Consider the following 70,516-nt stretch of genomic DNA (forward strand, 5'->3'; position numbering starts at 1 on the left):
CTCTTGGAAACCTGCAAACATGACCCAAGTTCAAGAGCACTCTCTCCTCCTGCAGTTTCCAGCATTGGGTACTCAGAAGGATTCTGCCTCCCACAGTGGAGGCAGAGCATAGCCATCATGGCTAGTAGCCACTGGTAGCCTTCTCTTCCATGAATTTGTCCGATCCTCTTTTAAAGCTATCAAAATTGGAGGCCTTCACTGCGGCAAAGCTATCTAAGCTAGAACACATTCTTCTGATGAAACACTTGTTTTATCAATTTCCATGTGTACTGCAAAGTAGCAGAAAAGCAGGAGCCATTTTCAATAAGAAATATACCGGTACTTCTGGCCCTTCCTGTAGTGAGGGAGCTTTGTCGGGAGTAAGGACATTCTGTTGTTTCTACACAGCACTTCATCCTAGGATCACAGGGCAGCTCACAATATAAAAACACCAAAATACATAACTTGGTAACAAATAAACCAATAGCCGTGCTCCCGCAAACACGTTTAAAAGGCCATAGAATTTGGCAGCCAGGTTGCTCACTGGGGTTACTTCCGGGTTTGCCGCGTCGCACATGCACAGAAGTGTGCGGTGATGTCACGCGCATGTGCAGAAGTGCCGAATCGTGTCACGCACATGCGCAGACACTGCACTTCATGATACGGACGTTGCAGGTTACGAACGGGGCTCCGGAACGGATCCCATTCGTAACCAGAGGTACCACTGTACTGTATAGAGAACTGAAGGGCACTGTTGGCATTTGATGGCATACACAATGTTAGAAGATGAGCAATTAAATAGTCCTGAGATTGTATGTTTGATGTTGTTGGGGCCAGTAATTCCACTCCCTGCAACCAGAAAAGAGGTTGCAGGGTAGGGGGGGGGCAGTTCCCTGCTAGTTTTCATTAAGTGACGATGCTAAGGTAACACCGTGTATGTCCTTCTGTGAATTGCCATTTCGAGATAATGCGCCATTAAGTATACGTGAAAAATGAAGGTGTGAAAGTGGTTGTGCACTGGGACCGGGAGTCGGAGGCAGGTCTCTACTCTGGACCAGTTGAACCCCGGTGAGGTATACCCTCCTCCACTCTACTTCCTTCACTGAAGGATAGGAAGAAAGGGTTGCTGAAGGGTAAATAAAATCCCGCCTTTTCTGCTCCACCCCGTGACCTAGGCTACCAACCACAGAGAAGAAGGGGGTCCCTCATAAGGGGGGGGGGGATGAACGCGCGTCTCCCACCCGTTCCTTCCTCCCCTGCCCTCAACTTCTCCTCTATCCGGGTCACTCACTCAAGTAAAGGGGGAGAGAGAGACGCGCATGCCCGAGAAGAAAACTGGTAAGCGCGGCCTCGAGAGCTGCGCACGGGCGCGGCGGCGCGCTCTGTGTCGGAGGAAGAGCAGCAGCAGCAGCAGCCGCCTCGAAGGGGGAGGGGCTCTCTGGGCTCTTTCCGAGGCGCTGCCGATCCGCAGGCTGGTCGTGCCTGGCTGGCCCTGAGCTCGCCTTCCTCTTTCGCGGGGCGGGGCGGAGGGGAGCCTGAGAGGAGCAGGGAGGCGCCGGTGGTCGCGGCTCTGATCCCGACGTGGAGGAGACGGTGAGTGAGGACGGAGGGAACCCGGGAGCCCATTCTGCCCTCGTTTTTTCCTCTCCCCCCCCTCCCACCACATCCCGGGTCCTTTTGCCCTTTCCCCCTTGCCATAACCCCCCCCCCAGGCCGGGTGTGGCTTCCTTGTCCTTCGCTGCCCTCCCCGCACTTGGTTTGAGGGGAGTCGTTGCTCTCCTCTCGCCTGCTTCCCCTGCATCCAGCCTCGGTCTCCTGCTTTCCTTTCTTACCGTCTATTGTCCATGAATACCTCCCCCAATTATTGCAAGCTAGCCCCCCCCCCGTGCCCCATTTTTGTGGACCCTCTTCCTCCTCCCCCCACCTCGACTGGTCCTTATCGACCCCTGTGAGGGGTTCGTTGTCAACAAGGTTTCTTCTTCCTCCTCTTTTATTTTTAATTTAATGCGCGCACCGTCATGCAGTTGGAACCTCCATGGACAGAGGCAGTGTATCTTTCACTACTACATGGTTTGGGCAGACGACAGGGAGGAGGAAGAGGAGGAGGCTGCTATCGCCTGCTTTCATGCCCTGCTTGTGGGTTTTCCCGAAGGCATCTCTCTTGGTCACTGATGGAAATAGGAAGCTGGAATAGGTGGACATCAGATGTGGTCCATCTTAGCAAGGGAGTCTTCTTATTACCATCACCTGCTCAAGAGACTGTTGTGTTTGTCCTCCTTCTCTGTTTCCTGCTCAACCTTGGAAGGGCATTGTGTCCTAAGCCCATTATTTTTGTCAGTTCTTAGTACCTCTTCCCAGTGCTGCTACTGGCTCCCTTTTCTGCCCCCCTTCATATCAAACCCCTTGGATCCTCTACTATTCCATTCCAGAGGAGATGTTGGCCTGCCCCTCACTTCCCCCACCCCCCACCTATGTGGGCAGCTGTGCCCTTCTGCCACCCCACCCCCCATCTCAGGAATCTATTGTCACCACCCCTTTTTCCTTTTGCTGTCTGCAAGGGGGTGGTGCCTTCACCTATTCCCTACTGTTGCCTCTCAACGGCACCTGCCTCTGTCCGCTCCCCCTTATTGCCTCCTTCAAATATGTTACCAATGCTCCCCTTCACCAGCTCCAGAACAGATTATTTTTCTTCCTCATTTTTCTCCTCTGCGTTGGCCTCACTCCTTTTTAATGTGCGTTTTCTGGCCTTACTTCTGCCAGGCATTTCTTATCCTGCTTATTTCCCCCGCTTCTAAAGCAACTTGTTGCCTTGCCTGTTCGCACACATCTATTATTCCTGTGCCCCCATCTCTTCTCACCAACCTTTCTATCCTCTTTTTGTTACATGTGCATCATTGCTGCTCTTTATTGCTTTTTCTGCCCTTCTCCATTGCTAAGCCAGTCATTCCCTTCTTCCAGTTGTCCACCTTCCTTTTCATTTTTTTTATTGTGCTCTTTACACCATTTAGACCTGCCTTATTGATGCTTCATTTACCACTGGTCACTCTTATCTATGTTTCTTGTTGACTTAGCCCTTATTTCTTGTACTTTCTCCTCTGTTCCATAAAGGCACTATGTGTGCCTCCGGTGTGATGGGAAACTGGTTTCTCCATCACATGAATGAGCCATGGCAAGTATTGGTTTTACCCACTCCCCTCTCCTGTTTGTGTGCTAGAAGAGGAGATTAGAAAAATCTGTGGCCAGTTTTAAACTCGCTCTGATGCCCTGTGATGTCCAATCTCAGGGCTCATCCACACTAATTTTCCTCCATACTTTCTAGGCACAGGTCCACGCTTTTCCAGTCTGTGTCCGAGCACATATATTTTTTTGCCTCACCACTTCCCCTGCAAAAAACTGCTCTTTAATGTTCTCTGCAATCCGTGGAAAACCCTAATTGCTGTTTGTTCCAATTCAGCATTAAAGAGCGGGTTTTCCTGGGGAAAGCGGTGGGGCAAAAGAAAAAACAAAAAAAACCCCCAAACCATCACACTCAGACACAGACCAGTAAAGGACAGGGCAGACGGTAGGTGTGGATGAGCCCTCAGAGTTGTGGCTTGTTTAGTGACATCAAGCCAGGATCATATTGTGGTTCCAGATTGTTGCTTGTTCTGAAACCATAGTTAAAGCAAACCAGTTTTAAACTGGCAGCAGATATTTCTAATTTCTTTCTGGCATTCTCACTGCCGCTTGTTCATAGAGTGAGAAACCAAGGTTCCCCATTACTTCTGATAGAATGATAATTCACTCTTCTCATCCAAAGAGGAGGAGGAAGAGGTGGTGGTGGTGGTAATGGATGGGGTGGGGATGATAATGTTTCCATTTGGGAAGAGGTGGAGTTCTTGACTTGTTTCAATTAGAATATATAATTTCCTCATTGATTGGTGTGGATGGGTTTGCCAGCACAACCAAGTATGCCATAGGCACATATAAATGGGTTCATTCTCTGTGTCCTCCATGAGGATCCAAAAGGTAAATGTTTGCCTTAAAGTGGAAATGGAAAATAATCTTTAACATCAAGCTACTTGCATTCATATACCAACGGATCTGTCCTTTGCAGTTTGGGTAAGCTTGCGTTTTGTAGCATAGGAATTAACTTTGGAAATGCTTTTCTGCTTCATCAGTTTACAGATTTTGCCTTCCCAAGTCATGAACATCAGAGTTTAAGCGGTGGTTGATTAAAAGCAGAATTCTCTGCAATGTGATTTGGAAATATGCCCTACTGTGTTCAGAGGGGATTGTTCCTATGTGTTTAGGATTGCAGCCTGAGTTTCAAACTGCTTCAGTTAGTAAGTGTTTGCCTTCATTCCCACCATTACTTTTTATAAAATCCTCTTCTTGCTTTAATTCTAGCAATGCAAATAAAAGATGCTCAGTAAAAATGTTTGACAATTTATTTGATTCCTCTAAAAATACCTTTTCTGTTCTTTTCTGTCAGCATCTTCTGTAGAACAACAGATTCAGTTTTACAAATTTCCTTATGTAAAACATACATTCTTAAGAGAAATGTACACTGTAGTGTTACAGAAGGAACTAAGTACATGTATAATTTTACCACATTACATCATAGATTATGAAAACTCCCTTGCTCATGCATTATTTTGCCTTTTCTAGAAGACTGTTTTAGCTTAAATTTAAATGTGGACATGTGCACTGTTTTCTCAGTCAAAGATTTAAATTGTTTTTCTGTGAAATTTTAAAATAAATAATAGAATGAATACCGGTATCTTTCCTTATAAGCCTAAGAACAGCTCCTTAAAGCTTCTCTTTCTTTGGATGTTGTTGATATAATTTTTTGTTTTTTCCCCCCAAGAAGTGTCCCAAAGCAACTTGCAAACTGATACAAACATTAAAACCAAGTATAAAAACCAAAATAACATGTAAAACACACACAGAGGCAGGTATAACTCAACCCGCTCCACCAAAAGATGAGTAAGAAAGTGGCCACAAACCATGTTATAATGATAGTTGTAGGCTGCTAAATAATAAGGGATATTCAATACCACAAAAATGCTATATGTTTTCTTTCAGTGCTGTGTGCCTTTTTACTTTTTAAATCTCTCTACTGAGAAATAGTAAATCAGGTCATTAAGCAAAACTTTTGTATTTCATACATGGTTTTGATTTTTAAATCTTAGAAGTACAATGAACCATTTACTGGTAATTTCAAAACTCCTTTGTGTATATTATTACTTTTTCTGTTGATGCACTTTCACACAGGTTTCACAACCAGTCCTCAACTCAAAGCAGTTCCATCAGTTTTTAGTTCTTCATTGCACAAAGATTACGGGCAATCTTTAAATGCATAAAATTCCAACCTCTTGATTCAGTCTATTAGTCATTTTGTTATATTATAAGAACAAAAAGTTCATGAGCCAATTTGTACCCAGTCATGAGTTGTGGTTCTCTTTAAGAAACTTGCAATTGTCAGTCTATTGTTATCTGTTTGTAAATGGAAAAACTGAAACAGAGGTCATTTAAGGTTACTTATGTCATCTCAGTTCAGCAGCCCATAAAGCTTGAAGCTAGTGTTCTGTTCTGTTCTGTACTGTAGCTGTAACCTCCTTTTCATCGGATAACGCAATGTATTTTGCTGCATTGTACGATAGATTTCTTCGTAGATCAGCATTTCTTTCTGTTGAAGGTCTTTTTACTAAAAATGTCACTTTGCAATCCTTGTTGTAAAGACAGAGTGTTACAGAAAGCAGAAAATGCTGCTCTTTAATCATAGCCTGATCCTTTAAGGAAATTATTTCAGTTTGTGTTCCCTTCTTCATCAGTGCCCCTCCCCTCTCAGTTTAAAGAAGATGCAATGCTGAATCGGGTTTCTAGTATTCTGTACTAAATTTCTCAGTTAGCAGTTGGACCACCCTCACCCAAACATTATGTGCTTAACATAAAAAAACTAATATGCAGTAAATATTTTGACTGCAGCGTCCTGCTTCTTGAGCACTAAATGTTCATGCAAAGTTAGCCTCTAAGCAGAAAGAACCCCAAGATTATTATTATTTTTAAAAACCTACTATAGTTAAATGGTATATAAATGGTTTAAATATCGTGGTTTAAAGAAAGTTCCTCATTGCTCTGCTTTCCTACTCATCTTCCAAACTGAAATGTTTGGGACTTGACTTGTGAAGTTACCCTGTCTATGGAATGATGATACTGCTACTTATTTCTGCTCTCTCTTACAAACAATGTAGTGCCCTGTATCATTCCTGAAACTTTTATTGACTGACTAAAGTAATGGCCATCTCATATTTTTAACATAAGGCCGTTTCCAGCCATTATAATATACAGTGGTACCTCGGTTTACGAACTTAATCCATTCCTGAAACCCATTATTAAACCAAAACTGTTCTTAAACCGAGGTGCACTTTCCCTAATGAGGCCTCCCGCCGCCGGTGCCCTTCCACCATTCGGTATCCGTCTGTAGACCAAGGTAAAGTTCGCAAACCGGAACACTACTTCCGGTTTTGCAGAGTTCGTAAACCAAATCGTTCATAAACAGGACTGTTCTTAAACCGAGGTACCACTGTACTTTTATGTATATAACTGAATGTTTCTGATACTTTTCTCCTCCTACCCCACCCTGCTCTGTCTTAGATATTTGGCACATTTTGGGCTTATTGCTGCTATACCAAAGGCTCCTGGTTTCCTGGATATATAGTCATTTTGATTTACTTTTTTCTTTTTCCCTAATATATGTATGACAGGGACGCGGGTGGCGCTGTGGGTTAAACCACAGAGCCTAGGGCTTGCCAATCAGAAGGTTGGCGGTTCGAATCCCCACGACGGAGTGAGCTCCTGTTGCTCGGTCCCAGCTCCTGCCAACTTAGCAGTTTGAAAGCACGTCATAGTGCAAGTAGATAAATAGGTACCGCTCTAGCGGGAAGGTAAACAGTGTTTCCATGTGCTGCTCTGGTTCACCAGAAGCAGCTTAGTCATGCTGGCCACATGACCCGGAAGCTGTATGCTGCTCCCTCAGCCAATAAACCGAGATGAGCACCACAACCCTAGAGTCGTCCACGACTGGACCTAATGGTCAGGCGTCCCTTTACCTTTAGTATATGTATTCCTGCACTATGGGTGAACTACTTCATATAGTTCTTTCCCCCTGTGCACAAACCAAGCTCCCACAATCCCTGTTGGAAGCCATGTATAGCAACAGGGCTGAGTGAGGGATAAAATTGCATGCCATAGCTTGTTCTCATTTCAGTCTGATATATATCGTGTAGACCTGCCCCAACTACAATGTAGCTAACTTACTGTTGTGATCCAGGGAAGGCCACAGAAGTTTGAAATATATTTTCTTTTCTTTGCCGTGTCCTGTGTTCTTTTTGTTTCATGACCAGTTATTGGAGTACTGATGATATTGTTGTGAGGCACCTTGAGAATGTGACAAGGCCTGGGGAGCAGAGAAGTCCCTAGTTTTTAAGTGTTTTCAAGCTTAAGTGTGGAACTCCACTGAATTATTGATTTGTGTATGTATGTTTTATGAAGCATATATCTTCATTTTGTAATTCTAGAGAATATCCAGCTGGCTGATAAAATTTGGGCAATAGTTTAAATGTACATTGTTGACTGTTAATGCACACCAGCCGAAATATTGATTAAGTCAATATATTTCTAAATATTTATTTATTTTCCTAAACATTGTTTCCTTGGAAATTGAAACCAGCAGAATATTGTTGTTGTTGTTGTTGTTGTTGTTGTTGTTGTTGTTATTTTGTTTTGTTTTGTTTTGTTTTATTAAAGGTTTTCTTGATTTACAAAGGTAGTGCAATGTCTCTCTCGTATTTTTTCCATGTAACATTTTTACAAATCAATTTTGTTTGTCGAGACATTAGGAAGAAAAGGGGGAAAGAGGTGGGTGGGGTGGGATGGGGTGACGATGTTCCTATTTTACTTAATATATGTAAGGTTTGGTGTCAGTGTTTTTTGTGCAGGTTCTCTGTTGTTCACTTGTGCTCCTTTGGTGGTGAGAGAGGTCAGGGTTGGCATAGGGTGTGATGGTTCATTTGTAGTTGGCTGTGGTAGTCTTTGGTTTCCTGTGTGAGTGGGGTGGGTGAGTGTTTTTGGTCAGGTTAGCCATATTGATTTGTATGCTGTCGGTAGATTTTTGTCGTTATCTTGTTGGGCTGTGTGTTTGATGAAGGGGAACCATACCGGGGTGAAGGCGTCTTCTATTTGTCCCCATGTCAGTTTCAACTTACTGGTTGGTTTTTTCTAGTAGGGCTGTTTCCCATACTACTTGGTACCATCGGTCCATGCTTACTCCTGACAGGTTTCTCCAGTGTCTGGTTATGATGTTTCTGGCTGCTGAGAGTAGGTGGGTTATGAGTTCTTTGTGGTGTAGGTGGGCGTTGTTGTCTTGGAAGATGTTTAGTAAGACTAGTTCTGGAGTGATTTCTATCACTCCAGCAGTATATTATTGAAACTATTTGCAATGCTTCTACAAACACCATTTATTAAGCTGATAGTACCAAACACATTTTGAATAACTTTAATTGTAAAACACAGCAATAGTAAGTACTTCTGTAAAGTTTTTTACAGTTTGTAATGTTCAGAGGGGTCTGCAATTTTAGCCTGGCCTGGGCCTTGCTAGCCAAGACTCTAGGACCAGATTTGCCCCTACACATCAGTGCCCTGCCAGCCTTTCCTGCAGGCTTACTGATTTCGCTGTTCCAAATGAGATATGCCATGTGCCTCATTAACAAAGCAACTAAACAACTTCCAACTTCTCCAGTTCTATCCTCTTGATTGTTTGTAAGAAGTAAATACTTCATTGTTCAGTAGCACTTATTTCCAAATCAGATTGCAGCCTCAGCATACTAATAAGTGATCCTGTTTAGCATCCTAGGTTTCTTCACTGACACTAGTGATCAAGATCTACGAGGCTCAGCTCTGGTTGCAAACTTTAGAGGGACCAAGGTACAGTGTGTTCACAGTGGTAGCTCTGCTTCTGTGTGGAACTTGCTTTCTGGAAAAAACTTGTCATTGCTCATCCTTGATGTCCTTTTAGAGACAGAACAAATAAATGTCATTCAGCTGCTTGTGAGTGCTATTTTGGCCACTCTAGTGATAAAATATAGTTTTGTATGAAGCTTTATCAGTCATCTGAATAGATAGAAACACAATTGTAGAGTTGGGAAGGGATCCTAAGGGTCATCCTAGTCCAACCCCCTGCAATTCAGAAATATCAAATAAACGACAAGTTCACACACTTGAAAGAATGGTTTCAGGTTGTTGTTTTTTAACTATCTTCCCATAGATCATTTTCCTGCTCATGATGACTAAACATTAAAACTTCAAGTAAGACAGTACCTTGCATTTCTCTTTTGTTTTCTCTTTAGGCAGACTCCTGCTTCACATCTGGAATACAAATTAAGGAAAGTTGCTTTGAGTGGACAATGATTAGAGATACAATGAAGGCGTGGAGTGACAGTCAGTCAGATCTTTACAGCAGTGACCTAGAAGAAGAGGAAGAAATGATTTTTGGAGAAAATGAAGAAGACTTGGAAGAGATGATGGATTTAAGTGACCTGCCTACCTCACTCTTCGCCTGTAGTGTTCATGAAGCAGTGTTTGAAGTTCAAGAGCAAAAGGTAAGACATGGACAAAACTAGTGTTGATCTATTAAAATGCCTGTAAAAAAGTGTGCCTTTTTATCTTACACAGGTAACATCTGATACAGTACAGGCAACTTTAAGTTCACATGACCCAAATACACATATGATATTGCTTTATTTTTTATGAGGGGCCAGATAAGAATAGATTATGCGGAAAGGGAAGTGAATGGGAAATGTTCAAGATTGTACTGAACTTTTCTTTAGTTCCAAACAGTGGTCTGGAAGAATCTTCTACAGCTTAGATGTTCAACTGGTGGGTCTGAATTGGTCTAAACCACAGAGCCTAGGGCTTGCCGATCAGAAGGTTGGCGGTTTGAATCCCTGCGACGGGGTGAGCTCCCGTTGCTCGGTCCCTGCTCCTGCCAACCTAGCAGTTTGAAAGCACGTCAAAGTGCAAGTAGATAAATAGGTACCACTCCAGCAGGAAGGTAAACGGCATTTCCGTGCGCTGCTCTGGTTCGCCAGAAGCAGCTTGGTCATGCTGGCGGGATGAGCGCCGTAACCCCAGAGTCGTCCATGACTGGACCTAATGGTCAGGGGTCCCTTTACTTACCTTTACTGAGTTGCAACAGTAACACTACCACCCAAAAACTAATATGGAAAAAATTAAGAAGTAGATCCTCAAATGCATGGTGTTTTGAGTACTACTTATTAAATTAGCCATGTGCATAAGAGTGGTTTGCTTGTCATATCTTGTTTTATGGGCACACATACAGTCCCTTTGCTCCTCCCTAAGATATGATAAACATTTCCCAGATTCAAACCAAAATAAAAAAATAAAAAATAAATAAAAATCCTTCCAGTAGCACCTTAGAGACCAACTAAGTTTGTTCTTGGTATGAGCTTTCGTGTTCATGCACACTTCTTCAGATATCTTCGTATCTGAAGAAGTGGGCATGCACACGAAAGCTCATACCAAGAACAAACTTAGTTGGTCTCTAAGGTGCTACTGGAAGGATTTTTAAATTTTTTATTTTGGTTTGACTATGGCAGACCAACACGGCTACCTCCCTGTAACATTTCCCAGATTAAACAGACAGAGAAGCTCCTTCTTATATTAAGCGCATCTTGTATGAATGCACATGTAGAATTTCCCTCTTCATTTCAATTGAGAGGACAACTTGTACCAGGTATGGATACTTGTAAATCAACCCACTCTTGCAGAAGCTCCATGTGCTTTTTAGATTACCTCAAAATTTTCATCTAACTTGCTCATAATTTTGTATTAACTACTTGTTTAGAAAGCAAAAATTGTGATTGCTATGTAAATAAAGAAACAAGAGTTGGCATTGCTTACAGTAATGAGCAGCAGTTGTATGGTTTATGCATTGCAATCCTATGCAATCCTTGCTGCGGTTGTTGAGATTTGGGCCAGTGTAAACATAGGATTGCAACCTTAAACACAGGAAGGCCAGTTTGTTTTGCAAACAATTTTTATGAGGTATCCAACATTTCAAGCCTCATAAATATCCCCACAGAATTTTAATAGCTTTCTGAGGGCTGGCAGAGCCTATTTCATTACCGTGCTGGGCACAAAGGGAGGATGGAGCTCTCCACACAAACACCCTTAGCCAGCTCACTCACCTGCATGAAGTACCTTGTTGCCTATAGCAAGGTTGCACATTTCTTTCTGAAGAAAACCAAGGCAGATAATGAAAATATCAAAGCTGCTGAATTAGTCACATACCAGGCTTTAGAATACGCCTTGGAACTTGGATTAGCTTCTATAGCATTTTAGAATGGCGCTCTCTGGGTCACCATAAGTTCCTATAATTTTGGCGGAATAGAATGCTTTGAAGAAACAGGTTTTATATAAGCAAATAGACCTCTTCCAAGAGTGTGAATGCTGTAATTGAGATCTGATCCTGAAGTTCTCGAAATCATTTAAATATTGAACTGCTTGCTAAATTCTTCTCCCTCTCTGTCATCTTTCTTTAAAACAAACAGATATTTATTCATGTAGAGAGAGTAAAACACTATTATTACTTTTCATTGTCATGGCAGTCATAGAGTAAGGTAGATCATGTGTAAGCAGGCATGTTTCCATGACAGCTCTGTGCAAGGCTGAATGTGTTCCTGTATTAATATAGGTTTAATTTTAATAATATGTGTTGCTGACAAAACATGGGTTTTTTTTCTGCTGGTATCAAGTGTTTTGTGAAATACTGGATTTTAGATAAGCTTTGTGTGCTGCAGATCTCTCATGGGGATTTTTAAAAAGGGAATAAAGACTTGCCTTTTAGTGTCTTCTTTTTTTCGAGTCTGTTTAAAATGTGATTCATCACAATTTAAATAGCCTTAATACTGTTCCCTAGAGTTGGATTAATCTTTCATCTGTTTCAAACAGAATATCTTAAAATTGCAAACATACAATAAAATTGAGTGTAACAGTTGTTGGGTAAGTATTTGTAAATGTCAAGACTCTGGAATCAAAGTTTTAAAAGCCCAGGCAGCCTGCTTCCTATTCCCTGCCACTTTCTCCCCACAGGCTGTAATTTAGGTTGACCAGAATTCCATCAGTCGGTGGGTGTTGGTTGGGTTCAGACACAATATTTCCATTCCAACAAACTATCCTTTTTTGCAAAGGTAATGAACACGTGGTCCCACTCCTCCTTCTCCCCCCCCCCAACACCTTTTCCTTGTATGTATGGAGTGTTTAAACCACAGTTTCTCCGTTGGGACATCACAATTTAACTGGGGAAACTGATTAAAAAATCAGGAAGTATCTGCAGCTGGGCACACAAGAAGGGAGAAGGGAGCTTGTTGTTTGTTCCTGCTCCGAAAAACCATAGTTCCTTGGAACTGAAATGTAGCTTCTGCAGCTGGCTGATATTTGTGATGCCCAAAAAAGCTTTTAAGCAGAATGGCGTCTATAATTTCACTGACTAAAACTGTTCATAATATGGTTCAGATACAAATCAGGCTGAATTATATTGTTCTGAATTATAGTTTCCAGTCTTGTGTTTCAGATTTTTTTTTTTTTGCAGTTGACAGAGGAGCTAACATGACCTTGAATGTTGAATAAACACCAGTTTTTCTTAATTTCTGATATATCAGGTGTTAGTGTTAACATCTGATCAGCATTCAGTTTTGCTGAAATAATGTTAGCAATAATAATAATAATAATAATAATAATACCCCGCCCATCTGGCTGGGTTTCCCCAGCCACTCTGGGCGGCTCCCAACAGAATATTAAATGCATTATTTTAAACATTAAAAGCTTCCCTAAACAGGCCTGCCTTCAGATGTCTTCTAAAAGTCTGATAGTTGTTTTTCTCTTTGACATCTGATGGGAGGGTGTTCCACAGGGTGGGTGCCACTACCGAGAAGGCCCTCTGCCTGGTTCCCTGTAACTTGGTTTATCTTAGCGAGGGAACCGCCAGAAGGCCCGCAGCACTGGACCTCATTGTCAGGGCAGAACGATGGGGATGGAGACGCTCCTTCAGATATACTGGACCAAGGCCGTTTAGGGCTTTAAAGTTCAGCACCAACACTTTGAATTGTGCTCGGAAACGTACTGGGAGCCAATGTAGGTCTTTCAAGACCGGTATTATTTGGTCTCGGCGGCCACTCCCAGTCACCAGTCTAGCTGCCGCATTCTGGATTAGTTGTAGTTTCCGGGTCACCTTCAAAGGTAGCCCCACATAGAGCGCATTGCAGTAATCCAAGCGAGAGATAACTAGAGCGTGCACCACTCTGGAGAGACAGTCTGTAGCAGGTAGCGTCTGATAAACAGCTGCCCTGGACACAGAATTAACCTGCATCTCCATTGACAGCTGTGAGTCCAAAATGACTCCCAGGCTGCGCACCTGGTCCTTCAGGGGCACAGTTACCCCATTCAGGACCAGGGAGTCCTCCACACCCGCCTGCCTCCTGTCTCCCCAAAACAGTACTTCTGTCTTGTCAGGATTCAACCTCAATCTGTTAGCTGCCATCTGTTTATGGAGATGTTTCCATAACACCATTCAGTCTTATGCACAGTCTTATACTGCAGTCTTGTATTATTCACACTTACCTGGGACATACTTATGGGTGGACATGCATAAGATTACACTATGAGAAACTTAAACCTGATAGTTTCAGATACCAAATTAAATATGGTGGTATTAAAGAATACAAAAGGAGTAGTTTTGGTGAGTGCTGACACACACACACACACATTAGAAAGGAAACATAATCTGCCAAGGAGGAGAAGAAATAGTGTAGTCTAGCATGTGAGGTATTTTTGCTCTGTTTGAGGCCGTTGGAGGCATTAAAAGATTAGGAAAGGAATCCAGTAGGGAAGATATACTATGCATCCTATCTAAATGAAGAAGAGCTCTCTAGAGTGAGAGATAAGCATCAGAAAGGTGACATTCAGAACTGCAGTGGGGTGGGGTGTGAATGCTTATAATTTCAGGGTCAGATGTATTAGGATTAGAGTTTATTAATTTCATAAAACTGCTTGATTGGAAAACAAACAAACAAACAGCAGTTTATAAAAAGGGAGAGGACTCTCAAACCATAGGGCCATGGGAGCAAGCCTGGGTGGGATTATATGTGTATTTTTCAGCAAGGTGGGGTGGTGGAAGTCTTTGCTGCCTCCTACAGTGCAGCAGGGAGGTTGGTGTGGTACAAATGCACCAGTGTCCCTGCCAGTACATTTGAACCATGAACCATAACCTCTTTCCTTCTGTCTTGCCATTCAACTTCCCAGAAAGCAGTGGCAACTCAGCTGCCAGGAGATCAGGTGAGTGCCACACCCTAACCATGTTATTAGCTATTGTTTGAAGAAGGAGAAAAAGAGAAACTGGTCCTGTCATAAAACTAAAAAACTAAAAAAAATGCACACAAGGAAAGTGGAATTGAGAGTAGGTCATGTGCAGAGATTAACACTTGTCTAATTTTCTTTGTTGTATATACAGTGTTGTAATCCACACAGAGTATCTGGGATTGAGCAGAATAAAAAACTGAAGATATTTATTGAACCACTATTGCTGAAAATGTGCTGTGCAACTATTGCATGTGTTGTGTAGCTAAACCCACACCACCTTCTAAAACTATTTTTTTTCTTATGTTTGACCTGCTTTTTTACATTGTAATGTAGCCAAAGCAAATTCCAAGTATATTGAAAAATGTACTTGGCCAATAAATTATTATTCTATTCTATTCTATTATTTTGAACATCCTTTGATTTTTAAATTTGAGAGAAATATATATTTAAGCAGGTTACAGAAGTTCCAACCTGTGGATAGATAGGTCTTGTCAATCCAACTGTTGCATTTTATCAGTTTTTAAAAGCTGGTCAATATCTGAGATTTCTAGTTTACTAGAAATGGAAGTCATGGAAATACTTATCTCTTCCTGCCTTGCATTCTGCGTAGAGCTCATCTGCTATGTAGCCAAGCTCTGTGCAGTTGTTGTTTCTGGCTCACTGCATAAAGCAAAGGAGGCAGGGACCCATCCCGGGAATGCTTCACTGCAAAAATAACCTGGTATGATTATTTTGGTCTTGTTTCCTATAATCCTTATTATCTCATCTCAGTAACTGCCTGATATGTTATCCCATAAGCCTGATCTATTCATTTGGCTGCCTCTGCATGTTCATTTCCCAATGTTCTGAAAAACATGGTGACTTAACAAAATTGTGCCTCCTTTGCACAAGGTCATCTTGGGCAAATGTGACCGGAGATGATGTAGTGCTGTGTGTTACACTGCATACTGTACTTTTATTTTATTGCAAGCACTTCTCTCAATTTACAATTCACAGCCCCCAAACCCTGACCTTGGGGGGCCCTTCTGTGCCAGAGTACTATGGCTTAAAGGGGGTTAAATAGTGAAATAAGATACTTATTTTTGGCAGCAAGTAGCCCTAGGCATCCATAAATGAAAACTTCTTTGCCTCAGTGGTTCCTGCAAGGGCATATTCAATTTTGTTGTTGTTCAGTCGTTCAGTCGTGTCCGACTCGTCGTGACCCCATGGACCAGCATATTCAATAGGTGTGTGTTTAGATTCCTGGGGCCCAAAATACACCAGGGGAAAACTAAAGCATCTTTCCATCCCCAAGAAAAGGGGCTGGCAACATGTTGTCATAAATCAGATATGCACATAATTTTAGAAGCAGCTTACTTAACAGCTCTTGGATAGAAGAGAGAATTATGTAATAGCTGATGTAATAACACTCCTATTGCTGCTTGGGTGGGTGATGATAAATGTAACTAACTAAAAGATGCCTGCTCTCATGAGGGGGTGGGTTGTTTCCTTAGCAGACCTTTCTTTTTCAAAGTTTGCACCCAGTGGAAGTGAAATAGTTCAGTATCTTTTTAAAAGGTGCTTATTTCCAGTGTGGTATGTTGAAGATGGTATGTTGCTGGATGGGATTTGGGGGGGGGGGCATTCTGATGAGGTTTTTATTACCTTGTTTAGTTGGAACAGGTTCTTGAATTAAATTTAATATGAAATTAAACATCCTTGCAGAGGTCAGTTTTATTGGCTTAAAGCAGGGGTGGCTAACCTGTGATCCTCCAGCTGTTGCTGGATATAAAACCGGTCCCTGACTATTGAACATACTGGCTGGGGCTGATAAGAATTGGTCCAACAACAGCTGGAGAGCCATAGTGTAACCATTATGGCTTTAAAAGTTTTGTATACTGCTATTGCATGCTGCTCTGTTTTAAGCAGAATTCTTGACTTTTTTATGTGTTGCCACTACAGCCTGTCTTCTCACTAAAATTTCTAAGAGTTGCAGCCTATTAGTGTAGACCGAGCATTGGGAACATCAGGCCTGTGACTCTCTCCAGCCCATGTCCCTCACTGACCCTGCTCCAAATCCTCAAGTTTTGTTTTGTTTTTTGCCTGGTTGGAATGTGTTATTGAACTGTGATAATTACTTATTCTTGTCTGGATGGAGGAGCAGCAGATAGAAACCTCAGACTTCCCTGTGTCTGGAATGTAGCCTGCTTTACAAAAGTGAGTCACATCTGTTGCTCTGCCCAGCTTTAGTCTCTCTCCCCCCCCCCCAGCCAGCATGTGGCCCTCAAGCTGAAAACCCTGGTGCAGTTAGTGTTGAGCAAGATGGACTAATGATGTGATGATATACTACTTGTGTTTTCTATCTAATGCTGGCTTCTTCTATGGAGCAATATTACCAAGTCCCTGATAAAAGAATATTTCATCTCCTAATGAATGTGTATCATGCTTGTCTGGTGCAAGCTCAATGTGTGTGGGATGCCTGGTCTCATACATCTGGATCCACCAGCAATTCCCATCTTTCCAAAATAAGCAGCCACAGATGATGGAATGGAAATGCATAGCTTCAACTCTGTTGCCTTCTCTGATTCATTAGCCTGACATTCAATTTTAAGTGAAATACAGGCAGGGAAGTTTTTAAACCTGTGGCCCTCCACATGTTGGACTCCAACTCACATCAGCCAGCATGACCAAAGGTCAGCGATAATGGGAGGTGTAGTCCAGTAATTTATGGAGGGCCACAGGTTTCCCACCCCTGGATTAACTCTTTACCCCCCACACCATTTTTCTAATCATGGGTGTCCCACAGGGCCAGGAGGGTATTCGAGTATCACTAGCATAATGTACTACCTGTGTGTACGATGCCAGTAAGTGGTAGGACCGTTTTGTTACATCACTAACCATATTAAAACATTCATCTACATATAAAGGGGGCTTTCTTGTTTCACTGCCCTCACAATTTGGGAACTGGCAGCCCAGGAGATGGCATTTTCTGTGGCAGCTGCTAAGTTGTGGAATTCCCTCACCACAGAGGTGCATCTGGAACCTTATGCAATTTCCTTCATGTGCTGAACTTGCAAATATCTACCCTGGCCTTTGGCATCTGACAAATATTTTTAAGACCCATCCTATTATTCTATTTCTTTTAAACTGGTTTTAATAGCTTATTTTTAAATTGCTGTACCTTGTAGTGAAGTGTGGGCAAGAAGTTGAATTAATAATGATAGTAATACATGTACAAATTGCCTGCCTGTTAGTAATGTTTTGTAAATATCTACATCTGTTGACACTATCGGATGTATGAATTGTTAATGCTAGATCCCTGCAGCTTTTCTAGCTGCCTCATGTTTAGTTCTAAACTTCTAGTAAAAAATGAGTCAGATGAAACTACTGTGGCTGCCTGGTGAGTCATCAGTCAGCAGAAATACAAGGTCATCAGTGAGATTGAACTCATTCAGAGGGATGGTGGCTTATTGAGTCCTATGAATAAGTTTGATTTTAAAAATACCAGTTCTAATACAGCATTTTAAAAACTATCAGTTGCCTTCCCATGTAAGTACTGTGGACACAACACCTACCGGTATTATTAGCTTTCAGTCACATTATTTACTAAAAAGTTATTCTTGAGAAAGACATTCTGAGTACTTAAATTCTCCACCCATTTGGAAAAACTCATTTTAGCCTTTTCATCTACAGCAGGGGTGGTCCAACATGCAGGCCGCATGCAGCCCGCAAGGCCTTTTTTGGCGGCCATTTCTAAGTACCAAAGGAGCGATGCTAGTGGCAATGGGAGTCCCAGCATCCAACTTCCTCCCCCCACTCCATTGGCCACCAGCAGCAACGAATTGCTGCACTCCAGCATCCTTGGAAAGTCCCGCCTCCTCAGTTTCCCTGCCATGGGTGCTCTAGGTGATGGGACGGCAGCCAGACTTTTGGTAGCGGGGGTTCCTCCTGATCGCTGTGGCAGGGGTTCTCAAATGGTGTGACGTGCCACACTAGTGTGGCAAGAGAGGATGGCAAGTGTGGTGGGAAGATTCAGAGACAATCCAGATAGGATTTTAACATTCCAGTGTGGTATCGTATCATATCATAAGATTATTTTTTGGATACCAGAAACAGTATCCATGTCTTTCTTCAAGAGCATTGGCTATTCTTCTACAATTCTGCATGACATATTGTTGTGAACAGGGATTTTCAACTCTGGCAGATATGAAAGATCCGAAGAGAGAAAGGCTTATTTGTGTTAATGAGGAGATGATAGTTTGTCTCAAATTAGACCTAATATAAATATGATTACCCAGCAAAAGTAAGATCACGCACCTCATTGAGTTTGCATACATCCTTAAGGTACATATTTAAGAGGCTTGCTTATAATTATACTTTGGAATGGTTTATGTTCTTAAGTAGCTGCATTGTTTTATACTTTCTGGATTTCCAATATCATATTATAAAGTAGTTTTGTTCTATGTTAGAAATCAAGCACTGCTAGGAATTGTTTCTTTTTGTTTTCAAATATATTTCTTACCAATAAAAGGAATGGTGTGGCGCAAACAAATTTTTATTCTGAAAGTGTGGCCCGGAGAAAAAAGTTTGAGAACCACTGTTAAAGGGGCGGGGGGGGGTAGACAAGACAAAAACAACAACAGGAGGCAAAAGAAGAGGCAAAGCCTCAAAATATCACTGAAAGATAAAACTTTATCAGTAGTAATAGTCAATGATCAATATATTTCAGTTGATGACAGTCTTCCTCAGGGGCACTTCACAAGATTAAGGTTCCATCAAATCAGAATTCAAATCCCTGGCTGAGAAAGGATTTGATTACCATAAATCACTATCTCTTGGCTTCAGTGCTTTATTTCATAGGATCCCTCTGCATGCAAATGAGATTATCAAATAGCCACAGATGAAAAGTTCAGTGTGAATGTAAAATCCATAAAAGGAAAACCCTGAAGGTGGAATCCCCCCCTTTGTTTTGAAGTATGAAAAAGCTAGTTAATTGTAAAACACTTTGCACCTTTTCATATCCTAGTATGTAAAAGACATTGAGATTGGCCACTAGATGGCCCTGCAAGCATTACATTATATACAATCTTTTGTTGAATATAACTCATATTTACATAAATATGAGAGAGTTGGTTTTGTTTTTCTACTGATGCTCAATACAGGTGTAGGTAGAACTCTACTAAAGAACATTACCAACTTGATTTTGTAGTGCTAACCTGCAGTAGTAAACTCTGAGGAACCTTAACAGCAAAAATGCTCTGTTTCAATCCCTAGGAACAGTTTGAAGCTCTCTTCTCAGTCTACGATGATCATGTTACATTCCAGCTATTTAAAAGCTTTAGAAGAGTAAGGATAAATTTTAGCAATCCAGAAGCAGCAGCAAGAGCACGAATAGAACTTCATGAGACGGACTTCAATGGGAAAAAACTCAAGCTGTATTTTGCCCAGGTATGCATGCATGCATGTTTGTCGAGATTTGTATCCTGTCTTCCTATCCAAGGTGACATCTCTCTTCCATATTATCCAGGTGTGAAGCATGTTATCTCTCTTACCCCTTGTGGATCATTTATTAAGCCTTCCATGTATTTTTCCAGTAGCAAACACTGCCTGTCTTTTGGACCTGTTCTGGTGGGTAGGACCAGAGACAAAAGTAAGCAGACAACAAATGTAATTTTTACCATTTGTAGAATAGCCTCATTTCTACATCCAGACAAGCAAGAGACATATAGATGACCATCAAGATGACCATCCAACCTCTGCTTAGAAATCTCCAGTGAAGGAGAGTCCACCACATTCCAAAGGAGTCAGTTCCATTGTCAAACAACTCTTACCATCAGAAAGTTTAGTCAGATGTTTAGTCAGAATCTCCTTTCTTGTAACTTGAATCCTTTGGTTTAGGTTCTACCCTCCCGAGCAGGAGAAAACAAGCTTTCTCCATCTTTCATGTCATCAGCCCTTTAGAAATTTGAAAATGGCCAATATATCTCCTCTTTAGCTTTTTTGCTGCTGCACCACACTTTTGACTCATGTTAAGCTTGGATCCTTTTCACATGAACTACTGGCAAACCAGCACCCCCCCCCCCATTTAATATTAGTGCAGCTGATTCTTCCTGCCTAAGTGTGGAACCTTACATTTGTCCCTATTTAAATTCATTTTGTTAGTTTGGGCCCAGTTCTCCAATCTTGAATCCCGATGCTATCTTCTGTGGCATTAGCTACCCCTCCAAGTTTGGTGTCATCTTCAAATTTGATGAGCATCCCCCCTATCCGTACATCCAGGTTATTCATGAAGTTATTGAACAACAATGGACCCAGGGCCGAACCCTGTGACACTCCACTTGTCACCTTTTTCTGGATGAAGAGGAACCATTAGTTACCTCATCCAGCCCATATTTTACCAGCTTCCTCGCAAGAATATTGTGGGTGACTTTGTCAAAAGCCTTAGTGAAATCAAGATACACTACACCCACAGCATTCCCCTGACCCACCAAGCTTGTAACTGTCAAAAAAGGAAATGATATTCATCTGGCATGACTTGTTTTTGAAAAACCTATGCTGGGTCTTAATAATCACATCATCTTCTAAGCAGACATTTGCCTGCCTCCAGTCTGCAGGGACATCACCCGGTCTCCAAGAATTCTCAAACATTATATATTATTTACCGGTAGTGGAACCCCAACCAGAACAGTTGGTGGCCATAAGGCTATGTTTTCCTTTCAGAAAGGAATGTACACAAGCCAGTATGTTCCTTACAGATGTTTTATGAGCTGCTGTACTTTGCTATAGAGGGTCAGGGCTCTATGCATTCAATGCTTTTTAAAAAAAAAAATGTAAAACTCTACCCTTAGAAAGTATTGTTCCTATGACCTGCATTTCTCTTACCTCATATAATTATTCATTTTTTTGTCTACTATTTGTGTTAATTTTATTCTAGCTTCCCTCCCACCAGCACTGGGCTTCTTGTTTGGCCATCCCTGGCTTTTTTATTTCATCAGAAATCAGTCATACACTTCACAGCCATAAGCGCTAGAAACATTATTGTAAAGAAGAAAATACTGCAGTCATATACCATATTCTTCCCTGCACACAATCACAGCATATGCATGACCCTGGATATAGTCATTTCATTAGTCATGAGGCTGGGGATCTATTACATGCTTAGCCAGTGATTCAGTGGATTGCTTTGAGCAGATCCCTGGCTGTAAAATTGCATGGTAGTGGTCTCCCCAGCTGCAATAATGGATGAGCTAAGAACTGAAAACCATTCTGTAGTGTATTCGTAGTGTAGGCATTTGATAAGAGCTTAATCAGTGTATTCTATACTGCTGGCATGGTCAATGTTTAACTAAAATAGCTAAAGGGAACAAAACTGTGCATTTAGTATCTGGATTCCTTCTCCAGTCAGTGAAAGAGGTTTTTGAATTGTGTATCTAGGCTAGAAAAACAGTTAAGAACTATCTTTCAAGAGAATAATGTCCTTCTCTTACTGTTTTGACTGCATTTGTTTTCTCAGGTTCAGGTGCCCAATGAAGTGGGAGACAAATCTTACCTCTTGCCACCACAGCCTGTCAAACAGTTCCTGATATCGCCACCTGCATCCCCACCAGTAGGATGGAAGCCAAGTGAAGATGCCACACCCATGATAAACTATGACTTGCTCTGTGCTGTTTCAAAATTGGGCCCTGGTAGGGATGCTTTCTTTCTGCTTTGCTTTCTCCACTTCTATATTAGAAAAAATGGTAACGGCAGGCTTGTAAATTGCCACTTGCCTGGTAACCTGTGAGAAGTGAAAATGGTCCCGAGGTGACTATAAAAGGAAACTTTTTTTAAAAAAAAAAGCTATGCTTTGTTTTGGGACCACAAATGACTGATATGAGTGAGGGGTGAGGGGGCTACCATAAACATCTGCCGTCTAATAACTTTTGTGAACTTTTTTGTCTGCAATAGACTGCAGTAAAGGACTATAGCTAAAAAAGAATAATTTTGGCACAAAATGTAAATGGAATTCCATAACCAGAAAACTTAAGATGTGAAGTTGGAATGGATTGTTTAAAATTTGATTCTGCACACTTTGAGCAGATTGTTGGCAGAAGTTGGAAGTTGCTTTGTTTGTGAGGCAAACTTATGGAGGCAGTGAGAGATTATGCCAGGGGTAAAGGGACTGGGAGCACGTGATGTTGAGTAGGTCATTTCTACTCAAATTGTCCTGTAGTTTTGATATGCGGTTTAGCATTTAAGAACACACACACACACACACACACACACACACACACACACACCTTTTATAGTGTGCTGTCCACTATGCTGATACAATAATGCTGTAATTTGTCCTACCCTCTAGGGGAGAAGTATGAGCTTCATGCAGGAACAGAATCCACTCCCAGTGTCGTCGTCCATGTGTGCGAAAGTGAAACAGAAGAGGAAGATGAAATTAAAAATCCCAAACAGAAGATAGTGCAGACGAAGCGTCCGGATCCACCACCCACATTAATAAATGAAACAAAAACTCTTGAATGTGCGCTAGAGGTAGGGGGTGGGATGCACTACTGAATTTGAGGCTCTCTGATAACAGCAGTGAGTGGTAAATGTTTGCATTGCTGTGTGACGCATAACAGCAGAAGACTTCTCTTGTAGTCGTCTCGCATCAGAAAGACTATAGATGCCAACGTTTTGAAGAGCACTTTAATTTTAAGGTTAACTCCCAAGATGTAGCAAATCCACTGGGTTTCAAGTCCTAGAATACTAGGAAGGTGCCATTTTTGGAATGTGTGTTACCATTTTCTTGGTGTTCAGAAGGCAGAAAGGAACTTGGCTGCTGCCATCTCTATATGGGTTACCACATGGTTTTGTATGTGAGTCTCATGTATATTTTTGTGTGCTGATGTATAACATGATCTGAGTAACATGATGTTCTAAGTAATATATTGATGAAATATAAATGTAATGTACAATGTACATTGTTATCAGTAGAAAAATCTCAAACTGGTTTGGGGTGATAGAACCAAATTTCCAAACAGGTTTGCTTTTGTGATTTTTGTTTTTCCTTAGAAATGCCATAGTTGTGTGTGTTGAATTTCAAGGTACTCTTTTGAATTGACGTGAGGCAAAAGACAAAATTGGAACTCTAATTGGTTGTCTTTCTGCTCGTTGCACCTATGAAATGCAAACTAGGAAGCTGCAGATTATGGACTGACTCCCTCTTTGGCCCGTGTCTCCTAATTTTTCTTAGCCTGTGTCTGTCTCCAGCTGTGTCTGTCCCAAGTGCAGGATTTGTTTTCTGTGTTTATCTTGTATCTCTAGCAGCAGGATTCATACAGCCAGGAAGGATCCTACATCCATATGGCTCTTCACAAAGCTTAGCACCAGAGTGTTGCACGTCTTGTCCATCCAACTGGATTCCTCAAGTGGATTCTCCAGGATGTGGTATGCAAAAGTGCAGTCACCCCCTACAGCAGTGACAGTGTAGATGTGCCCCTGTGCAGGTCTGGAAGTATATATCTCATTTTTCTTTTCCCCATTCCCTCCTAAAGGCTCAGACAGGTTTGTGCCCCTACATAGGGTGGATTTGATTTGATTTAAATCAAATCAAATCAAATCAATTTCAATCACTAGTCAGTAATACTTGATTTAAATCACTTTTTTACAGAAAGACTCATTCTTGCTGGTATAATCTTAATATTTACAACCAGATGAAGGTTTCATTTTTGGAATAATAAATTTTCAGAGTAGTTTTTACAGTTATATCAAAAATTACTGATTTGGTTATACTATTAGAAATACATAGATAATTATGAAATTATTGTTTATATTTGGACAACTTTTCTGCTGTACTTTATTGGAAGGAGAAAAATAATCATTTCCTTAATAACAATTTAAACAATTTATTTAACTAAAACAATAACATTATAGCATATGTATCCATGTTTGTTAACTGACGGTTTTAAAAAAATAATCCAGACTGAGTTTTAGCACACATGAAAAAATTAAAACAAATCCTACTTTCCTGAGGAATAGCCTTTGGACTATAATGTAACTTAAATAGAAAACTATATTTAGAAAGATTTTTCCTCCAAAAGCATTTTATTTTAAAAATCCAATTTAACTCAAAAATAATCCAATTTGAATTTTTAAAATCCGATTTTATTTTTTATTTTATTTTATCCACCCTGCTACATAGTCTTCTTTGCTGAGCTATTACAGCCCTCCCACCCTTCAACTGTCCTACTTCTTGACACCCAGGCCCTCTTCAGACCCCGTTTAGTACTCTGTCTTGCAGAGAACATTGATTTGGCAGGTTTTGGTGAGCTTTTGCTTGAATTGCCTGCTTTATGCCTGAGCTTTCCTTCCTTCCTTCCTTCCTTCCTTCCTTCCTTCCTTCCTTCCTTCCTTCCTTCCCTCTCTCCCTTTGCATTGAATCTTCTATCCCTACTACTTCTCAGGGAGGAAGAAGAATGTGCTGCAGGAAAAGTGTTGACCACCCAGCTGCCTAGACTTGACAAATAAGGCTAGCCTTGTTTGTTACGCCTTTTCTTAACACTGTGTTTCCCACCTTAGCATTTTTCAGCAAAGTAGCACCTTCAGATGCCAGATATTTTCCGTAACACTACATAGCTGGTACTTTTTATGGATGAACTAAATGAAAGAATGGAGGGGGTGGGTGGGAAGTATACGTTGGATTCTATTTTATCTATAAAACCATCAGCTCTACCAAATTTGCTAAAACCAAGAGTCTTGTGGCACCTTAAAGGCTGAACAAATGTATTACAGCACAAGCTTTTGTGGACTACATGCAGTCCACTTCATCAGATGCAAATTTGCTGGGAATTGTGTTGGATCTGAGTGGGGAAGAACCTCTCTCTTTATGCCCAGTGTCGGAAACCACTTTTCTTCCCGCTCCACATTATCTGACATGTGTGGTGGGGGGAGTGTGTTCAAGTATGGAAACATTCAGAAGCAGTTTGAATCGCTTTTGCTTGAGACTCTTTGGAACCAAATACACAGCAGAAAAATTATACTGGTTTCAGTCAAAAGCCACAGAGAAAGAAGCAGCCACCAATAATGGCTGGCTACTAACACCAGTCCAAATGAATGAATAATTATATGAGGTAAGAGAAATGCAGGTCATAGGAACAATACTCTCAATGCAGTGCAGTGCTAAAATTTATTGGCTGGCCCTTGGGTCAGTTATACTTTCTTCATGGGCTTGAAAGGATACTGCTGCCCAAAACTCTTGATGCAAATGTAAAGTTGAATATAGTGGAGAATAAAGGCAGTTGCACTTTTACCAGAATAAATCTTAATTCTTGCCTGTTTATTAAGAACCAAGGCAAAGGTACTTATCATAGAAGTTGTTGGTTCCCCAAAATATGTTGTAAGGTGTTCGCCTCTCTTCTGTTAGCATTTTTTGTAAAAATCAAAAAAATCTTGATAACATTTGTTCTAAAGAAAAGTAGAATTTGGTTCTTTCCAATAAATGATCCATGTTTACTGCGGTGTGCTCAGAACAGAGTATTAAGTCTGTTTTTGCATGATAAACTTAGGAGGTGATGAAATCAATTCCTGAATGTGAACCATGATGATATCCAGGTGGTATGGATTTGTGGGTGTTTGAAACCCTCTATACCTCAACTAGATTCCAGTAGCTGACATCCAACTTCTCTTCAGGAGTTCTGATCTCTTCATTAGTGAAGCTGAAAGATGTGTTCTTTTATAGGTTTGTGTACAATAGTGAGATCACCTATAAATATATACTTAACAAAATTGCCTAGTACCTGTCAATTTTCTAGGCAAGCTGTTTCCTAAGGCAGTAGAAAGGGGATCTGCCCTTGGGGCCAAATCTGCTTTCCTGAAAAATGTTCCCTCATTGCCAATGCAGAGGTGAGAGAAGTGTAAAGAGACCAATATTTGAAGCGGCGAGGTATGCTGGCAGGCTGCTTTAGATAGTGAGGATTGGGGTGTTAGCCTGTCACGCCAGGGCTGTTTTCCAGGGTTGTCCCTATCATTAGGCAGAATGAACCCTCTGTTGACAGATGATTGGAGGCAGTGGTGGCAGCCACCCTCCATGTTTCTCTTGACTCCTCCCTTGCCATTCCCTTCTGTGTGCCACATGTCCTGTGCTGCACCTCCTGAACTAGCCTGCTGCCCGCAGGTGTGGAGGGCGTTATTCTGTCGCTAGTGTTGAAATAAGATCCAGCTGCCAGCCCAGTTGTCTTGTGTAGATGGGATGGGAGGGGAAAACTCCACCCTGTCCTTTGCCTCAGGCAGCAAAACGCCTTGGCCCATACATTGTACTTTCTCGGAGTGGCTTCCTGATAGTTGGGGACCAGGGCTATAGAACTTGGAGAATAATGTGCTTTTCATAAAGAAGTGTCAAATCACGAGATGTGTTTAACAGCCTGGCATTGCTATAGATGATGGTCAACAGTGTTTTTCAAAAAAGACAAATAAAACATTTTGCCATTTATGTGCCTTGTTTTTTCTCTGTGAAACAGGAGGGAAGGGGACAGAGATGACCTATGAAACCACAGTCTATTATGAACTTCGTCTGGCTGAGCCTTGCTGCAATTTTCATTTTCATTAGCTTGTGCATTTTACCCCTGTGTTAATTAGCATGGCAGAGATATTCCCTCTTGAGCTTCAAATGTCTTGAGCTAGCCTTCCTGGGAAAACGTAAGAAGGGCTTCAAAGATGAACAGAGGTAGGGGTGAGCAGTAGACCAGGCATTACACCATGTTTCCTGTCCACCACCAGAAAAGGAGAGCATGGCTTGCATACTGGGAACAATACTGGGAATGTGCTTCCTGTTAAAAAGCTGGCTGTATAAGCCTATTTCCAGAACATGAAAACACAAGTTTTACCATTAAACAGTATTAAATTCGCAGTAATGAATCGTGGAAGAGTGTTTCATCCCGAAGGACCCCACCATCACTTCACCACAAAGGTTTTGTGCCTTTCCTACCCTTCAGGGACGCGGGTGGCGCTGTGGGTTAAACCACTGAGCCTAGGGCTTGCCGATCGGAAGGTCGACGGTTTCAATCCCCACGACGGGGTGAGCTCCCATTACTCGGTCCCAGCTCCTGCCCACCTAGCAGTTCAAAAGCACACAGTGCAAGTAGATAAATAGGTGCCGCTCCAGCGGGAAGGTAAACAGCATTTCGGTGCGCTGCTCTGGTTCGCCAGAAGCGGCTTAGTCATGTTGGCCACATGACCCGGAAGCTGTACGCCGGTTCCCTTGGCCAGTAAAGCACGATGAGTGCCGCAATCCCAGAGTCGTCTGCAACTGGACCTAACGGTCAGGGGTCCCTTTACCTTTACCCTTTCCTTGGAGCTAGTGCTCTTGTGTGCTGAACATTTCTCCAGTAAAGGCCTGAAGTGTTACAGGACTGCTCCTACTTAATTTGTTTTAAAGCAGGTGACGTGATTATATATATATATATATATATATATATATATATATATATATATAAACTTTCATACACTGACATAATTTTTTCCTTCACTGGGAGACAGGTTTATCTAGTGATAGGGGAGGTGTGTTTGTTTAGGTACCGGGTAACTAAGTGTTTCAAAAGTTTCAAGGTGGGGTGAGGGTAGGAAAGAAAGGGTTCCAAATCTTGTTAATATGAGCAATCAATATAGCAAAAAGTAATTCCTCTATTTACTGTTTACTGTGTGGGCTTTTATTGCAACTTCAAGGTGTTATTCTGCTACTTTGTCATTCATAATTGAACAGTGGACCACCTACTAGGGCTAGGAATGTCTGGGCCAGGCTCACTTCTAGTAGAATTTTGCTGGCTCATGGACCCTGATCCTTTAAATCAGGGTGGGGAGCCACTTTTGTCCGAAAAGGTGGATCAGGAAATGGCTCTCCGTCTGCAGGGCTTCCATTCAGTGCTGTTTAAATTCAGCACTGAATGAGAACCCTGCTGCTTTCACTAGGGATCGGATCCACTTGGGAATTCTGATCCCTGTCAGGCTTGCAGAGTATAAGCAACACCCAATACAAGCCCCGCTGCAAAGGAACAATTGAAAGCACGAGGTGTGCCATTCAAAGAGCCTAACAAATCGTTAGAATAAATAATTTTTCCTTCCCAAGTTGGTTGCTTCCCAGGTGATTAAGTACCCGTTGATGGAAATGTATACGCAACTGCCTCCCTGCGGCCAAGTATGTGGTTTGCGTTTCTAAATCACACACTTGCATTTCAGACCACAGAGTTGTCGTTGGAGGATGCAAATATTATACTAGGGCTAGTGTACATAATCAGCATGGCTGCCAATCCCACAACATGTTGCTTCTTCATATCCTCCTGTAACAACTCTTTTCTAATCCTCTCCTTGGTTTGATAAACTTCCCAGTTCCCCAGGGAACATTACACATTATCATTTGCCCTCTTTTAGTATGGCAATAATGATATGCAACCATCTTAATTAATTATCATTCTACTAATTTTATATATATAAAAAGCTGGTCTGGGCATCTGTGGCCTGAAGACCTAGGTATGAGTGTGCTAAATTAGTATCCATTTTCCTGTGAAATATCATCATCCCCCTCTGATCCTCCTCTGGCTTCATCAACAGCCTTTCCCAAACTGGCGCCCTCCAGATTTTTTGTTCAAAGCTCCCATAATCCCCACCCAGCATTCTCAGTGGTCAAGACATTTTGATGGGCTTTTTTAAGGAAGACCACAAATTTATTGAGTTGTGTTTTTTTACAAAAATGCAAAAAAACCAACATGATTTTTTGATTGACTTGCCTAAGATCCAGGACAAAGCACCGCTTTTCAGAATTTCCCCCTGGAATTTCCTGACGTGTGGCTGCCCTAGAGTTATAGGAACTGCAGTCTGAAATATCTGGAAGGAACGAGGTTGGAAGGACGTCTAGGTAATCTCTGCCATATCAAATCAGTTATCTTTGCAACTCCCTTTCTTGCTAATACTTCACTCAGCTCCAGGGATCTATATTGTATAGGTTAGGTACAACAGCATGGGGCAGGAGGAGTTTAAATCTCCCCTGGCATCAAAAATCAGAGCCTGCCCTGTCTGTTCATGTTTTGAATTGGGAACATAGAAGAGGACTGTGGGATCTGATCATGAATCTCCAGAGTCTTGGGGCTAACCTCCGTCTGTGAATAGCACATTTTCAGCTGCTGGCACATGTCCACAAGCAGATGGGAGTGACGGCAAGAAGAGAACTCTGGGCCAATCTACGCATTCAGCAGAACCAAATCAGTATAAAGTTTTTATGGTCTGTGCCATTTCAGACTGTAGGGAAAGGGGTAAACACATGCATGAATGCTCACTGCATTGGGGGGTGGCCTGGGGCGGAATCAGCACTGTATGTTTGGCAAGCTAAGTTGTTTTGCTGGCTTGCTAACTTTGAGTGAGTGAGGCTCACCAGACATGCACCAGACATTTAAAGCACATTTCCCAGGTTTTTTTTGGGGGGGGGGGAGAGGAGTAATGTGCTTTAAATGTATGGTGTTCATGTGACCATTGTGATTCTTTAGGAAATGTCCCCTCACAAGGGAGGAGAGGGTTAAAGAGTCTTTTGACATCTCCCTGTGTGGGAGGGAGTCAGGAGGCAAATAAAGTGAAGGTTACCTGCCCTTCAGCACTTCCTCTTTTCGAAGTATGGCCTGGGTTAAAAATTAGTTCTAATTAGGCTGTGGATTTGTTACTGGGTTTTTTTTTAAGTTACCATTTTTAAAGAGCAGTTCTGGTCTTTTAGCCACTGCAAAAGATCCCCAGTTATCAGACCTACATGTTCCTTTCAGTAAAAAGACAGTAAAAAGGTAAAGGTGCCCCTGACCATTAGGTCCAGTCACGGACGACTCTGGGGTTGCACGCTCATCTCGCTTTACTGGCCGAGGGAGCCAGCGTTTGTCTGCAGACAGCTTCCTGGTCATGACTAAGCCGCGTCTGGCGAAACCAGAGCAGCGCACGGAAACGCCATTTACCTTCCTGCCAGAGCGGTATCTATTTATCTACTTGCACTTTGACGTGCTTTCGAACTGCTAGGTGGGCAGGAGCTGGGACCGAGCAATGGGAGCTCACCCCATCGTGGGGATTCGAACCGCCAACCTTCTGATTGGCAAGCCCTAGGCTTTGTGGTTTAGACCACAGCACCACCCACGTGCCATATATCTATCTATCTATCTATCTATCTATCTATCTATCTATCTATCTATCTATCTATCTATCTATCTCAATCACACACATAGTGGACACACACTCCACAGAAAACCAGTCCTTCACCCTTCAAAATTAGGAAACATTCCCTGAAAAAATAGACACTTTATTTTAGTACACAGAACAACCCCAAAGCCATCTTGGCTCTCTTAATGACCCCAAATATTTCTCTACAGAATGAAGAGTCTTGGAAAAACCTTTTCAATTAGTTTTTTCCACTTAAAATCATTCAAATCCTGTCAAAAGAACTAATTTTGTATATGAATAGGGGAGGTCTGTGACAATGTTTTCAGAAACTAGGGTATTTAGCATTTCAAAAGAATGGCTCAGATTGGCCAGGATAATGCAATCAGCAAGCATTATCAGGTATCCTAACAGACAAGAGACAAGCCACATTCTCAAATTTCTATGGTAGGCCTCTTTCTGTGACACTTTTATGATGCTTTTCGGTGGTCTTTGACTAAGGAGTTGGGCAATATCTAAAAGTCTTTAAAAGTTGTTACACACTTTTGTCCTGGGTCCTCACCTCCTTGAAGGGCAAGGTGGGGAGTGGGACTCTGTTGCAACAGAAATAATAAAGATATTCCTTGCTTTTCTTCTACTGGTTCCTACCTCCATCCATTCTGTGACCTATCACAGACTTAGGGGACTCTTGAGTCCCTTGGGGAGTTGGGCTGTCCCACAGACAATTGGGAAACACTGGCCTGCAAGCGCTCCTACTGGAGAACAGCCTTTACCAAAGGTGTCATGGACTTTGAAGAAGCTCGAACTTGGGACAAAAGGCACGCTTGGCAAACCCTCACCTTGATCAGCTCCCACCTGGTAACCTATGTCCCCACTGTGAAAGGACTTGTGGATCCAGTACTGGCCTCCACGGTCACGGACTCACTGTTAAGACCATGTTCATGGAAGACACACACTCAGCTATAGTGATCGCTAAAGAAGAAGTGCTGTAAAAGCCAACCCCATTTTTTTGTATACGATAAGAGTGCAAGTTCAAATCTCACTGAGATGGCCTTGCACTCACCTCCCCCACTCCTGGTGTTCTCCTACTTTCAGAGATTCCCAAGTACTTACACAGAAACAGGAGACAATCTATCCCTATATTTCCATATGATGATTTCCCATCCTATCAATGGAAGTGAGAATTTGGGTGTGCCAGAGTCTACCTATAGTCTGGGGTGAGCCATAAGGATGCTGGAGAGGGACTGCCTTTCCTTTACATGTTTTACTGAGGCGGGGTAGTCTCTGCTTGTGCAATCATTCAGCCAACACTGAGAAGCATCTACAGTTTGGGAGGTGGTGGCTGGGGGGGTGTTTCCCTTGTCTTGAGCACCAGCCTGATACTGAACTTTCTCAGGAACATTACTTATCATGTTTATTATCTTCAAATCTCTTGCCTCATAAACGATTTGGTGGTGACACAGCCAGGTGCTTTGATGTCAGCATAACACATTCCAATGAGCTGTGCTCAGGACTGGGAAATGAGGATCAGGTAGGATCAAGCCTTAGCTCCTCAGCTGTAAAATGAAAATGAGATGTGTTGGCTATATTAATAGCGGCACTCACCACTTGAACATCAGAAGTGAAGGGAAGGGAAGAAGAAGGAGTCTTAGTAAGGGTGTTCAAATGATACTAAGGTTTCCAACCTGACAATAATTCTATTTTATTAATGATGAATAATATGAATTAATTAACATTTAAAAGAAACATGTTATGTATTGTATTATTACAGCTAATACAAAAGGTCAATGCATTTCCCAAATGCTGAGAACACTTCACATTTATTTTATTTATTTTTAAAATACTGTATTTTGCCTTTTCTAAAAGGCTTACAGGATGGCTAACAGTGGGAATAGCCAATAATACAAAAAATAAAGTAAAATAAAAGCAGAAGGATAAAATGGATGGAAAAACACAAATAAAACAGTGAATACACTTGTGAATAAAGTATTAAGAAACAACAGTTATCCCAATCCGTCTGGCAACACCAGCCCTGTCAGGTCTAAGAGTGTTGCTTAAGGCTGCCCAAAAAATTAATGGCTAAGGTGAATTTTGAATCTGTGACCTCCCATCCCACAGTAGACTCAGAGGGGCTTGACAAGATAGGAGAGTGGTTTTTTAATCATACATCTACTTGTGACCCCAATACCAGCAAAGGAGGAACAGGATTTCCTCACTATGTGCCTGCTTCCAACTTGCTCTACATAAATGTCTGTGTTGCCTTTCCATGAAACTGGTCCTCAAGGAGACATACAAAAACAAACAAACAGATTTGCTATAGCCAAGGGCCTTTTGAGTGGCTGTGCTAGCATTGTGAAACCCCAGAACTATTCGGCTTCCTTCTCTTCTCTTCTCACTGGCCAGGGAAGATCTAGCTATGCCCATGCCCATAACATGCATTGAATGCACACTTACAGCATGTGGCTTCCCGCAAAGAGTTATGGGAACTGTTGCTTAGTAAGGGTGCTGGGAATTGTAGTCCTGTGGTGGTAAACCACAAGTCCCAGAATTCTTTGAGGGAAGTCATGCTTGTTAAAGTGGTATAAAAGTGCTTTAAAAGTATGGTACAGTATGTATATGTCTGCTGAATCACTTCTTGCCTATCCCTGAACTGGGATGGAGGTTCCGTTTTAGCTGAGATTGTGAACTTTTCCAGGGTGTGTTTGTGTTTTATGATTTTATTACTGCGTTATGACTTGCTGTTTAATAGTTTTATAGACTGTTGTATTACACATTTGAGTCCTACGGTAGAAATGCATGGGAGAAATAATATCCAACGAAGTGTGCATGCACACGAAAGCTCATACCAAGAACAAACTTAGTTGGTCTCTAAGGTGCTACTGGAAGGAATTTTTTTATTTTTTCTTATACTAACCACGCATACTTAGGGGCCATATGGCCTTGCCTAGTTAATTCAACAATGGGGTCCTCCATTGATTTTAACCCTTGCTGGATCCAGGAATTAGAAGGGACTCTGGCATACAGCCTAACTCCCTGCCTCCACACCCCCATTCACATCTATACATATTGGAGAGGACAAGGTCAAATGAAGATGTTGGTCTCCCTCCCGATCTTCTTTGGGAGGTTATGGACTCTCCTCCCTCTAAGCAGAGGTTGGATGGCCATCTGTCATGGATACTTTAGTTTAGATTCCTGCATTGCAGGCGGTTGGACTAGATGACCCTTGAGATCCTTTCCAACTCGATGATTCTATGCCTGCGTGGGACCACGCCTGAGGTATGTGTGTATGCGGGGTCGGTGGTCATTGGCGGCCCCAACATAATGCTGAGTCCATTGATTTCCGCGGGTCTACTTTAGATACGACGAAGGCTCGCTACCACTCATTTAAGGATTGAAATGCAGATATGGAGAGGGGTTGAACATGCATGTAACCACAGTGCCTGTGGTGTTGGGTCGGAGGTCACGAGCAGTCCCGCCGCGATGGCGCGAGGGCAACGCACTCTGCACATGCTCAAGGGAACTCTTATTCGCTCCTCCTCCCCTGCAGGAGAGGCTTCTGCAAGCAAGATCTGGGGCAGAGCCATGGAGAGGCGGCTTCTTCCCTCCCTCGCCTCTCTTTCCCTCTCCCTCTCTCTGCTGTGCCCACGGCTGGGGCGGAGGAGGAAGAGGGCTCGGCACTTGGCCCTGCCCCAGCCAGATCACCTGAAGAAAAGAGAGAGAGAGAGAGAGAGAGAGAGAGAGAGAGAGAGAGAGAGAGAGAGAGGAGGGCGGCGGGTGGGGACGGCTGCGCAAATACGCCCGGAGCGGGCGCTGCTACTTCTGCCGCCGCTGCCAAGGGAGCTGAGGGTATTTGACCGAGGAGCCGATGGCAGAACTCGGCCGGAGACCCTCCCGCGCCGTCTGGTAAAGGCCGGGCTCCCCAAGAGCAGGTGGGTGCGTGGAGAATTGGGGCCGCGGGGGCAAAAACGGGAGGGAGAGAGAGGAGGAGTCCCCAAGTCGGAGCTTCCAAGGAAGCGCGCAGAGGTTTGCGCCCCGATGCCCATCGCTTTTCCGGACAACGGCGCGTTGCTTCTTGAGTTTGCGACGCGGACGCCCGTTCCTTGCGGGCCCGCGGCGGGAACTTCTTTCGTACTTCGTTGGGGACGGAAAGAAAGCTCTGAGGGAAACAGGCTCCCGCCCAAAACACGCGGAGGATCCGGCTGGAAGAGAGCTGCCCAGAGGGGATCCAAGCTGAGGCGGATCACCTCGACAGGTGCTGGGAAGGTGGCAGCCTTCGGCCAAAATTTGATATAAGTAAGAGGGGTGTGTGTGTGTGTGTGTGTGTAAAAGAGAGGGAGGCTGCTTTATTTGCTTAATTTCTTTTATGTGTGGCTTTAGGTACTCTTGAACCTGGACGTTTCCACTTGTATGGTGGTGTTGCTGTGACTATTCTGTATTCATAGTATCAGAGAGGGGACTTCGAGCCCCCTGCAATGCAGGAATCTTACTATAGCCTCCCTGAGAGATGGCCATCTGTTTAAAACCCTCCCATGAAGGAGAGTCCACCACTTTCCAAGAGAGTCCCTTCTACTGTCAAACAGCTCTTACCTTCCCAAAAGGTCTTGTCCTTGGTGGGGTTTTTTTTAAAAAAAAAAAATATTAAAAATATTAAAACAAAACAAAATAAAAAATTCCTTCCAGTAGCACCTTTTGACTATGGCAGACCAACACAGCTACCTACCTGTAACTGGAACTATTAAAAATATTACTTTTTTATTCACTTCCCACTAGGTATCCCAAAGCCATTTTCAATGCAATAAACATGTATAGAACAATTGCATGTATAAATGCAGGTGAAGCGTTTTCTCATACACACACACACACACACACACACACACTTAAAATATTTGCAATAGAACAGTTAAAACAAACAGCAGCAAATATCAATTCAAATCCAGTTCAGATACCAGCTGCGATTAAAACATCTGCTTGGAAACCTCCTGTAATCCTGCAATTTGTTATACCACAAACGTTCCAGGCTTATTTTTTGTACCACTCTCATTGGCCTATAACAGAAATATGCCCCTGCAGACTGCAATAACGTGGTAACATTGAGAAAGTATCACAGAATAACTAATAAAGAGGGATGACATATGGACGGTTCAGTATAAATGCACCACAAATGCACGGTGGTTGTGTCAATGACATGTGGCAGAATACACCATCAACATCACCGTCTGGAAACCCCACTGGTCAGGGGTGGGTTGGGAGTCCTAAGATAAAGAATGGTTTTCGAAGAAGAATCTCTAGGGGCTATTTGAGCCTAGAGTTAAGAGTGAAGTGCTTGTTATTGACTTGTGTTCTAGTCTGCAGGTATACAAGATGACCCTCAAGGTCATCCCTTCTAGCCCTACAATTCTATGATTCTGTGATTACCTTGCTAAAGCTAAGCAGGCTTGGATTCTAATCAGTCCCTGGATGTGTAACTAACTACCTGCTCAGGAACCACATGTTTATGCCGCCTTGGGTTCCATGACAAAAGGCAGGATATAAATGTAAGAAATGTAAAGAAAATGTAAGAAAATAATAAATGTAAGAAAATAAATGCACAAATTATTTTTATTCTGGGTGCGCGCTTGTGCACTGTCTCTGGGGTTGCACAGTTTTCCGGATGCAATAGGGTTTAGACTGAGGAGCAGGGGCAGAAGGAGGCTGATGCATTGTAGAGGGTTGGACTAGATTACCCTTGGAGTCCTTTCAAACTTTTACAGGTGCCACATAATATTATTTCCACAAATTCCAGTGTGGCATCAACTACTCTCTGGAACTCTGTGCTAGGCAAGGACTTTCATTATATTGTTTTCAACACCTAAACACTTTTTTTGTTTAGGTATGAACAGGTACTGCTTTTCATGGCCCTTGGGGCAATGTGAGGGAAAGGCTTTCCTGTTGAACTTCTGCTTGTTATGCAGCAAATCAAAGTACAAGGCTTATGGCATGCATGCACGCACACGCATGCGCGCGCGCACACACACACAGGTGGCAACCATAGAAATTAGGAATATAAAAGCACTAAAGGCAGTGGCAGAAGAAAATGAAGAGAACAGGCAGTTGCTGGCAGTAAAAACACACACACCACAATGCCGATTTAATAATCCTGTAATTTAGTGATCCTCTGCATATCTGCTCAGAAGTAAGCTCTATAAAGTCCAGTGGGATTTACATAGCAGGGGTGTGAAATCTCAAGCCTGGGGTGAATGTGGCCCTCTAGGCCTGTTTATCTGGACCTTGAAACTCTCCCCAGGCCACACCTCTGCTGTGCACTCTGAGGATTTTTGCCTGGCTGGAATGTGTCCCTCAACTCTGGATGAGGCTTAGAAAGAAGGTGTGTACAAAGGTAAAATTTATATGGTTTACTCCGGCCACTTTTGCATTTGATCCCAGCCACCACTGGTGTGTGGCCCTGGGAAGGTTTATTAGAAGGGAATGTGGCCCTTGGGTTGAAAAGGGGCCAACACCTCTGGTTTACAGGATTGTAGTGTTAGTGTATAAGGATGCATATCTTGGGTGGCTGTATTTTCTTAACCAAAGATTTCAGTCCCAGTCATTTTCGTTACTGAAAAACATTTGAGGTATTTGTACAGCATGTAAAATTAACACGGCAACCTTTGATCTCAGTGCTCCAGCTGTCCAGGGAGAGGAAATTAATGTTAAAGCAGTGTTGACTATAGCAGAGATAAGCATATATTTACAAGTGAGACTTGAAATCACTTTCAGCACAATACTTTACAGATCTCACAAGTCCCATTGACTTCAGTGGGACTTACTCCCAGGTAAGTTGGCATAGGATTGCATCCCGGATTTCTTTTTGGGTCACTCTTCATGTTATGCTCATACTTCACCCACACCCAGAAAACAGCCATTTCTTATACTGTACTTTGTCACTAGTGAGTATTCTCACCACGGCTTGTGTAATTAGGCTTGACTGAAGCAAGATACATTTAGCTAACTAACACTGCCATTCTGTGCACAGATAACAAAGTAAGACCCACTGAAATCAGTGCACTAACTTCAAAGAAAAGAAACATGCATGTCATTACTTTAACTCCAGCTGTGAACACCACAATGATTTTTTTTAGCTGAATCCGGAGAAGGAGAGCTGCTTTCTGGGCTGCATCTGTACTGTTAATTTACCCTCTAAACCAGTGTTCCCCAACCTTGGGCCTCCAGCTGTTTTTGGCCTACAACTCCCATCATCCCTGACCACTGGCTTTGCTAGCTAGGGATGATGGGAGCTGTAGTCCAAAAACAGCTGGAGGCCCAAGGTTGGGGAACACTGCTCTAAACCACAGAGCCTAGGGCTTGCCTATTGGAAGGTCAGCAGTTTGAATCCCTGCGGTGGGGTGAGTTCCCATTGTTCGGTCCCAGCTCCTGCCCACCTAGCAGTTCAAAAGCACGTCAAGTGCAAGTAGATAAATAGGTACCGCTCCAGCGGGAAGGTAAACGGCATTTCCGCGCGCTGCTCTGGTTCGCCAGAAGCGGCTTAGTCATGCTGGCCACATGACCCGGAAGCTGTCTGCAGACAAACGCCGGCTCCCTCGGCCTATAGAGCGAGATGAGCGCCGCAACCCCAGAGTCGTCCACGACTAGACCCAACGGTCAGGGGTACCTTTACCTTTTTATGACTTCCCTAAGAGTTGCCGAGAGTTGTGCGGAGATTCCTATTCCCTTTGGAGAGCTACAGTTCACAGAGATTTCTGCAAGGGTATTGGGATGACTGCATGTTTTTGTGGCTGGGGGGGGGAGAGGAAGACTAGAAGGGCTGGTCAAGAGATGGGAGTACGGATGGGCAAATCTGTGTGTTTCGGTTTCTCTCAGTTTCTCATTTTCCCCACCTTAAGTTCAGTTCTCCACAGTTCCACATCAGCATTCAAGTTTACTAAAATAAATCTCATCAACATTTTAGTGCAAATTTCTCCTAATATGCACATTTTTGCAAAGCATTTCCCCCTAATATAGTTCATTTTTTGATATAATTTTATCTAATGTATATGCATTTTATGCACACTTTACCATTGTATATGCATTTTTGTAAGGTTAAAAAGGTAAATGACACCTGGATGGTTAAGTCCAGTCAAAGGTGACTCGGGTACTGTGCTCATCTCGCTTCAGGCCGAGGGAGCCGGCATTTGTCCACAGACATCTCTCTTGGTCATGTGACCAGCATGACTAAAATGTTTCTGGTGCAACGGAACACCGTGATGGAAGCCAGAGGGCATGGAAATGCCATTTACCTTCCCACCACAGCGGTACCTGTTTATCTATTTGCACTGGTGTGCTTTCAAACTGCTAGGTTGGCAGAAGCTGGGACAGAGCAATGGGAGCTCACCCTGTCGTGCAGATTCAAACCACCAACCTTCTGATCGGCAAGCCCAAGAGGCTCAGTGCTTTAGACCACAGAGCCACCAGAGTACCTGCATTTTTGTCCACATTGATCGGCACTGCAAAATTTGGAGAAGTGCAAATTTCAAAGGTTGACGTGTGTGTGTGAACATGAACTGAATTAAATTTCATCCCTACTTGGAAAGTAAGATGAGCCATCCCAAAACATTTAGCTGCCTGAGGCAATGGAAATATGTTTTTCTTTTCTTTTTCCCTTTCAAAGCCTGCTGGACAGCAGTGGGGCACTGCACCTCCACTGCACCCATGGGGAACAGGCTAGTCTAGGGGAGGAGGGCAGACCACATGAGTCCCAGGACCTGTACTCCTAACAGTGCCAGCCAGCATAGCCAACGGTCAGGAATGATGGCAGCTACAGCCGAACATCACCTGGAGAGTCACAAGTTCCCCACCTCTGATTTTTAAGTGCTACCTCCATTCACAGCATTCTGAGAATACCATACAAAATATGTCTAGTTAATGTTTAAAACTTCTACCTTAAGGCATTCTCTCATGCTGCTATGAAAACCTATTTTCGGCACTCTGGAGCTGACCGTACCAGCTCCTTTTCTCCACCAGGTAAAGCCGGCCCAAATCATCAAGGAAAATCAGAACTGTCTGGTTTTTGTTTTGGTTGGAATTAAACTTAAAACGACAAACATAATTGCTAGCAAGATTGGGGAAACATTTTACACTTTTAATTCTTGTTAGCAGTTTCTCACTTTTGCATATCCATTTCTTTCCTTCTTTGTCTTGGCATAAAACATTACAATAGTGGTATGTTTATTCTGGAGCCTGTTCCTGAAAGGTTTTAATCAGTGTGTAAAGGCATTTATTTGTTTAATTTGCAGTGTTTATTACATGCTACCTGGTAGCAGAGGTTATTTGGGTGTACAAGCCAAATTAAAAAGAATAAGAAAAAAACCTGAAGTATGTTTAACTCTGGTCCCCTCCACCCTCAATGTGAAATCTAAACGAGACTGAGAAGGACAGTAGAATAATATCAGTGTAAGACCAGCTACAGAGAATAACACCAGTACCAAGGATCTGGGGAAGGGCTGTAGCTTGGTGGCAGAGCATCTTCTTTGCATGCGGAAGATCCCAGGTTCAATCCCTGGCATCTCCGGGTAGGGCTGGAAGAGACTCCTCCCTGAAAACCCTGGAGAACCGCTGCCAGTCAATGTAGAGCAGGGGTAGCCAGTTGGGACTTCAGCTTTCATCCTCCCCAGCCAACATGGCCAGTGGTCAGGGATGCTGGGAGTTGGAGTCCAGCAACATCTGGAGGTCACCACATAAACTACCGCTGGATAGACCATACTGAGCTAGGTGAACTAATGGAATCTCTTGATGTAAAGCAGCTTCCTGTGTTCTGAAGGCATCAAGGTATCTTAGAATCCTAGAGTTGGAAGGGGCCCTGAGGATATTCTAGTGCAACACCACCTGCAATGCAGGAATATGCAGTTATACCTTACAGGAATCGAGCCTGCAACCGTAGTGTTATCAATACCACACTCTTAACCAGCTAAGCTACCAAAGGCTCAGTTCTTGTCTCTTGATAGAAAAGAAGCCTATTTGTTAAAGTATCATATATGTATGCAACTTATAAATCCACAACAAAATAAGGCATTAAAAAAAAAGTATATACTGCAATTCACCCAATAACATAAGACGTATGTTTCATTGTACTTTGTTACTCCAGTACATAACAAACATTCTCCACTTCTCTATGAACAGATTGTTCTGTCTCCTATCCTCTCTAAATCTAACTAGCTTTATTAAGATGAAAAAGGTTGGGAAAATTTCAAAATCTACCTGGCGTGAAATGATCACCAGATGAAGGTGCAGGGCAAGTCTTTTTAGGGATGTATGGAGGAGAAATTCGATTCCGTACACACCTGAAGGTAAACCAACTAAATTTACAGCTTCCAAAACAATGTGTGAACCAAAGCACAAACATCATTTGAAATCTGCATGTCTCTCAATTTTGCAGCGTGGTTTCCCCACCAAGGAATGTGAACAGAAATGCATATACTGTACTGGGGCAAAGAGTGCACAGAAATTTTTAAAATAGTGCAAATAACATGCAAACGTGCATTAGTTTGCAAACAGAAGTATATATTAGACAAAGCAGCAAACCAACATGTGTATATTAGGAGAAATTCATGAGCAATTTTTTAAAAATCTGCAAACTGGTGTGGAAATCTAAAGAGCTGAAGATTGGAAAAATGAGAAACCAAAACAGATTTGCCCATCCTTAGCTGTATGATAGATGATGTCTATGTGTGTATGTGTATGAAAATGATACATGAGTAACGTATAGGAGTACTGTAAGGATAGACAAGCTTTTTGCTGTTAAGAGCCACGTTGCCCTGATGTAGTCTGTTGGCACCGCTTGCAAGCTGTGGATGGAGCCAAAGCTAATAATGGTAAGGGCCACCCAATTTCTCTCTCCGTCTTTGTCCCTCCCCCCCCATCCCCCATGGGCTGCCAGGGGAGGGACAGAATGCTCTTGCTGACAGTCTGAACTGTTCACTTACAGAGGGCTTTCAAAATTAGGTTGCGGACTACAGGGTTCCCACCTCTGGAGCAGCATACTTGTTTGAGTGCAGTGTGATTCCTCTGGCACTTCGAATACGCCCTTTAGTTGAGCCACACAATGCTCTGGGTTCCACGACTGCAAAGAGGGCATTGTGATCTCTGCGGCAGGAGAACAGAACCCACGTTTTTGCATTGTTGTGCACTGAAACTGGCTGCAGTCCACCTCTTTGGGGCAGGAAAGAAACATGAGATCGATGTGAAACTTCTTGCTTTATTTGGCTACTGAACCAGTGGCCTCTCATATTCACCATTACGTGATTTGAGATAGTGCCATAGAAAGCAATTCAGGAAGTTAATGTTATCTCCTGGTGGATTATACTATGTTAGAATATGTTTTTGGTAACAATTTCCCTCCTTCATCTCTGAGGCCGGCAGGGAGTCCATTGTTTTGATTTCCTCTGTTTCAGAATGGTGAAAAGTGCTTTATGCTCAAAGGATGAAATAACATCCTAAATGGTTTGGAGGCTGCAGTCTTTCAAGGGTTGCCTCGCCTTCTGCATGTGGTAGATGCTCCAAAAACTTTGAGGTGTGGTGATCAGAACCATACACAGTATTCCAAGTGTATCCACTAATTGTGGGACAGATTTCTGCTGTGCCATTGTGAGTTTAACCCCTTCTTTATTCCACTTCGAACCAGCTTCTCTAACCTTACCTGTTGGTGTGAGTCATATGAAAAAATAAAAATGGGAGAGAAGAGAATTTCCAGTTATGACTATTGCACCCTTTGGGCCAGGAGTTTCCTGCCATAAATAACCAGGAAGGTTTAATTGCGATTTTATAAGGATTTTTTTTTTTTTTTGCACCAAAAGAGGCAATAAGGAAATGAACAGCATGCACAAAATGGAACCAACTTAGGAGGAAATCATTAAGCCACGCAAATGCTAATTAATGTCCCTAGACAAGAGAAGACTAGTCTGAGAGTTTGCATGCACTCACCTAGTCTTCTGACTTGCTCCAGAATGTTCATGCTCTGGAATCGTATGTATTATTTTTCCATCACGCATATATGTTTTTGCAGCATGCTGAGATTGTGACTACTAATGGGGTTTCCTTACCAATGGGTTCCTGTGCGTTTGGCTGTGCTGGTTGTTGCACTTGGAGCTTGTGAGTGTAAAATAAATTTTGCTGGGGTCAGCTGAATTCTGAAAAAGAGTTAATAACTGGCAGTGAAGTGTGCCTGTATGGCTTCTAATCAGTGCTTTCTTGGTGACAAGGAGATGTTCGTTTTGAAAGTGGTAATTATTTGATGGGAAATGAAATCTGAAATCACTTGTGTACTTTGTCATTAAGGCAGAAATGTGTGCACTGATGCTTCCTGGCACATGCGTGTATCTTGTAACTGAATGCATAAGAAACCATGTGAAAAATATTTGTCTGAGTTTGATTTGTCTGAGAATTTTGTTACGTTTAGTGAGTTTCGCTGCTTGGTAACGAAAACTGTGTTACTTTGTGTGTTTCCTTATTTGTACTGGTGGCCTGGAAATTACCGTAAGGGTTGGAAATTAAGAGCTAAATTTGTGGCTCAAATATGAATGTCTTTTTTTAGTTATGGCTTATAGCAAAACAATAAAAATACTACTACTTAAATGTACAGATGTACTTTTCAAAACAAAAGAGGTAGTTGTGTTGATCCAAAAAGGGGGGGACGGGACGCATAGGGCGATATGCAACTACGGTAAACAGTTCTGCTAGTGCAAGCAATTTTGGTTGCTTGATACAATTCACTATTGTGATTTATGCACATGGAAGGCTGTTTTTTCTTTTAAAAATAAAAAGATTCAACAGACTCTTAAAAGACATATTCTAGCAAGGAGAAAGCTAGATCTTTTCTTTTTGACATTTGTTTTCCTTGGGGGCATGTAAGGAAGAATAATAGAACCATCAAATTGTAGGGTTGGAAGGGAACATGAGGTTCAGAGAGTCCAACCCTCTGCAATGCAGGAATCTTTTTCCCAATGTGGGGCTGGAACCCATGACCTTAAGATTAAGAATCTCATGCTGTACTGACTGAGCTATCCATCATGAGCCTTCTGTCATGTAAGCCTGAAGTGGCCTGCACAGTCTGAAGTGGAGCAGCCCAGAGACATCAGTTTATCAACTCAGTGAGAACTAGTAGCTCTTCCAAAACTGCACGTATGTGTTGCAACATGTCATTGACACAATAATAGTGCATTAGGGTTTGATTTGTACTGGGCTGTCCACAAAATCATTCCGCTTGTTGGTTGCTCTGCAATGTTACTGCACTGTTGCCATTGGGAGGGGCACTCTTGCACAATAGCGCAACACTCCCCCTTCCTACTGTAACATTTGTGCTATAAGAGGTTACAGGATTTCAGCAGGAAGTTACAGGGCACGCAATGGCTGGAAACTTGCACAAGCAGTATGGACAGCAGGATCACATAGAGCCTTCCCGATGCCGTCATGATCACAAATCATCATGAACACACAATAAAAGGGCTGTCCAGAGGGGCCCCATATCTTCCATTGGAGGGTGAGATCAGACTAAGGCTGTTAAGTTTTGGGTGGACACAGCAGACGACACAGTGATTTCCAAGCAGCTCTTGTTTATTCTCAGGCTGGAACAGAAGTGAGCTGAAGGGCTCAGCAGCCTGCTTATATAGAACTCAGCTACAATGCAACAGTAACAACTTTCTGTAGTTACCCAATCCCTGAACGTCACTTTTCAATCCTTCATTTGCATGTGCGGACCTGAGTGAAAACTGCAGCAGAATGAACTATATACACACACCCCTAGTGGCCTAGGGTGAGAACTTCAATACATAACAAAGGCCACATTCAAACCATACCTTAAAAGTACTGTGGTACACTTTCAACAGCCATGGCTTCCCCCAAATAATTCTGGGAGCTGTGGTTTGTTAAGGAGTGCTGAGAGTTGTTCAGAAACCCCAATTCCCCTCACAAAGCTACAATTCCGAGTGGCTTAACAGTCCCTCTTCACTTCCAGAAACTTTACTTCTGTGAAAAGAAGTATCTGAAGAAGTATGCATGCACACGAAAGCTTATACCCAGAACAAACTTAGTTGGTCTCTAAGGTGCTGCTGGACAATTTTTTAATTTTTTAATTTATTTCAGCTGCGTCAGACCATCATGGCTACCTGATTCTGTGAAAAGAGTCTTCCTACAACTCTCAGCACCGTTAACAAACTACAGCTCTTTGGGGGGAAGCCATGACTGTTTGAAGTGGCACCACAGCGCTTTAAATGCATCCCAGAGTTGGGTTTTGTAGTGTGTGCTTAAGTGCTTAAGGCAGTGTTTTTCAACCTTTTTTGGGCAAAGGCACACTTGTTTCATGAAAAAAATCACGAGGCACACCACCATTAGAAAATGTTAAAAAAATTAACTCTGTGTGGCAAAGGTACAAGGACTTACTAGAAAGAAAGACACCTAGGTGGCTCTCACCCACAGAGATAATAACGATAAAAAAGATTTATACGGAAGATGAAAAATGGATAACATATCAAGACCTGTTAATTGAATCAGAAAAAGGATGGAAAATTAAACCCTATGATCAGGTGGCGGAAAGGTTGACAGGGTGGATCCAATACCACCAGGTGTATAATTTATTTAATGAGGATAAAAGAAAACATAATTTCGATAAGAAAAAGTCAAAATTCCAAGAAGAAATATTAGAAGGAAAGGAGAAATTACTATCTAAAATGTATAATTACCTATTAGAGTGGTTCACAAAAGATGAAGAAATTAAAGAAACAATGATAAAGTGGGCTATAGATATAGGCCATAATATTCAATTTGAAATGTGGGAGAAATTATGGTGTGAATACATAAAATTTACTGCTTGCATAACTTTGAAGGAGAACATCATGAAAATGATGTATCGCTGGTATCTCACACCGGTAAGACTAGCAAAAATGTATAGAAGTTACGACAAGAAATGCTGGAAATGTGAGATGAAGGACGGCGACTTCTACCACATGTGGTGGACATGCGATAAAATCAAGCAGTATTGGGAAGTAATTTATAATGAACTAAAGAAAATACTTAAATATACATTTATAAAAAAACCGGAAGCTTTTCTAATTGGCTTAGTTGGAAATGAGATAAAAAAGAAGGACCAAAGGTTTTTCCTTTATGCAACTACAGCAGCAAGGATACTTTTGGCGCAGTATTGGAAATCAAAAGACTTACCTTCGGTAGATGATTGGAAAACAAAGTTATGGGAATATTCAGAATTGGCCAAATTAACGGGGAGAGTAAGAGACCAAAGAGACCAAAGGTTTCAATCGGAGTGGGGTAAATTTTTAGATTATATGAAAGACTGTAAAAATTGGTAACACTTTCGGGTGCTGGCAGAATTCTTGCACTAGGATGACATGTTAAGACAAAGTGAGGAAAACAAGTTAGTAAAATGAACAGAAATAAGAAAAAGCGAGGAAGTAGTGAGAAGTTAGAAAACCAGAGAAAAGAAGGAGGGAAGTCAGAAAACTCGACGGAGTTTTATGTAATATTGTAAAATATTGTATGTTCAACTTGTCTGTATTTTATTTGCTGGAAAATAAAAAAATTCATGAAAAAAAAAAATTAACTCTGTGCCTATATTGACTATATATAAAGTAATTCTCTTGAATTTTTCCCACGGCACACCAGGCAACATCTCACGGCACACTAGTGTGCCGCGGAACAGTGGTTGAAAAATACTGGCTTAAGGGAGTCATGCCAATCCTGCATCCTCCTCTTTGGACTGTGGGTCAGCTGTCAAATTAATGTGTAGGCAGCCCTTGATTAAGGGGGGGGGGGGAGGCCTACCTGTTGGATGCTTGAGGCCTCTCTGGTAACTACAGGCCCTAAGGCAGCTGCCTGCATTAGCTTGACCCAGAGTGTAATAGGAGAGGCAATGTTAGATGGGAGAATGTTTACACTAGGAAGCCAGAATGGGCTTTTGGGTAGAGCAGGCTCCACCTTGCCTTCAGGGAGGCAAACATGAAGCCAGCAAAGCATAACTAGGAATGATGTCCCTCTCCCAACAGTTCCCTCCCTCCCTCTCTCTCTCTGAAGAAGAGATGTACTCAAGCTATTCTCATGCAAAATCTCCCCGTGGTTATGTTTTGTTTATTTAAAAGCATTTCTAAATTGCTAAAAAAATAATCAAAAACCTCTTAAGTGGTATACAATATAAAAAAACCCCAAGGAGTTGTAGTCACAGAATTGTAGAGTTGAAAGGGATACTAAGGGTCATCTAGTCCAACCCCCTGCCTACAGCCATCCCAGGGTGGGCTCTAAACCACTAACCTTCTGGTTTAACAGCCAGATGCACTGACCCCACTAACCTTTACTCAGATTAGACCCATTGAAATTAATGGCTAGTCATACCAGCCATTAATTTCAATGGGTCCACTCTGAGTGAAAGTTGAAAACAACCCAATATCATAAAATTACAAACTGAAACCCATGAAAGAGCTGGATAAAAACAGATTAAAAAGAACAAAACAATCATTTGGAGGATTTGTACATATAAACCACGGTCCATTTTTATAGATCAGGGGAAGCCTGGGCAAAAAGTTGAGTCTTTATAAAATGTCTGAAGCTGCTTCACAAACGGCAGAGGGAAGCACATTTTGTAGTATAGGGGCAACGGCAGAAAATGTTTTCTAAGTGAATGGCTTTATGTTACCAAGGCCTTGAACATGTCCTATGTTCCTAGGCATATCACAGCCCTTTTCTGTTTGACTCTTGTGCAGAGGTGGGGAACCTGTGGCTCTCCAAATGTTGCTGAATTATAGCTGGCCACTGCCCTGCCCAGCCCAGCTCAGGATTCCATTTCTTGGTCATGATAGTGTGTGACAAAGAGACAGAACCCATGAACCAGGTTACAGTTAAAGTTCCATACATAGTCCTGATTTGAGAGTACCGGTAGTTGGTTTGTTTTATTGCATTTCTATCCCACCTTTTCCCCAGGAGGTGTACATGATTCTCCCCCTCCTCATTTAATCTCCCTGAGGTATGTTAGGGTGAGAGGCAGTGACTGGCCTGAGGCCACCCAGTGAGCTTCATGGCCAAGCAAGGACTTGAACCCTGGTCTTCCAGGTCCTAGTCCAACGCTCCAACCACTACACCACTCTGATGGCTGGACTCAGTGTGCGCTATGAGTGGTCTATTGTGCATTTTTGATGGATTCAGACAAAGGTAACAAGGGCAACAACTGTCCTCCCCATCCCACATGCACACACCCTCGCCTGTGGCCAGTTTCCACACACCCAGTTGCTTGTTTTGGCAACCGGCAGCGGTGCTCGGATTAATAATCATAATAATATTAAAAAACCTTGGCCTCCTCTCTCCCGCCGTCCAGGAAATGCTGCCCAAACTGACAAGCCTGTTGAAAGAGTGAGGCAACTCAGCGCCTACCCAAAGAAATGGCTCCTTTTTCCTTCCTGAGAACACCTGGTAGGTCAGGACAGGGGTGTTGGGAGAGGGCAGGCTGACAGATCCGTTAGCAGTGTCTTTCCCCCACAGAAAGGTGCAAGATTGAGAGTCGGGTTCCTGTTGCGGGAAGAGAAGGCAGGTGCTTTGTGGAGGAGGAGAGGGCGAGTGAGTGAGTTCAGTCCAGGAAGAGAAAAAGAGTCTTTATATTCAGCATGAATAAGAAGGGAGGCAACGGCAGCGGGTGGATAGACAGGTGGGGGCTTCTCGGTGCTTACTGGTACCAATTTATTTTAGCAAATGCTGGGTTGAGGTTAGAGAGGCAGCCCAGTGAGCCATTCTGCCCCTCCTTTAATTTTTTTTGGCAAATATAACAGGGAGGGGGGAGAGAAAGAAAAATAGTAAGTGGTCACTAACAATAAAAGCATTCCATAGATCCTAACTTAAACATAAAAACTGTGCATATTAATTTATATGTCCTACCTGATTGATAATTATAAGCTATGGGTTATATCCAGTGCTAGTCCTATACAAAATAGATCCGTTGAAATTAATGAACATGACCAAATTATTATTGTTAAATTTATTAGGTCCATTAGCGTCAATGGTCATACTCTGAGTAAAACTTAGTTGGCTACAGCCCTATACGTTCAAATGTAGAAAAGGCAGTAAGAGATGCAGACTGCTGAGGAAGTAGATGGTGGGTGTTTATTCTTACAGCCTTGCAGGAGAAGTCTCTTTGCACCAATAAGGGCTCTTCCATTCTCCGTTTGTTAGTCTGCACATCATAGGGATACAATTTAAGGGTGTGTGAACACCTGCAAACAGCAAGGATTTTTCCCAAACAGCAGAGCCTTGCAAAGGCTTGCAACAGAAACCAAAGGAGCATCTAGATCAGCAGCCTGTTTCTCACTGTGGCCAAGTAAAGGCATCTGTGTGTTCAAGACATATTGCCATTGTTTAACTAGTTAGGATAACTACGTATAAGATACAGGTGGGTAGCCGTGTTGGTCTGCCATAGTCAAAACAAAATTGAAAATTCTTTCTAGTAGCACCTTAGAGACCAACTGAGTTTGTTCCTGGTATGAGCTTTCGTGTGCATGCACACTTCTTCAGATGAAGATTTCAGCTATATTGCAAGTAGCGCAAGTCAAAAATTAAAGTAAAGAAACAGTTGAACAGCACATGTAGGTCATTGGTGGGGAACCTGTGGCCCTCCAAATATTGTTAGATCGCGAGTGTCCTGTCCTGGTCTGACACTGGAACCCCCAGGGCAAGCCTGGTCAAAGGCTTCTGGACCACGGACAGCTCCAAGTGCCTTTGAAGATGCTTTGGAAACTGCAGATGGTGCAGAATCCAGCAGTAATGTTTTCTAAAACTAGATAAAAGCAATACAAAAACAAAACACAACTGCCCATCACAAATAAAACTCGGTGTACAAAACCAAACATTTAAAATGAAGTGTCATATAGATATTAAATAGCATTGGGGACAAAACCGATCAGCTGCCAGTGGCCTGAGGATATAGTCACCCACTATTTCTCTCTGGAACTGACCCAGTAAGTAAGAGTGCAATCATTGTAACATGGTAGCCCCAACTCTCGGAGCTGGTACAGGAGATACTGGGGTCATCTGAGCTGCTTTGGGTCATAGTTCCCCTATCTGGCTTCTGAAAGAGGTTATCCATCAGTTCTCCCATCCTTTGTTATTTGCTTCTCTCCCTGCAATTGGTACCCGAAGGCAAACATCTAGGAATGTGTGAATCTGTCAATTTCAAATTCTGTCTTTCTCATTTTCCAATCTTAAATTCAATTCTTCGCATTTCTACTTCAATTTGAGTTTGCATGCAGTTTTGCTTAATGTACACCTTTCTGCAAAGCAATTTTCCCTAATGGTTTTTGTGTGTTATTTTCATTAATACATGCATTAATTTGAACACTCTTACCTTTTGAGCACATTACTAGGCTAGAGAACTGCATTGCAAAGTTCTAAGGAGCATGAATTTCTAAGTATGGCTCTGTGTTTTGGTTTGCATGTTGTTTTGGAAAGTGTAAACCAGATATAAAGGTAAAGGGACCCCTGACTGTTAGGTCCAGTCGCGGACGACTCTGGGGTTGCGCCGCTCATCCCGCTTTACTGGCCGAGGGAGCCGGTGTACAGCTTCCAGGTCATGTGGCTAGCATGACTAAGCCGCTTCTGGCAAACCAGAGCAGCGCACGGAAACGCCATTTACCTTCCCACCGGAGCGGTACCTATGTATCTACTTTGACGTGCTTTCGAACTGCTAGGTTGGCAGGAGCAGGGACTGAGCAACGGGAGCTCAACCTGTCGCAGGGATTCGAACCGCCAACCTTCTGATCGGCAAGCCTTAGGCTCTGTGGTTTAGACCATAGCACCACCCGCGTCCCGTAAACCAGATATATTCACCTTTAAATGCGAACTGAATTGAATTTCTCTCCCCTCCCTACACAGCCTTCAACGTGAAAGCTCCATCTAGCTTGTGTGTGAGTAGCCCTTACACCAGCTGCCTTACAATAATATTTATCCAGCCTTTTCCTCCGGCTTCCCATCATGCTGGCCTTTCCATGTTGCCACCCTCTTGCAAGAAGAGCACAGTCCCTTGACTTAGCCCCTTGCTGCATTTATTTCCTTATTAAGTGAGAACTGGGTTTCCAGCAGCCTGTTTTGGACTGTATTGCACCACAAATCCTGCTTTAGGAAGGTGCAGCCATCTTCATGTATCTGACAGGTTGAATCAGGAGAACTACGAACTCACTATAAAAACCGTATATCATAGGGTTGGTGGGTTAGGAAAATAGAACATTAAGATTTCAATTCTTCCTTCAAACGAGGGAGAGCGGCAAGGAAGCGTGGGGAAGTATCCCCGACCACAGTAGATTATCATGTTACAAAAGTAACTCAGCCTCGGACACACAAAGGCGCCATTCACTTAGAGGAGAATGACCTAGTTATGGATTCAGGGCCTGAGTTATTTTCATTTTTGCTTCTCCCCATTTTGGCTAGAAATAGCAAGGCCGCTTGGACACAAACAACATTGCAATTCAAAGCTTTGAAAACTGGGGGCAAAACTTCAGAAGAAAGCCAACATTCTCACAGGCCGCCAGCAGCTATCTGAATATTCCCATTTTTATTTTTCAAAAACTGGATTTGTTGAAATTCCACCTACAGAACAGTCATTATAGAGCTGGGTTCACGGTTTACTGGCCCTTTCAGGCTTTGTACTGAGGAGGCTCCCCTGTTCCTCCACCTCCCAAACCTGAAGTTTTGACCCTTAAGCAATTGAAGAAGAGTTAAGCTCTCTTTCACTGAAATGGGTGTGGGTGGGGTTCTTGGCATATTCACAAATTGGGTAAATTTCCTGCAAGTAACTGTAGCTCTGTCAGAGGCCAGATTAAAAATTGAGCATTGAGGTTGGAATGCTTGTTGATTTCAGAGAGCTAACAGCCATTCACAAAGAAGAATCTCCACTCGCAGCTCATCCCACTTCTGCCTCAGGTAAATAGTGTTGTCAGGGTTTTGTGCCGTTCTGGAAAAAAAAAACTGCAAAACCTTGTTAACCAGAAGGTACCATGGAATGAAAGAAATCTGTCCAGACTTGTAGCCATTTGCTCAGTAGCCTGTGGTGGGTAAGAATCTCCCTCAGGCAATGGGGCAGAGAAGCTTTTGAGACATAAAAGATAATTCATTCTCTCCTTTATGCCATTTGTATATATCAGAGGTGGCTAATGTGGTGCCTTCCAGGTGTTATTTGTTTGTTTGGTTTCTTTATTGCACTAAGGTCTCTCCAAGGAGCTCAAGGTGCCATACATAGCTCTCCCCTCTCCTAGCCACCACGGTCACTTGGACCTCTAATGACAAAGATGTAATTGAATTGTCACAGGCTGTACTTTTTGCATTTCACTGTCATCCCTGCCCGTTCCACTCACTGTGAGACTGTTTGCTGTTTCTGTGCCACTACAAGCATCAACAAACTTTGCAATGCTAGAATGATTGCATTTTTATGAATGACTGTTCATGCGAATGGCCTCTTAGCTTCTCTTTAGCTTTACATAGAATGGCCAACAGATTTGCTTTTTTGTATTTGATTGGCATTTACATGCTCTTACTTATCCCCCCACCAATACAGGTGTCTCTGTGTAGGAATGGATCTGAATGGCATTCTTATACTCCGTGGTTTGCAATGCCACATACTTCACTGGTGACTTATGTATGTGATGGATTTGCTGTGGGCAGGTTCTTTTCCCCCAGCTGGGGTGTGTGTGTGTGTGTGTGTGTGTGTGTGTACCATTCTCTCTGTTTCTGATGTTTCAGCATGAGTGTGGCTGCCGGACTCTGGGGCCACATAGGTAGAGAAGGAGGAGGAGGAATGTGGTTGCACTAGTCTCACGCCACTCACACAGCGTTAGATGCAACCCATTATCTGGATAAGACCAAAGAGTTCTGTATATATTCCTCTATCAGGCATTGGCCCAAAGAGTGATCTCCTTGCACCTGTTTTGTTTCTCCCCTTGCTCACTCTGCACAGTTCTAAAATAGCTCTTGCTTTCTTCTGCGTAGCTGGGATCAAGATGACGTCAGCTGCGCCGGTGTCTGAGAATTCTGTGTCTTCAACAGATGCAACCACAAAGTCTCAAGAACAAATTCTTTATCAGAGTAAGATAAATGCAAAGCTGACATTTTGGGGTTGCATGCCTAAGTTCCGCATGTTTTCGAACAGGTATTGTGCGAGGCATCTTAAGTGGGGAAAGTAGCATGGTAGTTAAAAAGAAGACATCTCCTGCTCCAGGGCAACTGTCCTGATGAAACAGCCTTTGCCAACCTGGTGCCCTCATGATAATTTTGGACTGCATGTCAGCCCCAGCCAGGGTGGCCAATGGCAAGAAATGTTGGAAGTTGTCCATCACCATTTGGAGAGCATCATGTTGGCTATCCCTGGGATAAAAAATTATGAAGGAACCACTGACAGCTTTTTTTTTAAAGAGATCAAAAAACCACGATGTAAAATCCAGTCCTGGATCTCTCAAGTCACACCTATTTCAGTCCTAAGGAAGCTGTTTTTCCTCTGACATTAAAGAGTCCCCGACACAGATTCAAAGGACTGGCCCTACTATTATTGAGCATGCCCAAAGAAGATATTACATTTTGTTCTTTCTCAAAAGAAGTTTGTGATTAAGAAATGGGGAGTGTTGGGTGGTCCTATCCATGCTCCTGAGAAAGTGAAAAAGTCAAATAAATATATATATGGATAGGAACAAATAAAGACAGGTAGCAGCTAGTTCAACACCACCTACATTGCTTGGCAGTGGCTCTCCAGCATTTCAAACATGAGTCAGTCCAACCCTTATCTGGAGATGCCTGGGATTGAACCTGGGACCTTCTGCATGCAAGGGAGATGCTCTACCACTGAGCTATGGCCCTTCCCCCAAACAATTAAGCTACCTTATATTGAGTCAGACCATTGGCTGATCTAGTCCAAAATGGTCTACCCTGACTGGCAACAGCTCTCCAGGGGTTCAGATGAGGGTATCTCCCAGCCCTACCCAGAGATGCCAGGCATTGAACCTGGGACTGTCTGCATGCATAGCAGATGCCCTTCCACTGAGCTATGGACCGCCCCCCCCGGATGTAACTTAGGTATCTATCTCCCTGGAGGCACTTTGGGAATCCAGAACCTTGGCTGACCCCCATTCACTTTAGCATTGTTTTTCTTTCCTTCCTCCTGTTAGGTTCTGGAGCGATTGTGGCGGCCATTGTAGTTGGTGTCATAGTTATATTCACGGCAGTTCTCCTCTTGCTGAAAATGTATAATAGGTGAGTCAGTGACTTGGCTTTGGGCTCAAGTTCCTTTGATTTTTTCAAGAGAACAAGCAGGCCGTGGGCAGCGTTCCCTGCATTTCGCAGGTGTTTCCATGGGATCCGCTTCATGATTGTGTTTGTGGTGCGGCTCCACAGCCCAGCCCTGCGATTTTTTGCTTTTGCAAGATCCTCACTTAGAGGTGATACGCCATACAAGGGAGACCCAAAAGGCAGTATCCAACTAAGCTCTACTCAGAGTAGACCCATTGAAGTCAGTGGCCCTAAATTTGTCAGGTGCTTAACAGATGTATTCTGAGTAGGACTAGCATTGCATGCAACCCAGTGAATGGAGAAGAGGGTGATATGCTGCTGCTTTGGGGCAAAATATGTAAAGGTGATCCAGTGAATAGAGAAGAGGGTGGAGCTTAGTAGCAGCGACCTAAGAGGCAAAATGCATTATGAGCTGCCTCTTTTGATATATTTAAATGGACCTGTTTTGTGTTATCTTGATCACATGGGAACAGCTACAGCAGGGGCTGCTTCCACAGCTATCCAGTAACCCAGGGCAATGGAGAAGGGACCAAGAATGCACACCAGGGCTGCTCCCCTTTAAGAACATAAGGAGCTGCCTTTATACTAAGCCAGACAGTTCATTCATCTGGCTCAGGATTGGCAGCAGCTCTTGAGGCTTTCAGGCTTGAATTTTTCCTAGTCCCATCTAGGACCTTCTGCAGGCAAAGCCTATGATCTGCAACTGAACTGTGGCCTTTCCACTCCCATCTTCTGGAAAGGGCAGCAGTGTGGCAAGGGGTGATGCTGCGCCATTAATTCCTCCCTTGCGACTTTGGGAATCTTGTGTTCCTGGAGTGGATAAATCCTGTCCAAATGGGCCTGTTTGCCGCACTTCAGGCTGCAGGTAGAGGGTTGGTGTGGCACAGTTCATCGTGTAGGAGTGCTGATCACGCAGCATGCCCATTAGAGGCCAGAGGATTCTGGAGGTTTCCTTCCCATCCTGGGCAATAGTGCAGAGGCAGGGAAAATGGATACCACCCTGAGACATTACGTCAAGACCCGTGAGCCCTGATATAATGCAATGTTTGCCTTGCTCCTTGCAGACGCATGAGGACAAAGCGGGAGCTGGAACCGAAGAATGCCAAAGCCACAACCCCCTCCACGCTGGGGCAGGACACCAATAGTGCCAGTCGCACCACAACGGTGACGTTCGTCCCCATGGACATCCAAATGCCAAACAGAAGGCCCTGAGGCATGAACGCCACAGAGGATGACAAATCAGACCCAAACATGGGCCTTACAGGCTCTGGGAAGACCTCCAATTCGTCAGCATAAAGGAAGTTAAAGACTGGAGCTGCTAGCTGGAGTTGCACTGTGACCAGCTCTCCACGTTTCTGTTTCTTTAAGAAAGGAAAAGACTGAGATCCTCAGGACAATGGATGCCACCCAGTTGCAAAAGTGGTGTCTTGTCTCTACAGCTGCGGATACATAAGGGTAGCTGGTGGCAAGGCTGCCCCCGTAGTTGGATCGAGATATGCCCTTCCACCGTTTTCTGCTGCTTCACACTAGGTTGCCCATGGTCATGGATTCTGAGCGATCCTTTGCTGGTTGGAGATTCTGAAGAGGCAAAGGGAACTCCCATCCACCCAAGGCCGTCCGTACTGTTAGGCAGAGTGAAATGGCTGCCTTAGGCGGCAGGTGCTGAGGGATGTGGAGTGGGAGCAAGGTATTTGAGGGCAGAGCTGTCTGTGACACAAAACACAGCCTGCGCAGCACCCCCCCCCCAAACTAGTCTGCTCCTCGCAGGTGCTAGTGTGAGGAATTTGGGGTGGGGTAGGAGGCAATGGCCTTCTCCTGTTTGTTTCCCATGAGAATGATGCAGGGAGCTGTGGTAAATCAGTTTTCAAAGCCTCCTCGTGCCCCAAATTAAAGAGAAGTTTATACCTTCAGTGGCATCGCTCCACTTCAGATTGAGTGCCAGGGAGATGCTTGGTTGACTCTTTTCCTGTGTTCAAGAAGCTGTGCTTTGTCTTTTTTTCCTTGTATGGGGAGCATTTGAACATTTGACCCCTTACAAGGAGAAGAGAAAAGGCCACCTACCATAATTGATCAGGGTAGCTAGAGCAACTCTCCTGTGAGGAAGTTAGCATGCTTGGGACTTAAATAGTTTAGTGGGGGCAAAGGCAACTTAGGCCATTATAAGGTAAAGGTAAAGGGACCCCTGACTGTTAAGTCCAGTTGCGAAGGACTCTGGGATTGTGGAGCTCATGCTTTACTGGCCAAGGGAGCCAGCGTTTGTCCGCAGACAGCTTCCGGGTCATGTGGCCAGCATGACTAAGCCGCTTCTGGTGAACCAGAGCAGTGCACGGAAACGCTGTTTACCTCCCCGCCGGAGCGGTACCTATTTATCTACTTGCACTTTGACGTGCTTTCGAACTGCTAGGTTGGCAGGAGCTGGGACCGAGGAACAGGAGCTCACCCTGTCGCGGGGATTCGAACCGCTAACCTTCCAATCGGCAAGCCCTAGGCTCTGTGGTTTAGACCACAGCGCCACCCGCATCCCATGCAGGCCATTATAGGGGTATTTAAATTATGCATAGTGTGGAGAAAGAGAAGTTTTATTTCCTCTCTCCTAACACTTGAGCCTGGGGGCATCTAATGATGCTGAAGGGTGGGAGATTTAGCACAGATAAGATGACAGACTTCTTCGTACAATGCAGTTAAATTCTGGAATTCATTACATGACATCTGGTGATAGCCACCAATTTCAACAGCCTTAAAAAGGGATTAGGTAAATTAATGGAGGATCATAGAATCATAATTGGAAGGGGTTCCAAGTGTCATCTAGTCTAACCCCCTGCAATGCAGGAATCTCATGCCTGTTAGTTTCCTCTCCTTAGTCTCCATGTTGCCCTAGTAGAACTCAGCAAGGACAAGGTTGGGGACAAAACGAGAACTGATTGGTTTTGCCCAGTGGCGGAGTAAGGCTCCGCGGTACCCGGGGCGGCAAAGGAAACGCCCCGGGGGCGGGGCGTCGTGACATCTCATTGTGACGTCATGACGCTCCGTCCCCAGGGCGTTTCCGGGGGTGCCGGCGCCGCTTCTGCAGCCCTCTTTTAAGCCGAAGAGCTCGCTTTTAAGCTCTCCGGCTCAAAAGGAGGCTGTGGAAGCGGCGATCCGATGACAGAGTGCGCCTGCGCGTGCAGGCGCACTCCGTCGTCGGGCCGTGCGCTGCCGCTCCCAGGGTGACGGAGGGAGCGGCAGCGCGTGGGAATGGTGGGAGGGGCTGCCTCTTGTCACCCCCACGTGCCGCCGTTCGCTCCGTTGTCCCAGGAGCAGCAGCACCGCACACACCGTGCGCTGCTGCTCCCGGGGGGACGGAGCCAGCGGCAGCGCGTGGGGCTGACAAGCGACGGCCCCTCCTACCACTCCCCACGCTGCCGGTCACCCCGGGAGCAGCAGCGCTGCACGGACGGGGTGCTCCCTCGGCCGTGCGCTGTTGCTCCTGGGGTGACGGAGGGAGCGGCAGCGCTTGGGAATGGCGGGAGGGGCTGCCACTTGTCACCCCCATGCGCCGCCGCTCACTCCGGTCGCCCCGGGAGCAACAGCGCACGGCCGAGGGAGCACCCCGTCCGTGCAGCGCTGCTGCTCCCGGGGTGACCGGCGTTGCCTGGGGAGTGGCGGGAGGGGCGCCGCTTGTCGCCCCCCACCCGCCGCTTGTCGCCCCCACCCGCCGCTTCTCGCCCCTGTCGCCCGGGGGCGTACCGCCCCCACCGCACCCCCCTAGCGACGCCCCTGGTTTTGCCTGTGACTGGCTCGGGCTCCAGCTACTGTTGGCGTCCCTGCCTTCAATGGGCACCAGCCACCACTGGATCTGCGGTCAGGATAGGGTAGAATTTGATTCAGTTAGCCCAGGCTTCCTCAAACTTGGCCCTCCAGATGTTTTTGGCCTACAACTCCCATGATACCTAGCTAGCAGGACCAGTGGTCAGGGATGATGGGAATTGTAGTCTCAAAAAATCTGGAGGGCTGAGGTTGAGGAAGCCTGAGTTAGCCTCTAAAGGCAAACCCACCTAATTTGCATTTTCTAAAATACAAGAACAAAAACACAACCACCCTTCAAAATTCTATGAATATTGTAGTGCAGTTATAAAGCTGAGTAATATGCACAATAATTCATTTATTAGGGTAAAGTGTGCATAAAATGCATGTGCTAGTGAGAATAACATACAAAAATGCATTAGAGCATTTGTGTATATTGCATAAAATTGCATACAGACAGGTATATTAGGAGAAATTCACACAATAATGCTGATGGATTTTCATGAGGCCTTTACAAAAAAATATATGACCAGATGTGGAAAACACAATTTAAGATTGGGGAAAGTAAAAACCAAGAGAAATTAAAATTGACAGATTCACCCATCCCTAATCTGAGATGGTTGTGTGAGCTGAACACAGTTCAGCATGCTTTAGGCTGCAGTCACTTCCTAGGATATGACACCTATTGATCTACACAAGGTTTACTTCTGAGTAGACATGTGTAGGCTTACACTGCAAATGTATTTTACCATTCACATGGTTGAACATGGATGTATTGTTCTCTTGCATCCCAATTCCTATTCGATGAATAGTTTGCCAATGAACCTGGACACAGAAGGAACTGCTTATATTGATTTGGGCTTGGTTCTGGTGTCTTTTCAAAATGAAAGAATGCAATGAGGTTGTTGTTCTTTTTAATTGCAAGGGAGCGAAGATTAGCAGGGGCAGAGTGGAACCTGGTGGGCTTTGTGTATGCTGCTGCCTTTCTGTAACTTAATTTTTTTTAAGTGTCCATAAATTATGTGATTTGTGACCCACCTAAAAAAAGATCATGCCACATCCTTCTGCTGAAATTCTAATGTAAAGAGAATCTCAGAAAAAAGTGAAATTCTTCTTCTCCTCCTCCTCCTCCTCCCCACCCTTCACTGTAAGGACCCAGAATGGGTTACAACATTAAAACACAATATTAAAAACAGTTTAGAACTTAACAATCACAGAAATAAGCTGGGTCCTAAAAATATACATCGCAAGTGTTAAGAGCCAGGGTAAAGAGGTAAATCTTCAGCATTCACCAGAAGCATAGTCAAGGTGTGTCGGGGTTTGGGTGCTGGAGCTCCTCGTGCACAAACTTGGACTGCTCATGCACGAGGTACCAGTAGCGGGGAAAGCGGCCAGCGTTCCGCGTGCTTTTGAGCACGGGCGCCGGCCAAGTCTCACAATCCGAAGGAAACTGAGTAAGCCGGGTAATGACTCCGAAGGTGCATGAGTTCTTAGTTGCCTTCTAACCAAAATATTGCCTCGAGAAATAGAAGATACCCTGAATCTGAATAGGTAGATTAACTCAAGGAAAATTAAAATTTTTACCTTAAACCTTTTACTCCCCTTTTGCCCAAAGAAAGACAGACACCGGTTATATCTTTAGTGGCTTCGGCAGAACCCGCGTAGGCTCGTCCCCTAAGCTAAGTTCTCCTAAGCTCAAAGTCCCTGCGCGCCCAATCTTCCGCGAGGCTAACTAAATAAACTAAAGCCGAAATATCTTCCGCAAGCCTAGCCCTAGACTAAACCTAAAAGAAACCTAACTAAAGCTAAACCGAATGATCTTCCGCGATCTAACTCTAACTAAAGGAAAAACCCATCCAACCCATCCAGCCCGCTCCCAATACCCTTAAACTAAACCCTGAACTTAAAGTAAGAGAACGTGCGACTAACCAAAAAGAACGTGCCTAAGCGGGGAGCCTCAGCCTTTTATTTAGGAACAAACGTGACATCATGATCAATGCCTCAACCAATAAAATCACTGTTGCTGCCCTCCAAAAAGGCGGGAAGCAAGTTTAACGCTCATTAATAACTTTGAACATGACCGGAACTACAAAATAAAGGTGGATTAATCTCATTGGTGAACCAAACTATTCATTCTTACTTTCGCTTTCGCGCGTAGTAATACCAAAAGTAGTTCCCGAAAACTTCATTAAACAAAATAAATAAATGTGGATCCTATGGCGGATCCGTGCAACGTATTCCGACAAAGGTGCCAGACCATAGCTGTCAACTTTCCCTTTTTTGCGGGAAATTCCCTTATTCCAGTGCCGTTTCCCATTGCAAAAAAGGGAAAGTTGACAGCTATGGCCATTTCCCAATGCAAAAAAGGAAGGTTGACAGCTCTGTGGAGTTCCACAACTCTCAGGCTACCCCCCCCCAAAGGTTTCTGAGTGTCCCGTCTGCTGATCTCAGCACTGAAGAGGTTCTGTAGGGAAGTAGGTGCTTTTTCAGATATTTGAGGCACCCTGAATTAGTCCTAGAAATGGCTGGCAACCATAACAGTGGTTTTAAAATGAGTTATGTGTTATTTAAATCAGCCAGTAATCTGGCTGTGGAATTTTAGACCAACTGAAGTTTCTGGATTCAAGGGCAGCTCACCCCTACCATATGGAACCAAAAGCAAGCTATGAGATAGATGAGCTTCAAAAGCAGCATGGAGGTACATGGAAGTAACCCACATCCTTGCACTCAAAGATTTATGGCAAAAGAAAAAAAAGATATCCAAATATATTTTAGCTTCCATGTTACCTGGCCATAGTAGAGCTGGAACAGTAGCTCTATCAACTTACAGACAGAGAAAAGTGCTTGCAAAAATGTATTAGGAGCAATGTGCCTATAATGCTGAGGAATTTTCACGTGGACATAAAAACAAAAGCAAACTGATATAGCAGTGTGAAGAACTGAACTTGAGATTCGAAAGCCTACTTGACAGATTTGTCGATTTCTAGTAAGAAAAGGCAACACCAAGGATTCTTGCTGAGGAGTAGGAGAAGCTAGGCTGTGTAAACCAAATTTGTAATTTAGGCATGTTGGCTGGAAGCCAAGTCCATGCAAGGTTCCAGGTTGTGCTCTGTGTACAGTGTGAGTGGATGGCTGGAATGTGCACAGACCAGCTCTTCACACTGAATTACAAGTTTCACAATGGTTGCCCATCAACGCTTATTGTCAGTTTTGAAGAGAAGTCTTGTGACAAATCCCTTTTTCTATATAGACATCGAGGCTGGAGAAAACGTTGGCAGTAAGCACGTGAGTTTAGTATTGCTGAAGTGGGTGTGTAATAATCCGACCAAAAAAGTTCACCAGGCCCACGGCATACATTCGCACAGTAGCAGCATTGTTGCTCTTGTACAAACTTCTGTGTCCTAGGCTCATGTGTTAAAAGGAGGTCCGGATGTGGGACCCCAAGCAACATCTGGCCCCCAGTGGCCCTGCCAGTTTTCAATCAGGGCATATTTTTTGCAATTATTATTATCAAGCAATTGTAGGCAACCAGTGGCCCACTGGATGTTCTCAGGCTACAACGTCCATCACCCCAGATCCACTGGCTGAGCTGTCAGCAGCCAACAACATCTGAGGTACCTGCCCTGTTGTCTACCTTGTCCTTTGAATAAAGTTCCCAGTGGGGTTTGCAAATAATCAAAAGGCAAGAGAAGAATGAAAGCACAGATCTAAAACAACAGTGTAAAACCATCAGGGTGGATCCAGAAATTAAAAAGTCTGAGGATTTTATTTATTAATTATTTTAAAGGGAACAGCACCAAAGCATCAGAAGAGCCTCCTTGGGGAAAACATTTCATAAAAGGGGTGAAACTTGTAAGAAGGCTCTTCCCCAGGTAGCCATCTGCCACACTTCACTCTTAGTGGGTGGCTCAAGCTTTGCATCTCCTCCCCTTTACCTTCTCTTTAAAAATGTTCACTTTGCTTACAGGGCAGGTTTCCCTTAAAAATTGGCATAGATTTGTATCCTATACATACGAATTATCATATACCCACTTTATGCATAGTTACGGGAATATGACCTGAGTTATGGGACTATGACCTGAGAAAGAGCCTCTGTTGAGCTCATGCGCAGGTAGCCTCATGGTTAGACTAGTGCAATATATGCACCGCCCTTGCACTTGTTTCAGAAGCTTCGCAGAACACAGCAGCAAAGGACCCCCAGGTATGTGCATGTTGCACCTGTGCTGAAAGAACTTGTGCTTGCTGCTTGTTAGCTACTAAGCCTCAATCAAGGTTTCATTGCTGACATATGTAATCACCAGACCACTGGCAATACCCAAAGAGGGAAGTGTGCAATCTGTCTCATGCACAACTTCTGAAACTGATTCCACCCTTCACCTTTCCAACAGGATATTCCTTACAAAAGCACCAAGATACCAGGGGTGTCTGGCTAAGTGTAGAGCAGTTGTCACCACCCCGACACCCTCCAGATGTTTCGGACTGCAACTCCCATCAGCTGGCTGGTAGGCACCCCCCCCCCCAACACACAGTACACTCAACTATACAGCTCCCTCTTGTGGCAATTTACAAATCAGTGTTTCATTTCTACCTCCCTGTACCGCAGTGATCATACTGCTACAGGCCACTCCAATCCCTACCAAGCCATGCATGGGATTCCAGGCAGGGGTCTTGGCCCTCAATCAGGGTCTGTGCTCCTTCACAGAACTGAAGACACAAGGGAGGCTGTCGTACGTTTAAGAAATATGATTTATTCACATATTAACACCTGAGTCCAGATCTTGCAGCACAGTCATTTCAAGAGGGCCTTGTTCCCCAAAGCAGTGCGGCACTGGCATTTAAGGCATCTCCTCCTGTCTGCCTTCAGCCAGCCAAGATAGCTTTTTTCAGCTATCTCCTGGGCACATTTTCCTCTCGCGCCATGACCCGCCCAACCTCTGCCATTGTTTCCCAAATCTCCTGTCTGTTCACACCTAAGGGCGGGGTGGGGGGACAGCCCTGTATTGTTTCTTAAGGCCCCAACCTGGCCAGGTCATTTTGCATAGGCTAGCCCAGGAGCTTGCATTTTCCCTTCATATCCCAAATAATCAAATACCGGTAATAAATATCCCATTTATTGATTTATAGGGTTGGGAGGGGGCAAACCTTTTAACAATATGTTTAAAGCACATTTATACCACACTTAACAGTTTGGGCTTCCACCACAGAACCCTGGGAACTGTAGTCCTCCCCCTCGCAGCTCTACACTGGCCCATGGAAGGTTTCCTAGAAGGGAATATAGCCCTTGCTCTGAAAAAAAGGCTCCTCGCTCCCTTCACCCTTAAGGCAGGTCAGGACATGGAAACACAATACATGTATTGAGAAGAGTTTTATACAACTTATTTTGAAAGCGCCTGTGAACAAACATCACCCTTAAGAAATACTATGCAAAGAGTTGAAGCAGGGTACCGTCAGATGTAATGAATTATTATTACTATTAAAATTATTATTGGGTGAAGCGATGTGGAATTAAACGGTGCGCGAGGGCTACACCTGGGCAGCCCTATCTCAAGCAGGACGTGTGCGCACCACGGACACTCGCGCATTCATGCTAAGCAAGCGCAAGGCCGCAGCCTCCTGCAAAACGTGGCTGCAAACACGCAGGAGCCACGACGCTCCGCAGCGCCCTCTTCTCACCGCGGCAACCTTCCCCGCCCCCGCCCCTCCAGCAGAAGCGTTTGATTGGCTGAACTGCAACGACGCCACCCTCTCCCCTCCCGGCGATTGGGTATGCCGGTTAGAACGAGAGGTGATCGTTGGCTGAGCTGCCCGTCTTTCTCTTTTTCCCTCCCCCCTCCGGGCCCGCCTCTTTTTCCCCCCGAAGGCGTCACGGGACTCCGCCCGCTCACCGCTTTCCCTCCCCTGATTCCCGCGCGAAGTGACGAGATCGGCGACGGCAAGGAGGATGATTCACTAAGCCAGAATAGGAAGGTGGGGGCGAGGAGCCAGCGGCGAAGGACGGGCTCTCGCGCTTCTGCCGCGCGGTGCATGTCGGGAGACGGAGCAGCGCTCTCTGCGGCCAGGCAGGAGGAGTCAAGATGGACGCGGGATTCTTCCGCGTAAGTGCTGAGGCCGGGGTGAAAAGCAACGGCGGCGGGAGGGACGGGGAAGAAGCGGCGGCTGGAGGGATGGCGGCGTAGGGGGTCGCCCGTGTCCTCTGTCCCCGGACCCCCACCTGACGCGAGCCAGGCCGGCCCTTTCTCTTCTCCTCCCCGTGTGTAGTAGAGCCGAGGCGGAGAAAATGGCGGCGGCGCGCGGCTCCTTTACAGCGCGAGGCAGAAACGCGAGGGGGGGGGCATTCATCATCCTCACGCGCTGCACACCTCCCCCCTTTTGCCCATTCTATCTGCCTCTTTATTCCTTCTCATCCGCCCCCGAAGCCGTCGTTCTTCTGGTGGGTTTTCCTTTTCCCTTTTTGTCTCCGCTGATGCGAAGCCGTCGCCCGCCGACAGGAAGGAGGAAGCGAAGGGCCCTGAGGCGCCTGGGCCTCCCCGCACCTTTTAATTTAATTCATCACACATGCACGCTAAACCTGCACACTAGGTTTAGTTCTCAAGTAGTATTAATAACCGTCCCTTCCTCCATTAATAGCTTTGAGGACGAATGGTCCCTTTCATTCTGATATGCACTGCTGGTCAATACGTTTCTGAAGCCTCAATATCCAGCCTATTCCCTCATTTATCTCCCTCATCTCCTTCCTCCCCGCCCAAAGCCCACCCTGCTTTTGTTTGGTCGATTTTGGAGGGCTTTTTCCTCTTGGGAAGCTCCTTTGCTTTTTATGCACTTTTTATTTTTGTGGACTAGATAGAACTTGTTTTGTTAGACTCATTAATAGGGAGAGTTAAGATAGATATGGAAACCATTGCATACATTTAAGTACAGTATACGAATGTGTACGTTTTTTGCTCTGGACTAGCAGTGCAGAACTAGCGGCCTTCCAGATGTTGCTTGATTCCAGCTCCCACCGTTTTTTTACCATTGACCATGCTGTCAGAGGTTGATGGGAGTTAACAGTCTGGTAGCATTTGTAGGGCCACAGGTTCCTTATCCCTGCTCACTAAATATATAATTGTCGGGTAGCACCTTAGAGACCAACTAAGTTTGTTCTTGGTATAAGCTTTCGTGCGCCTTCTTGAGATCTGAAGTCCATTTTTTAAGATCCAAGATAATTCCACTATGCAGCAGCAGATGAGTGCCTTTTCTGTTATTCCTGTGCTGCAAGAGAACAGACAAAACACAAGCATACAAATGTGTGGGGTAAACTTTTTTGCTTTAGTTTGTCTTTTTGGTGAGCAGTGGAAGGTTTGTGTAATATGCACCCAAATCAGTTTTCAGATTTGAGGGGAGTCTTCCAATAATCAGGTTGATTGCAGTAGAGCCTTTGAATGTGGAACCACTTCCATGCAGTTGAATTTCAGGAGCATATCAGTAGTGACTGATCTTATTATAGAAAAATTCCAGTCTTCTGAAGGCTCACTACCCTGAGATTTGATATGATGAAAAGCAGTATATAAATATTTCCAAAAAATGAAGAAATTTAATATAAAGTCCCCAGAAAATTAGGAAAACACTAGCCTTCGGGTATAACAGCAGTCCTGTTACAGAACATTAGGCCAGTGTTTTTCAACCACTGTTCCGCGGCACACTAGTGTGCCGCGAGATGTTGCCTGGTGTTCCGTGGGAAAACATGGGCTGGCGGTTGCGGCACTGGCGGGAGGTGGCGACGCTGCTGCTAGCGGCAGGTGGGCTGGGCGCGTCTCCCCCTCGGCCCACGGCGGCGGCGGGCGCCTTTGACTATGAGCTGCTCCTCCTGCGGCGGAGCCCGCGGAGCGCCTTCCTGCCCAGTGCTCACGTCTTCGCGGGCGGCGTGGCGGACGCGGCCGACTTCTCGTCCGACTGGCTGCAGCTGCTGGCAGGCGGGCCGCGCTGCGGACTGGGCTCGGTGCGGGGCGAGTGCCCGAGGGCGCCGCTCTTCGCCGCCGAGCGCCCGGAGCTGGGCTCGCCGCTGCCGGGAGACATGGCCTTTCGCCTCTGCGCCATCCGCGAGGCCTTCGAAGAAGCCGGAGTCCTCTTGGTACTGCCCGGCCCGGTGGCTGATGCCGCCGCCGCCGCTACCACCGCGGGCCCGGCCCGCCTGCTGCCAGCCGAGCGCCTCCCGCCGTCCTCGGGACTGGCTGAGTGGCGGCTGCGGGTGCAGCGGCAGCCCGGCAGCTTCTTGCAGCTGTGCCGACACCTGAGCTGCGTGCCCAACATCTGGGCACTGCGCGAGTGGAGCAACTGGCTGACCCCCGTGGGCCGTGCGGGGCGAGGCGGCCGCCGCTACGACACCGCCTCCTACCTCTGCTGCCTACCTAGCATTGGGGCATCTGCTGCTACCAATGCTATTTTTCTAGAAAAAGAGGTGCTGGAGCCTGGAACTCATCACGGACGCCTTCCCTCTTAGGCGCCCACCTGAGAGGTGCCAGAACTGAGTTCCTGTGGCTGGGGGGAGAGTCCTGACTAGTACTATAGTTGTTATTTATTATTATTAGCCTGGTGGGGGCGGGGCAAGGTGCGCCATCTTCACATGCTCAATTCAGACATGAGAAGAATTATCATTTTTATTATTACTACTACTACTATTATTGTTATCTAATGGTGGTGTGCCTCGTGATTTTTTTCATGAAACAAGTGTGCCTTTGCCCAAAAAAGGTTGAAAAACACTGCATTAGGCGACCAACCTGTAGTAAAGGCAGCATGAGTTTGTCGACAAACTTGAATGATGTTAAACCTGCACTGATGCCTGCTCCCCAGCATGGTAAACTAGAGTAAAAAATGATTCTAAGGTAGTGTAAACGTACTACAGTACATTATAGAGGCTCTGGTACTACATCATCGTCATAATGATTATTATATTGATATCCTGCCTTTATTCCACAGAGCTCAAAGTGGCACGTGTGGCTCTGTTCATTTATCCTTACAACAACCCTGTGAGCTCAGCTTAGGCTGAGAGATAGTGACTGGCCCAAGGTCAGCCAGTGAATTTCATGGCTGATTTGGAATTTTATCCCTGTTTCCCAGTCCCTAGGCCAACACTATTCACTGACTCTTTGGACTTTGTGATATTCTTGCACTGCCCTTGGATGGTGTTAGAGGAGAGAATCTTGGTCTCTACGAGTAAACTTTTTTGTTCTACTTTTTGAGCAGTTAAAGGCATTCTGGTGCTATGTTTGAGGAGTCAGTCAGTTGTCTGATCAAATATTGTCAAACTGACCAGGTACTTGACCACTGATTCTTTGGCCATAATCAAATACAGTATTACACAACAGTGTTCTCGTTGCATAAGTGGCAGTTGGTCTTTTAGTGCACCATGGGATCATTTGATAGTGGTTACTTTCAAGTTCTACAGGAGTCACACATACATGGGCCTTGTTGCCAGGTACCTATTGCCCTGCAGCTGTATCCACAGTCTTTTCCCTCACAAATAAGTCATAAAATATAGCCTCTCCTATTAAATACCTTATTTTCCGGCGTATAAGACGACCCCCAACTTTTCCAGTTAAAATATAGAGTTTGAGATATACTCGACCGCAGATTCTCCACCCGGTGTATAAGACGACCCAAAACTTTTGAGAAGATTTTCCTGGATTAAAAAGTAGTCTTATACGCCAGAATATACAGTAGATAAATAAATATATTTACACAGTATCTGGACTGGTGAGAGAGTATTTCATTCATAAAATAAAGGAATTGTGAATATGCTTGGGAACATTTAACCCTAGGCTTTTTAGAATACTTTTTCCACACATAGAGTTCTAGACTTTTTTTTGACAAAAAGTGGAAATCATATTACAAGGAATCAGAAAAATAGTTCTTGCTTTCAAAAGAAAGCATGATCGTGGTAACACACACTTAGGGCTAGGGTGCCCATTAAGTTCTAAAGAATAACTTATGTAAACGGTACAGCTTGTATCTTTAAAGTCTTTGAGCATGTACAAAATTCCTTTTTAAACGGAAAACACATTCCAGAAAGTCCCAGAAAGGAACATGTTTTTGAGCACATTTATTGAGCACATGTTGTGAATGAAAAGCTTCCTCACCAATCCAGCTACTGTAAGCTTTTCCAATCATGTTTCATTAAGATTAAATATTTTGTTTGATAAAGAGCTTCCTTGAAATTTTGGGAACCATATCTACTTGGTGTTGTGCCCAATATCTTTTTTTTAATCCTTGGATTTTTCTGCTGCTGTAATTGATCTTCTGATTGGACAGGATGTTATGAACTGTTGTGTTTGGCATTTCAAGCAAACCCAGAATGTTAAAAGGAAGGTCGAAGCACTCTTTTGATAATGGTTACACCTCCTAGCATTGCACAAAATATTTGCATGATACCTAGATGGTCACTGGTGAACGATTAATCCTTATTACCTACTCTGAGATACGTTTTGCTAATCATAGAGCAACATACCAGAGCACCTGGTAATAGTAGTGGCTCTGTTCCAAGAGGGGAAATAATAAGCAGCCAGCTTTTATGTTATCTAACCACATTGTAATAAAACATCTACTCTTTGAATTAGAGTTTTTCAACAGTTACCTGTTATGCATATAGCTTTTAAAGACATGCATGCAAGTATTGTTAGCTTCTGTGGTCTGCAAAATACTGGACTGTGGTTTGTAACCAGCTACAGTAAGTTTTGCTGAGTGTAGATTCTTTGACCTAAGATTTCCATTAATTTAAATGACTTTGAATATGACTAACATTGGATATAAAACTCAGTTTTTAACCCTCCCACCCACCAAACCATTGGGGTTGCTGCAAATCGTAGCAGTTATTAGAAATACTTGTAAAGGCTGAACCGCTTCATATTCCATGTACATACTTGTTAGTAAAATTGCATTTTACTTACTAAGGGATCCTATTATAATGAATGGGAAAGTACCCAGTGCCAATTCTTTATTAAAAATGTGATCTCAGTAAAATCTAATTTCTAATGATTAATGAGGCATTTTGAAATGAACCATGAGTTAAGAGACCCATTGAAATCAGTGGACATCTAATAAAACTATGAATAATACTGGATTTTGCCCTGTATCTTTGTACACTTTAAAGGGTGTATGTGATCCCAATAGTACAGGGGTCAGCAACCTTTTTCAGCTGGTCCACCGTCCCTCAGACCATGTGGTGGGCCGGACTATATTTTTGGGGTGAGGTGGGGAAAATGAACGAATTCCTATGCCCAACAAATAACCCAGAGGTGTACTTTGTACGTTGTCTACTATTCTGAACTTGTTCTGTTTTCAGCGAATTAAAACACCAATGACTTTGGTGCCAAAACCTAGAAACTAGTTTTCAAAACGAGAATATTAGCTTACTATGTTATAAATTATGGCTACTTGAGAATATACATCCAGAAGTGCAAGACAGTACACAACCTCCAATCTGCTAACACAAACACAAGTTACCAACAAGGGAAAGACATTATAAACCACACTGAACGGCGGGTGGTTCAGAGAGCAGGTACAGCTGCAACACAACTCTGTTTGCCATATTTCAAACTTGAGCTTCCCCTCCCCCCCACCCAACACGCCAGAAAATGTGATTTGACTTGCCTAAAATCCAGGACAAAGCGCCACCTTTCAGAAATTTTCCCTGGACTTCATTTCCACCTTTGAAATCCTGGTACTTTCCGGGAGAATTTTAATGTATGGTAGTCCTACACAATCTCTCAAATAATTATATCTCTCAAATAATAAAACAATCTCTCAAATTTAATGTATGGTAGTCTGGCCAAACTGCGAGAGGCAGTGAAGGATAGGTGTGCCTGGCGTGCTCTGGTCCATGGGGTCACGAAGAGTCGGACACGACTGAACGACTGAACAACAACAACAGTCCTACACAACTCAGTCTGGGGCACCCTTACTCCTGAGGATCAGTTGCGACTTGCCATGCTTCTCAACCAGTAAAAGCAGGGGTCAGCAAACTATTTCAGCAGGGGGCCGGTCCACTTTCCCTCAGATCTTGTGGAGGGCCGGGCTACATTTTGAAGAAAAAAAAATGAACGAATTCCTATGCCCAACAGATAATCCAGAGATGCATTTTAAATAAAAGCTCACATTCTACTCATGTAAAAACACCAGGCAGGCCCAACAAATAACCCAGAGATGCATTTTAAATAAAAGGACACATTCTACTCATGTAAAAACACGCTGATTCCCAGACTGTCCGCGGGCCGGATTGAGAAGGTGATTGGGCCGCATCCGGCTTAGGTTGCCTACCCCTGCAATAGAACATGGATACTGTCAGAACATATGGTGCAAGAGGGATAAGGCCCAGTGATAATGGGATTTCTCTTTTTGGTCAGCTTTCTGTCATAATGAATTGGTCCATTAACAGGTTTCTGAATGCAGTACAGTGGTACCTCAGGTTACATACACTTCAGGTTACATACTCCGCTAACCCAGAAATAGTACCTCGGGTTAAGAACGTTGTTTCAGGATGAGAACAGAAATCGTGCTCTGGCGGTGCAGCGGGAGGTCCCATTAGCTAAAGTGGTGCTTCAGGTTAAGAACAGTTTCAGGTTAAGAACAGATCTCCAGAACGATTTAAGTTCTTAATCTGAGTTACCACTGTAGTTTCTCTTTTACAGTGGTACCTCTGGTTAAGTGGGGTACCACTGTATTAATAATGTGGCAAACTCTCCCATCTCGTGTGTAAGCTGCTGCTTCAATTTTCTGTATATAAAATATCAGCATTGAATGTTTTTAACCTTTTGAGTAATTCATATGAAGCTTGAATCCCCATTACTTGATAGCTCACCTGTCAAATCCTATTTATAGTCTTAAGATATTTAAAAAGCTAGTGATGTGAAATATTTTTAAGTTGCTTTCTAATGTTTGCTGGAAATTATTT

At 43.8% G+C, this 70,516-nt stretch overlaps 3 protein-coding genes across 11 annotated transcripts in view; all 3 read left to right on the plus strand.

Annotated features, from left to right (window-relative positions):
• The first annotated feature begins 1,253 nt into the window (after positions 1-1,253).
• Positions 1,254-23,394, plus strand: RCAN3 (RCAN family member 3). Of its 2 annotated transcripts, none has more exons than XM_033157769.1 (5): positions 1,254-1,572; positions 9,369-9,620; positions 19,651-19,824; positions 21,890-22,061; positions 22,718-23,394. In XM_033157769.1, the coding sequence occupies exons 2-5, from the start codon at positions 9,426-9,428 to the stop codon at positions 22,924-22,926; spliced, it is 750 nt and encodes a 249-aa protein (XP_033013660.1). In that variant the 5' UTR covers positions 1,254-1,572; positions 9,369-9,425; the 3' UTR covers positions 22,927-23,394. The 2 variants fall into 2 exon arrangements, with proteins under 2 accessions (XP_033013660.1, XP_033013661.1); XM_033157770.1 differs by having other exon boundaries at positions 9,373-9,620.
• Positions 23,395-34,269: 10,875 nt separating this feature from the next.
• Positions 34,270-55,560, plus strand: NCMAP (non-compact myelin associated protein). Of its 3 annotated transcripts, XM_033157771.1 has the most exons (5): positions 34,270-34,457; positions 47,870-47,964; positions 52,519-52,614; positions 53,688-53,772; positions 54,873-55,560. In XM_033157771.1, the coding sequence occupies exons 2-5, from the start codon at positions 47,934-47,936 to the stop codon at positions 55,018-55,020; spliced, it is 360 nt and encodes a 119-aa protein (XP_033013662.1). In that variant the 5' UTR covers positions 34,270-34,457; positions 47,870-47,933; the 3' UTR covers positions 55,021-55,560. The 3 variants fall into 3 exon arrangements, with proteins under 3 accessions (XP_033013662.1, XP_033013663.1, XP_033013664.1); XM_033157772.1 differs by lacking the exon at positions 47,870-47,964; XM_033157773.1 differs by lacking the exons at positions 34,270-34,457; positions 47,870-47,964 and adding an exon at positions 35,937-36,062.
• Positions 55,561-63,544: 7,984 nt separating this feature from the next.
• Positions 63,545-70,516, plus strand: part of SRRM1 (serine and arginine repetitive matrix 1) — a 31,429-nt gene continuing 24,457 nt past the window's right edge. For 3 of the 6 annotated variants that reach the window (XM_033157775.1, XM_033157778.1, XM_033157780.1), the window contains exon 1: positions 63,546-63,686. In XM_033157775.1, coding sequence (XP_033013666.1) covers positions 63,666-63,686 — 21 coding nt within the window. In that variant the 5' untranslated portion in view covers positions 63,546-63,665. Of the gene's footprint in view, positions 63,687-70,516 lie in introns of all 6 variants that reach the window. The other 3 variants (XM_033157774.1, XM_033157776.1, XM_033157777.1) reach the window with 2 other exon arrangements.

The sequence above is a fragment of the Lacerta agilis genome, chromosome 8 (genome assembly GCF_009819535.1).
Source record: "Lacerta agilis isolate rLacAgi1 chromosome 8, rLacAgi1.pri, whole genome shotgun sequence".
NCBI lineage: Eukaryota > Metazoa > Chordata > Lepidosauria > Squamata > Lacertidae > Lacerta > Lacerta agilis.

Excerpts from the sequence above, each read along its gene's own strand:
- NCMAP (XM_033157771.1), top strand. The coding sequence starts at position 47,934 with ATGGCTCCTTTTTCCTTCCTGAGAACACCTG. Across the intron at positions 47,965-52,518 it reads TTCCTTCCTGAGAACACCTG|CTGGGATCAAGATGACGTCA; the intron begins GTAGGTCAGGAC and ends TCTTCTGCGTAG. Across the intron at positions 53,773-54,872 it reads TTGCTGAAAATGTATAATAG|ACGCATGAGGACAAAGCGGG; the intron begins GTGAGTCAGTGA and ends TGCTCCTTGCAG.
- RCAN3 (XM_033157769.1), top strand. The coding sequence starts at position 9,426 with ATGATTAGAGATACAATGAAGGCGTGGAGTGACAGTCAGTCAGATCTT. Across the intron at positions 9,621-19,650 it reads TTGAAGTTCAAGAGCAAAAG|GAACAGTTTGAAGCTCTCTT; the intron begins GTAAGACATGGA and ends TTCAATCCCTAG. Across the intron at positions 19,825-21,889 it reads TCAAGCTGTATTTTGCCCAG|GTTCAGGTGCCCAATGAAGT; the intron begins GTATGCATGCAT and ends TTGTTTTCTCAG.